This window comes from Durio zibethinus, chromosome 28 (assembly GCF_047325235.1).
Source record: "Durio zibethinus cultivar Kanyao isolate XHJ-2024 chromosome 28, ASM4732523v1, whole genome shotgun sequence".
In the NCBI taxonomy this organism is placed as follows: Eukaryota; Viridiplantae; Streptophyta; class Magnoliopsida; order Malvales; family Malvaceae; genus Durio; species Durio zibethinus.
In genome coordinates, this window is record NC_143189.1 from 16330887 (window position 1) to 16402975 (window position 72089).

At 31.8% G+C, this 72089-nt stretch overlaps 2 protein-coding genes across 10 annotated transcripts; one reads left to right on the forward strand and one right to left on the reverse strand.

The window, feature by feature from the left end:
• The first annotated feature begins 25073 nt into the window (after positions 1–25073).
• Positions 25074–37928, forward strand: LOC111280823 (uncharacterized). 8 transcript variants are annotated; one of them, XM_089757288.1, is made up of 15 exons: positions 25074–25143; positions 25457–25728; positions 26209–26383; positions 26669–26752; positions 27535–27776; positions 28101–28338; positions 29159–29238; positions 29312–29396; positions 31505–31636; positions 31725–31838; positions 34877–34924; positions 35870–35954; positions 36473–36529; positions 36648–36811; positions 37656–37928. In XM_089757288.1, exons 2-14 carry the CDS (start codon positions 25499–25501, stop codon positions 36788–36790), a joined length of 1713 nt encoding a protein of 570 aa, XP_089613414.1. In that variant the 5' UTR covers positions 25074–25143; positions 25457–25498; the 3' UTR covers positions 36791–36811; positions 37656–37928. The 8 variants fall into 8 exon arrangements, with proteins under 8 accessions (XP_089613414.1, XP_089613416.1, XP_022724054.2 ...); XM_089757290.1 differs by lacking the exon at positions 37656–37928 and adding an exon at positions 37339–37447; XM_022868319.2 differs by lacking the exon at positions 37656–37928 and having other exon boundaries at positions 36648–37239.
• A 6085-nt stretch (positions 37929–44013) lies between these two features.
• LOC111280873 (putative WRKY transcription factor 14) lies at positions 44014–47793 on the reverse strand. Of its 2 annotated transcripts, none has more exons than XM_022868403.2 (3): positions 46765–47787; positions 45900–46040; positions 44014–45246 (listed from the first exon to the last, which is right to left on the reverse strand). In XM_022868403.2, exons 1-3 carry the CDS (start codon positions 47406–47408, stop codon positions 44667–44669), a joined length of 1365 nt encoding a protein of 454 aa, XP_022724138.2. In that variant the 5' UTR covers positions 47409–47787; the 3' UTR covers positions 44014–44666. The 2 variants fall into 2 exon arrangements, with proteins under 2 accessions (XP_022724138.2, XP_022724139.2); XM_022868404.2 differs by having other exon boundaries at positions 44060–45246; positions 46771–47793.
• Positions 47794–72089: the final 24296 nt, after the last annotated feature.

Here is a 72089-nt window from a genome sequence, read left to right on the forward strand (position 1 = left end):
GTTGAATTGTAACATAATTATGCTAATTTTGAATAAATAAAATTACAATTTATCCAAAAAAATAATAATAATGATGCCAAACATATTACTAGCCTTTGCTTTAATTCACAAACATTTAAAAACCTAAAATCTCAAAATGTACACAAATATTTTTTAGGAGAGATCCATTTAAATTAGTATAGTTTTTATATATTTTTTTAATTTTTAAAGTAAAACCAAATCAATAATTTATTTGAATCAAAATATATTTTTAAATTTAATAATAAAAAAAATAAAAATTACACTAATGTAAGTAATCTCTATTGGAAAGTCAATACGCACACTTAGCACCTACATATAAAATAATAAGCTCAAATCAAGAATAAAAATATATAAATATATTTTGTTTTGGCTCAACTCAAAATGGCCTACTCTAAACTTAATCCATTAACAAATAAATCTTTATAACTGTGAGATTTTTAGAATGAGAAAAGTCTCCAAAAACTCCTTACTCAAAACTTAATAAAAAACTCAATTACACCATTTTAATAGCTTACTCACCTAACTATTCTCTTGGCGTCTAACTATCTGGGATACCAAACTAAAATCAAAACATCTTATTTATAAGGGTGAAATCCCTTATACATTTACTAAACTTCCGATGTGAGATACAAAACAAACTCAAACTTTTATAACTTCATTTAACTCTCGATATGAGATTATGAGATTCAAGGTAAATCTCAACAAATCATCTCTTGACTTAAATCTCCAAACACTTTAACAATATTTGTAAAGCTAACACGCTTACCTTTCTTCCTTTCTTTCATCACAGGGATCCCAACAACTGAACCTTTATCAAGCATGTACAAGTAATTTTTGACCCTATTCCTTTACAGAATCACACTCCATTCTTGTACACTTTTAATAAATCATTATTACCATAATATATGTATCCCCGATAAGCTAACTCACTCAAAGCAATTAAATTGTAGCTACAACTCGATACATACCTTATATGACGAAGTGTCCTAACAACACCATTGTGAGATCTAAGGTGAACACTTTCAATGCTTTGAATTTGTAATTTTTATTTGTTAGCAACTGCAATATCCCCATACTTTTCATTCTCATCCAATTTCACAAAGCAACTCCTATCATTATAAACATGAACTGTAGCAGCTGAATCTAAAACCCAACCTTCATCACATTGTAAAGTCTGAGTCTCATCCATACAAGTCATCAAAATAACATCATCATCAGACACGACAGTAATAGTATCACTCTTTTTTTTATTTGATTTCTTCTCATCATTCGTCATTTTGAAAATAGTCATATCCCTTCTCAACTTTCTGTAACGCACTTAGATATGTCATTTTTCATTACTATAATAATATTCTATATCACTATAATCTTTATCTCTTTATTTGGGTCTCTCTCTTGATCCATTAATTCTCTTTTGAATCCTGCCTCGATCAAAACCCTCTATAGCTAGTGTATTCTCCTCGGGTGATGAGTTCTATGCTTCTATAAATCTTTCGTTCTCATGTAATAGGATAGTCACATCATCCAACTTTAAAGTAGATCTACCCACCAACACAATCTGAACTAAAGGCCTATAAGACTTGGGCAAAGATGACAGCAAAATTAAAACCTTCTCTTCATCATTTTACTCATAAATAGAAATTGCCAACAATTGAGAAACCAATCTATTAAACTTATTTAGGTGATTATGAAGACTTATACCTTATTCCATCTTCAGAGAATATAGATCTATCTTCAAACATAATTTATTAGTTAATGACTTCGATGCATAAATACCCTCAAACTTATCTCACAAACTCATCGAAATACTCTCAGTCAACATGTTATACTTTACCTCTTGTGCTAACACTAATCTAATAGTACTAACAACTTTCTTTTGAATTTTATTCCAACTACTGTCAGACATTCCCTCAGGCTTACTCCTCTCTAATGCTTGATCCAACCCTTATTGTACTAACAGATCTTGAATCGTACTTTACCATAACATAAAATTACTATTTTTATCAAATAATGAAATCTTAAACTTAAGGATAGGCATACTAGACTTACCTTTTTTAGACATCTCAAAACATTGCTTCACAATCTCTTGGGCCCACGAATCTTAAACCTCGAACCTCGCTCTAATACCACTTGTTGGGAAATCCACACGCACACGCAGCACTCACACACAAAATAATATGCTCAAATCAAGAATAAAAATATATAAATATATTTGTTTCGACCTAACTCAAAATGACTTACTCTAAACTTAATCCATTAACAAATAAATTTTACAATCGTGAGACTTTTAGAATAAGAAAAGTCTCCAAAAACTCCTTACTCAAAACTTAATCTAAAACACAATTACATCATTTTAATAGCCTACTCACCTAGTTATTCTCTTGATATCTAATTATCTAGAACTATCAAACCAAAATCAAAACATCTTATTTATAAGGGTGAAACTCCTTATACCTTTACTAAACTCCCGATGTGAGATACAAAATAAACTTAAACTTTTATAACTTCATTTAATTTTCAATATGAAATTATAAAAATCAAGGTAAATCTCAACAATCCGTCCTCAACATTGTTAACAATTAACGTCTCATAATTAGTAGTTGCCTTGTAACTTTTATTCCTTACTTCTTTACTTTTTTTGCTGGGAAAAAAGAATTCATGTTTATTATGGCTTTTTCCCTTTTTTTTTTTAAATTTAAAACTTAATTAAACAAAAAGAACGGGAAGTTGAGATTCGTTTAAAACTTAATTAAATTTCGATTGTGACTTGTTTAGAACTCGTTGGCCTCAAGTCAATGTCATCCATCTAATAATACATAATTATTTTCTATATTTTATAAAGTAGAATTCATTCATTAATTTTCTGCATTTTTATTTGAGCTAATGTAAGTGAGCTTTTCTTTTCTTTTATCATTATTACATGTGAAATTCACGAGTGATATACTATATTAAAAGAGCGAATTTTTTTTTTTTAACTAGTAACTAATTAATTACATAAAACTTTAGAATATTAAATATATAATTAATTGAGGATTGAAATTTAAATGTATCTTAAACTAATTCATCATTTAATCATTCAACCATTGCTTGAAAATGATTGAAAATCTTATCTCATCTAAGGAACTCAAAATTAAACACTCACAGCAAATCATCTCTTCAACATTACCAGCCTGTATAATGCATTATTCTACACTAATTGAAAAAAAAAGGATAATTTTTTGTCTTTCATTTTTGGAGTGTTTTTCATCAAAATTATTGATATCAAATCTTAAATATATGCTTTCTATTATTAAATATTTAGATTAATTACTTCATTTTTTTTTGTTTATATTAGAAGAGAAATTTTTGAACTTGATTCTTTGAATAAAAAAAAATGTTATAACCATTAAATTAAATATTCGGATGTATATATAAAAAAGAAATAGTACTTTTTTTATATATAAAGGAAAAAAAAAAAAGGATTTCAAGCCTCCCACAGCATAGTTAAGCATGTTGAGAAAAAGACCAACATGAAAGTGGTCTATCATTGTCAAATAAATGAAGGCTTACCTTCCTTCTTTGATTCCTTATATATATATATATATATATGTGTGTGTGTGTGTGTGTTATGCTCATACCTGTCAGTTACCCCCCCCCCCCCCCCGTCCTTTTATTTGTTGCATTCATGGAACAAATGCCATTAGAAAATAGAAATAAACCAAACAATTCATCAATAATGTTGGGCTACCAGTTATCATCCATTGTTTATTTCTGGCAAATATTTTAATTTATTTTTTTAATAAAAATAATTTGGGGATGGCTAGTTGTCTTAATCTTTGATTAATAGGTCATCTGTTACACTCATTCATCTGAACTTGATTTTTCAATTCTTTGTTTTTTTAAGTGTCCATTTTCTTTACCTAACTTGCTGTTGACTAATTCTCTAATCTCTAATCTTATAGCCATTATTAAGCAATATATATAGAATGAAGGGGAGGGAAGGCCCCATGTTAGCTGTAGGAAGTAATCAATGAAATTTCACATGGATTGACTTTTTCCAACTTCTAATGGAAGGATTGAGATATAGGAGTATATCAAGTAATTTACTTAGAAGCAAGGTTTATATTTCCACTTGCTTAGTACAAAAAGAAGACAAGGCTTTTCAATATTGTTTATTTCAACTTGCGATATTGAGAGATAACTATCAATCATTATTCTTCCAATAGTTCTACAATGCCCAATGGGGCTTTTTTTGTTTAATAATTCAAAGTTTTGCCTAACGTTTGTCTCTTCTTTCATATTTTATTTTATCTTTTATATGAGGACGTCCAATTGGAGACTTGGAAATCCAATCTCTAAACCCACTTGCGTAGGCAAAGCTCCTTTCTTTTTCTATTCATTGTCTTTCAATTTTAGTGTCACGGAGCTGTGAAGCTTGAATCTTTAACTCGTGACAAATGAAATTAGATATTGGTTGAGATCAAAAGTGATAATTAAAAGAACTATTGAATACAATTTTTATTTTTATCTTAAATTTTTTATTCATCTTTCTTCGAGTACTTGTTATATCTTTTTATTTTGTAACATTATGAACGATTAAATCCCGTAATCTAAAATATTCGTATATAATTTTTTTATATTAAATTAATATGAGATGCAAAAATATCTATTTTATTGTTTTAAAATTACACAAACTTGAAAATTAAGTTTTGATATGTGACAAAAAAAAAATGTGATAATTACGTATTTTGAAAAAATTACATCAATAATTTATGCAATAAAAGAAATGTCCCATTAATAATTTAACGATGATTTTATAATTTTATTATATTTTGGATTGATATTTTTATATTTTGAAAAAATATAAAGATTAAATTTATTTAAATTATTATACATAATTAAAATTTCATTTTTGTCGGAATATAAGAATCCATCACATAATTTGACCTTGTTTTAAACATCACTGTCGGTCACTGCTTAGCCTTAGCCGCCTCAACTATGGAGGCTTCCCCTGCCAACCTAATTAATGGAACAGAATCTTCAAACATTTTTTTAAGGCCGCACTTAGCATTGATATTGAAACTAATTTTGTATTTAAAAATTAATTTTAATTCACAAGCAATGCTAAATAATAAAAAAACTTTAATTTTTTTAATTTAAAAGCTTAATTTTTCAATTCAAACTAGAAAGCACCAAAGTGGTATTTTTACTGAAAAAAATATTTGAAATAAAAAATTATTTTATTATTTCTATAGTTTTAATATTTTTATTATATATATTTATAAATATTTCAATTATCCATCACATTTTTTTACAGTAATATCATATATTTAAAATTTTTAATCATATTTTTTAAACACATTTTTTTAATCAAAAAATTTTTCAACTGTAACAATAATGCTAAACTAATCCAAATCTTATAATTGTCATAAAGTCACGGTCCTTGAGGATTAGGAATTCCAATATGAATATTTTTGGCTTCAATTAAGGGTCTGTTTGGAACACCATTTTGAAACCAACGGTGGTGCAATTGGTGCTCCTTTACATTGTGGGTGTCGTTTCGATAGCATCTTGTGATGCAGTTGATGTTGATCCGACCAAAGGGCCACTTGGGGTTTGGGGAACGAGAGTCCAATGAGCCATTTGGACTAGGCCCTTTCCCTATTCATTTTTTTTCCTTAAAATACCTTTAACATTAAACTTTTTTTTTATTATTTTGAATTCTTTTATTGTGTATTTATATGATTATTTTGTAATATATTTTATATTGATATGTTTAATATTATTTTTTAAATTATATTTATAATTATTATAAGTAATATTTCTTTAAATGTATATTAAATATTTCAAAATATTTTTATAAATATTTCAAAAGATTTCACTAAATTTATCTTTACACTCATTTGATTTTAGGTTTCTTGATTGTGTAATGCAAAGGGAGGTGAGGGTTTTTTTTTTTTTTACCCCGCAAAGAGAGGTGGATCTTTTGGTTCAAGCAATTGGTTAATTTAATTTTAAAGTGCAAAGATGAGCAATCCAAGCAGCACATATGAGGCTTCGAAACAACCATGCCCGACTTATCATGATATTGGCTTGTCCAACACCATCCACTCCAAGGTCGGGTTGACTTATCATCTAGGAAAACCTTTATTTGTTACATCTTGAATAATTAAAATCTTTATTTATTACATTAAAAAGTCAGATTTTGAATTAAATAATTCCTCAAACGTTTGGGATTAAATTGAATATTTAGCCAAAATAAATGTAGAATAAAGACATAAGCAGCAAGTACAAACATTACTTACATAGATAAAGTAAGTAATCTACAGGCACGTACAAAATTCTATAGACTTAAAGAGATGAGTCTGAATGTGGGAGAGATTAGCCGTTAATTTGAAGAATCATGAGTTTTTTTTTATCTCTAGAACTATTATGGCTTAATCTATCAACATCTTGGAAATTTAATATAGGTTTGATAACAATTGTGATTTTTAATTTATTTTGGCCAGTTATTTATTTTGGTTTAATTCATTACATGAAAGTATATTTGGGATAAGTGATTACTATGATGTGAGATGGTAATGGCGATAGAAGTTATTCCATGATTAGCGTTTCAATACTTCTGCCTTTAAACAAATTGGGAAAGTGATACTATGATGTGTGATGGTAATTACAATATAAGTTAGTCTATGATTGGCCTTTCAACACTTCTGTCTTTAAATGACTTAGATATGTATCACATTGACATATGGTTATTGTCAATGTTTTAGCCTTCTGCTTATCACATGTTTTGTTGAATCTTTCTCTTATTGAATTGCTATTTATCTAATGCAAAGCTGTGAAATATGTGACTTTAAGTGTTGATTTTTAAACGTCTAATTCTAACTATTTTAGTTGGATTTTGATTTTAAGTATGAGTAAACTGCTATCTCCTTTTGTTGCTTTCCTTAAAACAATGCGGATGCATGTTGGTGTTTTAATATGCTTATTAGGATAATGGTATTTTAAACTTGGTGAATATGTTGATGTTGATCATTTGTCTTTTCCACTTACATCTGCTTTTCCACATGCCTTGAGCGGGAAAATTTTTACATGAGGGATCAACTTGAGTGATGAAACAGCTGCAAGTATTGTGGAATATTACGGAACTCATAGACAGGAAAACTTTTGCAAATATATCAAATACTGTCGCTAAAAGCCTTCATTTTGCATTTCCAATATCTTTGGATCTATTTCATCTATAATTGTTATTCAGTGAGACTCTTCATATGTGAAAAGTCAATGCTTTTAGTCTTATTTAAAATTGTCATGCTGTTGCAATCAAGGAAACATTGAAGTATTGTTTCAAAGTTTTTTTCTAAGACCTCTTGATGTCCGGTAGTCACTCCTTAAATAATTTGAAGTTAAATTGAATCGAATCACATAAAAAAGATAAATTCTCCTAACGTTTGTTTTTTTTTATTCATAAAATTTGAAACTGAGACATTAATTAAAAAATATAGAGTTCTTTAATCACTTGGACCAACAGGTATTGTTTAAGTATTGTGTCAAAATTTGAACATGCATAATAGTTACTAGATTGAGTATAAAGCTAATGACAGTCAGGTGAAAAGCTTTTACAACAATTAGTTAAAAAGCTTCCGGCATTGATTTTGATGCCTATTTAGAGCATTTTTGTTGCTAGCATATTATTTGTTGCACACTTGATTAGGTTTCGTATTTAAGGACTTTTTGTCACATTCTTCTTTATATATATATATATATATATATATATATATATATATTTTCACGCATGTCTTTTTCAAAGGTTATGCATATTGTGCTTAGTCATGGTTGTCTTACCCCAGATAACTTCTAATTTAGATTGATGGTATTTATAGATGCAAGTTCCAGAAATTCACGAACAAAAATTTAAACTTTGTATTATAAATACTTATTTTAAGAAATTTTGTTATAATAAAAGTCTTAGTTATATTTGATAAAGATGATATAATTTTGCTATATGTTTATATCCTTTTTATAATCACAAAAATTTATTTTACATTTGCTTCAAGATTTTATTACTTTCTATTGGTGTTGAGCTCCGACCTGAGGATATTCTTGTAAATGTAGAAGGGAAGGATGGTTAAAGGCAAAGGTAGGAGGTGTTCCCTAAATTTACATTTCGACGTATAAGTTAGTAAGGATTAGGTCGGAAAAGAAGTCAAAAAGTAGGAAGGAGAGAAAAAGATGAATTAGATGAACCTAGCTTCATGGTGCCTGAGTCTCCATATTTATAGGTAAGCTGAGGGGGACAAAAATGGGACAATTAAGATAGGATCGAGCTGAGGTGGCACTAATCATATTAGATCGACTTGACATGTCAAGTCGACACAAATGACCAAGATACCCCTGGTTGTCTGTTGAAGACTTTGAGAAGAAAAAAAATCATTTTGCCCTTTTGACCATTATATTCTCTTAACACTTTGTCCCTTTATCAAGTGGTCTAAGTATCAGATCATCAAGTTTATTACTGATGTCCCCGATGTGGGGAAGGTTGCTACATATTTCATTGAAAGTTGACGTTGTTGGGGGCGATCATTCTAGACGAAGACTAGCTTTGAGCTTGATCCAACTTGGTGGTTATCCGATCTCGTACGCGTGTTCTAGAATGAGTGCGTAATCAATTAAAGCTTATCGAGGTGATAATTATTTTGAGATTATTGTTAGAGTTAATTTGGCTATGGTGAGAGTTTTTGTTTTCTTTTGAAAATTTAGACTTGAGCCTTTATTTTAAACCCAGGAAGTGAATTGGACTTTCGGTTTACCCTTGACAGTTGTCTAGTTTAGCCAGTTCGATTTGGGATTCATTTGACTAAGTCAGTCTGATAGCATTAAATGAAGAAATAGATGGTTTAAATAGGAAGATTTAAAGAAGAAAGATAAAAAGATGTCTACCCACTTGTGATCTAACATGTGATGTGGATCGTGTCGTCCTTTTAAGTAGAAATACGTCATATAAAGGGGCTGGTAAGGCTTTAGCTTTCTATCTTTCACTTTATTTGCTCTTAATCCAACCTAAAATTTTTTATCTCAATAGCTTTTTTGCCTTCAAAGTTTTTTCTACACCTACTTCGATACGTATTTCTTATCGTATCTTTTAGCATGAGTTCTGGAAGGGCTGAAAGCTATAGGGTAGAGCCAAAGATAGGTTAACAAGAACAATAGGATGACGACTTGTTCCTTTTATTATTGGATCACAACTATACAAAGACGGCCTATTGGTTCAATTTGATATATGAGGAAAGGTAGCAACGTAATGAAGAGAATGCTTAGTAAAGATGCGAGCGAGTTTTGAGCATTAAAGAGCTATGTGCTCACTTTAGTGCTCAGATTAACTTCAAACTTCAAAATCCACTTCCTTTCTCTATCTCTCAAGTTAGTTCATCTTCAATGGTCAACCTTTCTTTCTCTTCAGGTATTCTCCCTTTTGGGGTTCAATCTTTTTCACTTCCTATCATTTTTATTCTCCTTTTTAATCAATTTTTCTTAACATCTTATCTTTTCATGAAGGGTTTTTACCTAGTTTTTATTTCTCTGAGATTGAGTTACTTTCATATACTATTCTTTTTCAAGATTTATCTCTTACCCAAAAGTTAGATTCTTCAGATGAAGGGGGTTTCGGTGAAAGACAAAAGAAAGAGAGCACCTCGATCGAAGAAAATGATGGTGAAAGAAGAGTCTTATAGAGTAGGATGAACTTGTTGAGGTCTTTGTATATACTCTATGTGACCTTAACATGATCTCTAAGGTTATGATAAGTGAGCTAAAAGGCAAAGCAAATCTCGAAGATTGTTCCAACATGTGTTTAGCTCATCACATTCGAGCTTTGGGAATTATTTTTTTTCAAATAGGGTTATAGTATAATAACACTGAATTTTTTAGACCAGGTCACAGATAAACTAGAGCCATATCGACTCTAAGTATACTTAAATTCGTTCGTGGTTGGTCTAAGATTTTCACTTCATCTTTTATTCATTTCAATTTTTAATTCTTATAATTTAATCATCATTCAGCTCATTCCAAATTTTGTTTGGTACATAGTCGCTTTTATTATTTTTTATCAACAATTAAATATTTTTTTTCTTCTATTTAAGGATTTTTTCTCTCTTATAAAACATTTTAGTGATAATAGGTGGTTTTATATCATAGCTCAGCCAAATAAAAAACTTTTCACCAATTGTTCAAATTCAATAAAAAATTAAAAACTATTTTTCTTACACCTTGAGAAACAAAAGGCTAATAAAGATGGTGAACTCGAGGTTGAGGCTTGAATAAGAAACACACCTAGCTCTTTTGTGGATGCACTAGTGGTCTTTTGTATATCTGATATGATGGATTAGGATAAAATTTTGGATTTTACACATGAGGGGAGCTTGTTATCGATGTACATGGGCTGACTTCCTTTGAAGTAATAAATAAGACAAAGTATTATGGTAAGTTTGAAGTAACTTCATAGGGTTTTGTTTTAAATTAATTTTTTATCCAAATGTTAGCTCAGTTTCATACATATGGCTGAAACCGAGAAGGATTTTGACGTCTTCTTGTACTAATATGCTTTGAGGCCTAAAAGGAGAAAAAAAGATTCAGCTCGGACCTTGTCGCGTGAGGGAGACAAAGTGATCAGTACAGCTATACACTACAATCATCTAGGTTAAAAATCTAAAGTTAAGACAGGTCGAGACTTGTCTTCCACCTTGGTGCTAATATCACCCTTTCTAGTTAAAAAACCATAGGTGAAGATCTTGTCTTTTATTCCTGAAAACCCCGAAGCTAGGGTGCTGAGGCCTAGCTCAAAAAAGATATCTGTAAGGTCAGAGTTTGTTCTAACAGATGACCCCATCTCTAATATCGATGTTGCCAAGAGGTTCTACAAGGTTGTAGTTTTTCATTTTGATAAGTATCTTTTGACCTCAACTCGATTTCTTATTATTTTTTTATTTTTATTTTTCTAAGTTTATGGTCTTTTCGTGTAGTCCAAAAGAAGTTTCCAGCTCAGCCTATGAAGAATAGTAGTCAAGCCCTCTATTACATTTATCTTACTATAAAGCATATCTAAAGGTTGAAAAAAATATGGCTACCTTTATCGAAGAGCATAAGAAGAGCTTGGAGGCATTGAACAATGTCAAATCAAGCCTCAACCTATCCCACAGGAAAAAGTTTAAGCAAAAAAAAAAGGTAGATGTGCTAATAGCGAAATTGAAGGCCATTTCGGTGGATAAGGCCTTGCTGAATTGATAAAAGAGCAAGCCAAGCTGAAACTAATAATGTTCAAGCTGAAATTATAATTTATATTGGAGGCTCGGGATAAAAAAGAAAATGAGCTACAAATTAAGGTTGTAAAAGAGTATAAAGTATTCATTGAGTGTCTCTAGGTAAAGGTAAAGTTCTTTAAGAAAAACGTTCTTAGTACCTTTCAACTAGCCAAGAACAAGGTACAAGTCAAATTCTCTTATATCAATCTTGACCTCTCTGATATTGATATCAATAATATCAGATCAAGGCCTTGTTAGAATCAACCCTAAGAGGATGATAAAGAAGAAGAGAATGATAAAGATAAGGCCTTGAAAGAAGAGCTAAAGGTCACTATAAGGATAGAAGAGAAAGATGTGGAGGTTATCGAAGCTGAGGTTATCTTTTCTACTCCTACTGATGAGAGTACTCCTTCTGTCCCTCTTACTGCAGATGAATAATTTTTGAATTTTTTTGTTTTTGATTTTGTAAACTTTTGATTTTAAGGTCAATTTTTTGTAAAGATCTCTTATATTCCAACTGATGTATTTTGTTACAAAGAAATGAAAAGAGAATTTTCTAAATTTTAGCTTGGCTTTATTGTCATTTCTTTCTTACTTGCATAAGTTTGAGAATGGGTAACCGATCTAAGGGTAAATAATTTAGATTACTAAGATCAAATGAACATAATTACAACTTCTAGGTCAGATTTCTTTGAATCACTTAAAGGTAAGTTTACTGAAGATAATTCAATTTATGTGTTAGCGTATAAAATAATGCAAGTGAAAGCTTGATTTGCTCCAATCTATTGGTAATAAAATTGACTTATATTTCACGTACTTGAGGTGGCAGTGCCATTCATAAAATAGTACAAGTGTGAGGTCAGTTTGTATCGAGCTACTGAAAATAAACTTATGAAAAACTTTTGCCAGCATATTAAATATAGTTGCTAAAACCTTCATTTTGCATTTCCAATATCGTTGGAATATTATGAAACTCATAGACCGGAAAACTTTTGCAAATATATCAAATACAATTGCTAAAAGCCTTCATTTTTTATTTTTAATGTCGTTGGATATATTTCATCTATAGTTATTATTCGGTGAGACTCTTCATATGTGAAAAGTCAATGCTTTTAGTCTTATTTAAAATTATCATGCTGTTGCAATCTAAGAAACACTGAAGTATTGTTTCAAATTTTTTTGTTTGGAATTTCTCGATATCTAGTAGTTACTTTGGGCCCTAAATAATTTGGAGTCAAATTAGATTGGATCTCATAAGGGAGTTAAGCTTTCTCAATGCTTGTCTTCTTTATTCATAAAACTCAATATCGAAACATTACTTAAGGAGAACCAAGTTCCTTAATTACTTAAACCAACAAGCGTTGATTAAGTATTGTGCCAAAATTTGAACAGGCATAATAGTTACTAGATTGAGCATAAAGCTAATGATAGTTAGGTAAAAAAATTTTATGACAATTAGTTAAAAAGCTTCAGGCATTGATTTTGATGCCTATTTAGAGCATTCTCATTGCTAGCATATTATTTGTTGTACACTTGATTAGGTTTCGTATTTAAGGACTTTTTGTCACATTCTTCTTTATATATATATATTTTTCATGCTTGTCTTTTTTAAAGGTTATGCATATTATGCTCAATCATGGTTGTCTTACCCCTCTAATTTAGACTGATGGTATTTATAAATGCAAGTTCTGAAAATTCACTAATAGAAATTTAAACTTTGTATTATAAATTTCTTATTTTGAGAAATTCTGTTACAATAAATGTCTTAGTTATATTTGATAAAGTTGATATAATTTTGCTATATGCTTATATCTTTTTTATAATCATAAGAATTTATTTTAAGTTTGCTTCAAGTTTTTATTATTTTTTGTTGGTGTTGAGCTTTGATTTAAGGATATTCTTATAAATGCAGAAGGGAAAGATGGTTAAAGGCAAAGGCATGGGGTGTTCCTTTCATTTGCATTCCAACGTATAAGTCAATAAGGATCAGGTCAGAAAGGAAGTAAAAAAGTAAGAATGAGAGAAAAAGATGAATTAGATGAACTCGACTTCATGGTGCCTAAGTTTTCATATTTATAGGTAAGCTGAAGGGGACAAAAAGAGGACAATTAGGATAGGGTTGAGATGAGGTGGCACTAACCATGTCAGATCAATGACCACTGTGACGACTATTGACGAAAGACGATCAGTGATGCGCAATCATTTTTTTGGTTTCTGGCTAGTGAAACTTGAGAGAAAAAATAATTTTTTTTTGAAGAGAATAAGGAAATGGGTTAAAAAAAAGAGGTATTTTATATTAAAGACTAAAGCCCAAAACGACGTTGTTTTAGGCTAAGGAGGATCTGCTCATGCTCGTGACCTGACTCAAGATCTACGTAAACTGACCTGTTAACCTGCCTTCTTCAACAGCCCTAAACCAGTTCAACCAGATCGGACTGAACCATCGAACTGACATAACTGGCATTGATTGGACTGTTAACTGGTTTAGTTTAGGTAAATTTTTTTTTATTGTTTTATATATATTATTTTATCATTTTTAGCTTTATTATTGTTATTTATACATGTTTAAAAACTTTTAAAATTTATTATAATAAATATTTGTTGTTTTATAATAATTAATAATAATAATAATAATTAAATGATAATAACAACATAAATAAAAGAATGATTTCAAAACTTTTGATTCTTTTTAATATTTTTAAAATTTTTAAAAGAATAACAACCCAAGTGTTAAATAAAAAATAATAAAAAATATAAAATATTGTAAAATAAACTAGTAATAAGGAAAATTTTCCTGCCTAGATGTTGGAGGAAATATAATCATGTTTTAAATAATGATAATTCCATCTAGATGTTAAAAAATTATTAAAAAAACCAATAAATAATAATAATAATAATAATATATTATTGTAAAATAAAAATACATGAAAAATTTTAAATTAATTTTAAGAACCGAATTTGCTTCGAAAATCTGCCTAAATAAATGAGAAAGTTGGAATGAGAGAATAAGATGAATTAGATGAACCTAGTTTTATGGTACCTGAGTTTTCATATTTATAAGTAGCTGAGATAGAAAAAAATGAGATAATTAGGATAGGGCCGAGCTGAGGTGGCATTGATCATATCATATCGATTTGATATATTAGATCAGCATAAATGACTAAGATACCCCTAGTTGTTTGTTGAAGACTTTAAGAAGTGAAAAATCCACTATGCCTTTTTGACCATTATATACCCTTAATATTCTGTCCCCTTATCAAGTGGTTTGAGTATTAGATCATCAAATTTATTACCGATATCCCCAGTATAAGGAAGGTGGCTGTATATTTCATCGAAGGCTGACGTTGTTAGGAGAGGTTGATTTTAGACGATGACTAGCTTGGAGCCACGGTCCAACTTGGTGGTTATCTGATCTCGTGTGTGTGTTCCAGAATATGTGCATAATCAATTTAAAGTTTGCCAATGTGATAATTATCTAGGGTGATTCGAGATTATTGCTAGAGTTTATTTGGCCGTGGTGAGACTTTTTGTTTTCTTTTAAAAATTTAGACTTGAGCCTCTATTTTGAACCCAAGAAGTAAATTGGGCTCTTGATTTACCCTTGATAATTATCTGATTTGGCCTATTTGATTTGGGGTTTGTCCGATTAAGTCAGTATGACAGCATTAAATGAAGAGAGAGACAGTTTAAGTAGATAGATTTAAAATAGAAAAATAAAAAGACATCTACTCGCCTATGGTCTGACATGTGGCACAGATCGTGCCGTCCCTCTAGGCTGAAATACGTTTATATCGAGGGGCTAATAGGACTTCAGCTTTTTATCTTTCACTTTTTTGCTCTCAATAAAACTTAAATTTTTTATCTTAATAACATTTTTACCTTCAAAGTTTTTTCTACACCCATTTGGTATGTATTTCTAATCATGTCTTCTAGTATAAGTTCTGGAGGGGCTGAAAGCTATAAGGTAGAGCCAAGGGTAGGTCAGTAAGAGCAATAGGATGATGACCTGATCCTCTCTTATTATTGGAGGCTACAATTATACAAAGATGGCTTATTGGTTTAATCCAATGTTTGAGAAAGGGCAATGATGCAATAAAAAGAATGCTTAGACAAGAGACAAGTGCACTGAAGAGCTGTGTGCTTAGATTGACTTCAAACTTTAAAATCCACCTACTTTTCTAGTCTCTTAGGTTGGTCTATCTTCTATGGCTTACTTTTTTTTCTCTTTGAGTATATTCCCTATTCTGTGGTTCAGTCTCTTCCATTTTTTATCATTTTTACTCTCATTTCTCAATCAATTTTTTTTTACATCTCATCCTCTTTTGAAAGGTCTTCACCTTGTCCCTTTTTCTCTAGGATCGAGCTGCTTTCATCCACTGCTCTTTCTTAGGATCCATCTTTCACTTAAGAGGTAAATTCTTCTGATGATTAGAGTTTTAATGAAAGACAAGATAAAAGAAGCACCTTGGCTAGAGAAAATAATGACAAGGGAGAGAGTCTTATAGAGTAGGATGAACTTATCAAGGTCTCCATATATACTTCATGTGACCTTGATATGATCCCTAAAAATGTGATAAGTGAGCTAAAAGGCAGAGCAAACCCAAAAACTATTCCAACATGTGTTCAATTCATCACGTTTGAGCTTTAGGTACCACTTTTTTTTTTCAGAAAAAGATATAGTATAATAGTGTCAAATTTCTCAGACTGGGTTATTGATAGACTAGAGCCACATTGGCTCTATATATACTTGGATTTATTTTTGGTTTATTTGAAGTTTTCACTTCATCTTTTATTCATTTTAATTTTTAATTCTTATAATTTGACCATCACTCAACTCACTTCAAATTTTGTTTGGTGTATAGTCACTTTTTATTATTCCTTCTTTCTATCTATTTAGGGAGTTTTTCTCTCTTAAAAAATATTTTAGTGATAGTAGGTAGTTTTATATCACAGCTTAGCTAAATAAAAAACTTCTCACCAATTGTTTTAACTCAATAAAGAATTAAAAGTTACTCTTTTTATGCTTTAAGAAACAAAAGGCAAATAAAGATGGTGAGCTCGAAGTTAAGGCTTGAAAAATAAATAGTGCACCTGATTTCTTTATGGATGCACCGATGGTCCTTTTTATATCCAATATGGCAGATTGAGATAAAATTTTAGATTTTACACATAGGGGAGCTTGTTATTGATACTCATAGGCTGACTTATCTAGAAGTAATAAACAAGATAAAGTATTGGGGTAAGTTTGAAGTAACCTCATAGGGTTTTATTTTAAATTAATTTTTATCCAACTATTAGCTTGATTTCACATTTATGGCTAAAGTAGAAGAGGATTTTGATGTCTTCTTGTACCAACATGCTTTGAAGCCTAAAAGGGTAAAAAAGAAAATTCAGCTCGGGGCTCTATCATGTGGGTGAGATAAAGTGATCAGTATAGCTATACACCACACTATTTTAGGTCAGAAGTCCAAAGTTAGGGTAGGTCAAGACCTATCCACCACCTTAGTGCCAACAGCACCCTTTTTAGCCAAAAAGCCATGGGTAGATATCTTGTCTTTTGTTCTTGAAAACTCTGAAGCTAGGGTGCTAAAGCCTTACTCGAAAAGGATATATATGGGGTTAGAGTTTGCTCTAATAGATGCGTATCTAATCTTAACATTGCTAAGAGGTTTTGTAAGGTCATAGTTTTTTCTCTTAGTGAGTATCTTCTGACCTCAACTTAATTTCTTATTACTATTTTTATTTTTGTTTTTATTTTTTTATGTCTAAAGTCTTTTTATGCAATCCAAAAGAAGTTTTCAGCTTAACCCATGAAAGATAATAGTCAGGCCTTCTATCATGCTTATCTTACTATAAGGTATATGCTGAGGGTTGAGAGAGATATGTATGCTTTTATTAAGAAGTATAAAAAAATCTTGGAGGTATTGGGCAATGTCAAATTAAGCCTCAGCCTATCCTACAAGAAAGAAGTTGAGCTAAAGAGAAAGGTAGACAAGCTGACAACAAAATTAAAGGCCATTTCGGTGTATAAGGCTTTAGCTAAATCGATGAAAGAGTAGGCTGAGCTAAAACTAAATGATGCTCAAACCAAAATTACGAGGTTGAGGTATGAGTTGAAAGCTTAGGATAAAAGGGAAAAAGAGCTACAGATTAAGGCTGTGGAAGAGTATAAAGTCTCCAATGGGTGTCTTTGGGTAAATGTAAAATTCTTTAAAAAAACATTCTTGGTGTCTTTCAGCTAGCCAAGAATAAGCTACAGTTTAAATTCTTCTCTTTCAACCTTGACTTTTTTGATATTGATATCAACAATATTAGATCGAGGCCTTGTTAGAATCAACTTAAAGAGTATGAAAAAGAGCTAAAGGTCATCATAAGGATAGATGAGAAAGATGTGGAAGTCATCAAAGCTGAGGTCATCCATCTTGCTTCTGCTGATAATAGTACTGCTTTTATTGCTACTGCTACTGATGAATATTTTTGTAATTTTTTTGTTTTTGATTTTGTAAACTTTTCACTTTGAAGTTAGCTTTTTGCACAAACCTCCTATACTCTGACTAATGTATCTTGTTATAAAGAAATAGAAAGTAGAATTTTCTAAGTTTTAGCTTGGCTTTATTGTCATTTCTTTCTTACTTGCACAAGTTTGAGAATAGGTAATTAATCTAAAGGTAAATAATTTGGACTGCTGGGATCAAATGAACATAATTACAACTTCTAGGTTAGATTTTTGTAAATCACTTAAAGGTAAGTTTACTAAAGATAATTCAATTTATGTGTTTGCGTGTACAATAATGCAAGTGTGAGCTCGATTTGCTTCGATCTACTAGTAATAGAGTTGATTTACATTTCACATACTTGGGTGGGCAATGCCATTCATAAAATAACATAAGTCTGAGCTTGATTTATATCAAGCTACTGACAATAAACCTTTAGGTTGTTTGCGTTCCATGTCCTTACTATGACATTGCCATTTAAATCATGTAATTTGTAGGTTGTATCATGAATAACTTCCTTAATAATATATGGTCTTTCCCACATCGGGGCCAATTTGTCACTTTAGTTATCTACCTTTGAAGCTTTAACTTTTTTGAGTACCAGTTGCCCTTCTTGATGTATTTATGATGGACTCTCTTATTAAAATAATTAGCTACTTTTTGTTAGTAAGTTGCAATTCAAGTTAAGACTATGTCTTTATTTTTTAGTGAGGTTGAGGTTGGCCTTAAATGCCTTTTTATTTTTTTTCTTTCAATGCCAATTCAACTCTTAAGCTTAATAGGTCAATCTCAACCGATACTATGGCTTTCGTTTCAAATATCAAGTGAAAAGGGGTTTCACCAGTAGGCATCTTTGTGGTTATCTTCATGGCCCATAGAACTCCTAATAACTTATTGGCCCATTTTTTTTTGTTGCATCAAGCTTCTTTTTCAAGGCTTTTAATATTATCTTATTTGTAGCTTCTGCTTACCTGTTGGATTGAGAGTGGGCAACTGATGTCAACTTGAGGTTAATGTGAAGATTTGAGCATCATTTTTTAAATCTCGAATTATTGAATTATTTACCATTGGCTGTTATCATGGAACAAGGTAATATAAATCTGCAGACTATGTTTTTTTATCCAAACTTCTCAACTTACGCTTTCGTGGTGGTGGCTAGGGCTTCGACTTTTAACCATTTTTTGAAGTAATCTACTACCACTAAGATGAATCTCCTTGACTTGTGGCCAAGATGAATGGTCAGAGGATGTCCATCCCCCATTGCATGAATGGCCACGGGTTAATGATATTAGTGAGCTTGGTTGAGGAAATGTGTTTTTGATGGGTAAATTTTTTATATTTGTCATATTTCTTTAACAATTTGATCTGTCCCTCCTGATGGTGGGCTAATAATAACCCTGCCTTAGCACTTTATAAGCCAAAGGCTGAGGTCTGAGGTGATTTTCACATATTCTTTCGTGGATTTCTTTCAGGATGTACTTTACCTCTTTTTCATTAACACATCTTAGGTAGGTAGATTAAAGGATATCTTATATAATTTTCCTTAGATCATTATGTATCGGGGGGCCTTTTCATCAGTGCCTAGCTTGAACTTTTTCATCGAGTAGTATTCCCATAGTCAAGTATGCTTTAATTGACGTCATCTAAGTTTATTTCTTTGTGACCTGTCCCATGAGCTTGTCCTAGGTGCTTTTATGCACTAGTTCTTCTACTAGAACTTGGTCCAGGCTTTCCATTGCTGCTCCTGAAGCTAACTTAGACAAGGGGTCTGCTATTGAATTTTTTAACCTTAATATTTTTTTCATCTCAGCTTTTTTGAAGCCAACCATTAAAGCTAGTGTTTTGTCGAGGTACTTTCGAATTTCATCTTTCTGAACTCCAAACTCTCTATTTACTTGACCAACCACTAATTGGGAGTCACTATAAGTAATTATGCACTGAACATTCAGTTTGATTGCTAACCTTAGGTTGGTTATCAATACCTTATATTTTGCTTCATTGTTAGATACCTTGAACTTGAATCTCAAGGCGTATGGGTACTATAGCCCTTCCAGACTTATTAAAATAAGGCAAGCTTTTCCCCCTTGGCTTGTAACGAATTTGTCGACATAAAGCTTCCAATCATTTTTATCCAAAATTTCTTTTTTTTTCTTAGGTTATCTTTTCAATTTTATCGAGTTGCGCTTTACTACAAAGTCTACCAATATCTATGATTTTAATGTTGATCTAAGTAAAAAGTGTAGATCAAATTCGCTAAGCTTTACTACCCATTTGATTAGCTTTTTTGATGTTTCAATCTTCTATAAAGACTTGCCTTAGTGGTTGATTGGTTAGAATGTGGATCATGTAGGCCTGAAAGTATGGCTTGAGTTTTCTAACCGAGGTGACCATGGCATAGGCTAATTTCTTTATACTATTGTAATTAACTTTAGGTCTTGCCTGTACTTTGCTTACAAAATAGATTGATCATTATTTTTTTTGTTCTTTTTAAACTAAGACTAAGCTGACAGCTTGATCTGTGCTGGCCAAGTACAAGTACAATTTTGTTAGTCTTCGATTTAGATAAAATAGGTTGAAAAGATAAGAACTCTTTGAGTTTATTAAAAGTTTTTTGGCATTGAGGAGTCTATCTGAAGTTAGAAACATTCCTGAGAGTTTTGAAGAATGGTAGACATTGTTCTACCAATCTAGACATAAATTGGTTGAAGACAGCTATTCTATCTGTTAACCTTTGTACCTTTTTTATCGAGGTTAGTGCTTTCATTTCTAAGATTGCCTAAACCTTTTCGAGGTTCACCTTTATCCCTCTTTAGTTGATCATGTAACCTAAGAACTTATTTGATGTAACCCTAAAAATGTATTTACTGAGGTTAAGTATTATATTATACTTTTTCAAAGTGTTGAAGGTTTTTTTGAGGTCTTTTAGGTGCTCGATCAAACTCTTGTTTTTAACTATCATGTTGTCTAAATATACCTCCATATTACTGTTGATCTAGTTTTTAAATACACCAATCTCTAGTAGGTTACCCTTGTATTTTTCAATTTGAAGGGCATGATCTTGTAGTAATAAAGACCTTTCTCAGTAATAAAAGTTATTTTATCCTCATCTTTTTTCAATATTTTAATTTGATTGTAGCTTAAATAAGCATATATGAAGCTAAAGAGGCAATGCTTAACACTATCATTTACATAATCGATCTATGCTAGGGAAAGAAAAGCTATCTTTCGAATAAGCTTTATTCAGGTTGGTAAAATCCATGTACATTTTCATTTTTCGTTGTGCTTTTTGACCATGACCACATTGGCTATCCACTCGGGGTAGTAGACCTTCTTGATAAAGTCAACTTGTAATAATTTGTCAACCTCTTTCTCAACGACCTGTTATCTTTTAAGGGTAAAAGTTTTTTTTTTTGTCGAACTGATTTGACTTTGGGATTAGTATGTAGTCTGTGGACCATTATTTTGATTTTAATCTTGGGCATATCAAATGGTGTCCAAGCAAATAGGTCAGCATTATTTTTTATGAGTTGAATTAGTTGGTCTTTATGTTTAAGCTTGGCTCCGATCTACATGTATTTTTGAAGAATGTTGTTCCAGAATAAAATTATCAAGAGGTCCTCAATTGGCTAAAGTCAGTTTAGGTTCGAGTTCGATTTTTGATTGATTATCTTTTTTTGTTTTATTAGGTTAGGATCATTTCTTACAAAAATAAGTCTCGATGTGATGTGTATATTGAATAATTTGTTAAACGTATTAATAGAAGTGAAATACATTCTTCATTTAATACTGTATTTTGGTCGGTGTGTTAACTTGATCTTAGTAACATAAAAAAATTAATGCCAGCTTATAAGCTCAGTTGTTTCTACTGTTGCCTTAAAATTAAAAAAAATAGAACAAAATTAAACTTTTACAGAGCTTAGGAGCTCAGAGTGGCTTAAGAGTGTATTTTTCCTAAACCAATCTTATGTTTTGTGTTCTTGTCAGTGATTTTTTGCTCTTTGTCAGTTTTTTATGTTGGTTCCTTTTTGTTTTCTACTTATTATCGACCGAGCTACTTGTCTATTTCCTAGTCCTACCTTTTATTGTTGTGACATAATATTACCGTGTCATGGACTGGTCTCCTCAAACTTTTCAAACCCCTGCAGGTGTTAGAAATTTCACTTTTAAATGGAGAACTAATCTTATGAGTCGCATAATAGACTGGCTAGGTTAACCTAATATCATATTGTAGGCATATGAGACATCTACTATCATGAACTCCATGACTGAAGTAATCATTTTTAGCTCTATCCCTAGGGAGATCAGAACCTTGATAGTTTCTTTTATGGGCACCTACCCATTTTCAAACCTCACTAATGTGGTAGTGATCGACTTTAACTTATGTTTGTTGATCCTTAATTTCTTGAAACAGTCATAGTACATAAGGTCAATCAAACTCCTATTATCAAATAAGATTCTTTTGATCACATAGTTAGATACTAAGGCTGTGATCACTATGACATCATCATATAGGTGTTAGATCCCCTCTAGATTTTTCAAGTTGAATGAGATCAGCTTATCTCTCTAGTATTTTTCTTTCTTAGTCGAGGTGTCTACTATAATTACTATGCCCAAGTTAAACTCTTTTTGCCAAAATGTAGTTGCCTCTAGTGATCACATTAATCACCCCGACGATTGGCCCGCTATTATTAGCCGACCTTTTTTTTGACTTGGCTTTACTTCTTGGGCATCCCTTTTTTCTTGATTTGATCTTTTTTTTCTACTCTGGATGGGTGTTTTGTGATCATTTCTATAGTCTCTCTTAAATTGGTCATGTCTTTCTATCCCATACATATTTTCAACTGACTTTACTTTATCAGAGCTTTAATCTCATTTTTTAGGTTGACATAGACTTTGATATTATGGTCAATGTCCCGGTGAAAAACATTTTTTTTTAGATCCCATTTTGTGTTTTGTTTTAGTGGCTTAGGCTATCTGAGGTTGGAATTTCTTTTAATTTGCATTAAAATCCTCTCATGAAAGGTATTCAATGTAGTGTAGCTTCTTTCTCTGCTCGGGCTTTTAGCTTTATGTTGTCTCCTTTTTAAGAGAGGATTGTAGAATTTTTTACCTTTTTTATGACTGAGAATGGAGGATAAGCCTCTCTCATCTTGGTTTGATTTCATTGTAACTTCAGCATTGATATATTTTTTTGCTATTAGTAGGACGACGATCAGAGTTTTGGGCCATTCCAGTGACAATGTCAACTTTAAGTGGTGCTCTTTATCGTTGAGTCTATTAGTTAGCATGGCAATAGCAGCCGTCTATTTCAAGTCTTTAACCTATAGAGCTTTCACGTTAAAACGCGTGACAGCTTTTCAGGGTTTCATTTTTTCCTTGGTGAATTAACATCAGGCTCAAGGTCATTTTCTTTGCTTTTCGGCTACTTATAAATCTGGATAGGAATAAATGGTTAAGCTCTTTAAATGTAGTGATTGACCTTGGCTCCAGATTACTATACTGAGATCAAGCTACACTTTTTAGTGTAGTGACTAGACTTTTGCACATTAGAGTCTCGTCTGTCCTTTATATCATTATGTTACTTTTGTAAAGTTTCAAATTATCAAAAGGGTTAGAAGTACCATTATATGTCTCCAAGGTTGGCATTTTAAATCCCTTGGGAGGCATGACTCTATTAATCTCTTTAGTAAAGGTTAAGGTTTCTAGAAACTTGAGCTCATCCTTAAATAATACTATTTTTTTTAGCTCTTTCTCTATGGCTTGTATCAAATCTTCCAAATCTCTGTTTGATTGAAGTTCATGGTTTGTTTGTTTGGACTTTTAGATTGTGGCATGTGTAGAATTATAGTTGGGGCGGTGATAAGTTGGATTAGTGTGTTCTTCTTCTTTAAAGGCCAAAAAAGCTTTTGCCTCTTTGTAGCTTGATTGTTCGACAACAACTTCTTGGTTCGGTGTGACTAAGTCTGGCATTTTGGAGACTTATGGTGAGATTATAGTTTGTAACATTTATTTGAGGGCTTGTATTTACTCGGTCAGGGCTTAAAATTGCTTCATGGTTGGCCCAACTTGTGGTTGAGCTGGGTAGATAGAATGCTGACTTTAGAGAGTTTTTGTTCTAGTTGGGGCGATTGCCTCTCCTTCATTTTGAGTTTTTTTTTTTAGGTGGCATTGTTTTGTGCTTAGCTAATATGAAATGTTTGCCTTACTTGACCTGTCAAATGTAAGTGCCGAGGTCCAACCTAAAGGTATTCTTGTAAATATAAAAGGAAAGAACGGTTGAGGTAAAGACAAAGAGTGTTCCTTCCGTTTGTATTCCAATATACAAGTCAATAAGAATCAGGTCGGAAAGGAAATAAAAAAGTCAAAAAAAGAGAAATAGATGAATTAGATAAACCTATCTTTATTGTATCTGAATTTTTATATTTATAGGTAAGCTAAATGGAACAAAAAGAAAATAATTAAGATATGACTGAATTGAAATGATACTAATCATATCAGATCGATCTGACATATCAAATCAACATAAATGATCAAGATACCCTTAATTATCTATTGAAGACTTTAAAAAAAAATTATTATGCCTTTTGTACCATTATATGCCCCTACCACTTTCAAAACTCTACTATTGTTTGTTTATTATTTTTCATTTGTGTTGTTTATAAGCCTTTTTGTTATGAATATTTTTCTATTGTTTTTTATTTTCTTTTTCTTTATTCAGTAGTTTTTCCTGCACCGCGGAAAAAACTCTATTATAATTAAAACTCTATCATAACATTTGTAGGCTGTAGCTGAAATTCTTTAAAACCATGGTCAGTTTCAACACGGTTTTTAACCCTCAAACCGAACCGTGGTTATTCAGGATTACATGATACGTTTACGGTCAAGATCGTTTGGCACTAAAAAACGCGTTAAGTCCAGTTTGCGCGCCTTCATGCCAATCCGACGTGGAAAATAATTTAATCGTTCTTTCACGTTAGCCGGCTTAGGCCTGTCAGTAACTGCCACGTGACGGTTAATTTCCGCCCTCCCTGACGTTTTACACTTTTATTGTTTGTCTCCTTCTATTCAAATACCGGTATTGTACCGGTTGGCGGGTCCGCCCTTAAAGAGATAGCAATTTCCTCGCCAACGTCTTTGTAACCAGCACGATCTTTAACGGACAATTAAATCTCTTATTGACAATAATGCCCTCCCACTGGAGGTCTTTGACTGCTTCTATATGTGGAGAATACGGTAATTTCAATTCAACTCATTAATAAACCTATTTAATTTTCTTAGTTGAAGTGAAACAGAGGATGAGAGGACTCTGTTTTTGCAGTAAAACTTCAGAGTTGATAGAAAACTCTTCTCGTAAGGTAAGTTTTCGTATTTAATTGAAAATTTTGTTTTTTATTTTTAGTATTTATTTTTTTTTCAAATTTTTATTGGAATTTGTTAGATATTATTCCATAATATGAAAGGCTTTATAAGGAACTGACTAGAGTAATCAATATATCACTATATGAATCTGAAAGTATTTATTTTCCTTTTCCGTTTAATTGATCTGTAACTGAACAATCCTAGTATGATTCTAATCAAGCAAATAATTCAATTGTAAAATTCACGTTTATTTGGTTTGGAATTTTAGATATTTATTTTTATTTATATATATTTTTATAATTTTTGTAGACTTTTGGATAGAACTGATGTTGTGATTGGGGCTTGTTGACAATGGATTCTGCAAGGAGTTGGTTTAAGAAATTCCAACATAAGAATGAAAAAGTAGAAAATTCACCAAAGAAAAAAAAGGAAATTGAGAATGAAAAGTATGCACATAAGCCTCCCATCCATGGGGTTGGGGCACCTTCAGCTGCCACCAAACAGAAGGTTGACGCTGCTAAGCAGTATATTGAGAAACACTACAAAGCTCAGATGAAGAATTTGCAGGACAGAAAGGAAAGGTAACTTACTAAATACTAGCGTTAACTTATCACATCTTGTATAACTAGACCGCCTTGCATATTTTTAGCTCATGGCATTACTTGAATTACTTTTGCGAAAGATATGTTGTGCTTTGATATCTGTACTAGGCACATCGCTTAGATATTTTTTGTTTTGAAACAAATGAATTATGGTGGGTGAATCTCATATCATATGTTTGTATGTTAAAGGGTTTTAACTTTTAAGCTTGTTTACTTTGCAGGATGTTTCTGTCTCCTTGTGAGTTTCATTTGTTTGAATGGGGCCTTTCTAACTATTACTGAAATTAGGTCTTTTTGTTGATTGTTTTGCACTGGTATAGGATAGTGTCACATCGATGTCTATTTCATAAAGAATTGTATTTCTATTTCAATATTGTTTCTCTTGCAGTTTTATAATTTATATGTTGAACTTCTCTTTTTTTTTTTTTTTTTGCTAACAATTATCCATATGGAATATAGACGTTGGATGTTAGAGAGGAAACTTGCTGATGCTGATGTAACTGCAGAAGAGCAAATGAGTATGCTTAAATTTTTAGAGAAACAGGAAACAGAATACATGCGCCTTCAAAGACACAAGATGGGTGTTGATGACTTTGAACTGCTGACCATTATAGGGAGGGGTGCATTTGGAGAGGTCTTGCTCTTCTTATTTTGTTGTTTTCTTATTTGAATTTTACTCTTATTGTTAGTAATATTTTTTCTTACACTAGTTAGTGATTTATTTATGCTTTGCGTTGCAATCTTATGGTGTTCAAATTTCTCCAATATGCATCTCCATACCTGGTGGTAAATATTGTTTAGCTCTAGCATCCTTGCCTCCACCATTTTCCACTTTCTTGTTTAATGACAAAGTACATGATGCTGCATTAAATTATTTTTTCATTTCTGGTTATGGAAGATGTCTGCTGTCATCATACAGGTAAGAATTTGTAAAGAAAAATCTACTGGAAATGTGTATGCCATGAAAAAGCTCCAAAAATCTGAGATGCTTCGCAGAGGCCAGGTACTGTTTGGTTCATAATGTTTTTCCTGATTCCTTTACATTTCTTTGGAAGGAGACAAGTTTACTTCATTTGACAGCTTTCTTTTAGTGGATGGGAGAAATAAAAAACCTCGAGATCCTCTCTCAAATTCACTTTTTAAATTCTGTCAAATTGGGAGGATTAGAGAAGAGTATTTTACTTCAATGTTTTCAGCTTGTTATTTCCCTGTATTCTTCATTTTTTTTAGTAATGATTTATAATTATAGTGGTAATAGCAGAAAATCTTTGCTAATTTATATATTTTTTTCTCTCATTTTTCAATCAAGATGGGGGACAATTATTTCCTTTGTACTACTTTTTAATTCTTTATTTAACTTACTATACTCTGTTTTCCTTTTAAACTCCCAATTACACTGTTAATTTGTGAAGCTGGCTGCATTGGTAATAAGAAATAATCAAATTAACTCAGTTAGATCATATAGCTTTTGGGTTCCAGTTTGTTACATGAATTGGTATTTATTCTACCCTTCTAAGGATCAATGTGCCCTGGAACCTAATAAGAAAGGCTTCACTAATATTGAAAAATTTGCTGCATGGTTTATCCAACCTTCGTTATTCTGATCTTAGAACTTGCTGTAAAATATACATTTAAAGTTGTCAGAAACAGGGTTATATTGGGAAGAGAAGGAATATCAAATTGCATTTGAAAGATTGGAGATTCAGTTAAATATTGGTTTGAAGTATGAAGGTACTTTCTCCTGCATTAGTCATTCTCTTTACTTCTCTACTTCTCCCTGTCCAGGTCGAGCATGTTAAAGCAGAAAGGAATCTCCTTGCTGAAGTTGACAATGAATGCACTGTCAAGCTCTACTGCTCGTTTCAGGATGATGACTTTTTGTATCTTGTAATGGAATATCTCCCTGGGGGCGATCTGATGACATTACTGATACGGAAGGATACCTTAACTGAGGATGAGGCAAGGTTTTATGTTGGCCAGACGGTTCTTGCAATTGAATCCATCCACAAGCACAACTACGTCCACAGGTTTTCTATCTTTCTTGACCATTTTCCCGCAGGATCTGTTTCATCTGTGGGTTAGACAACGTACAATTCTCTCATGGTCCATGGGTGCTATTTTCCCCATTGTTAGCTTCTTCTTACAGAATTATTTATAGCATATGGAAAATGGGTAGTATACTGCTCTCTGGACCAATCTTTTCATTTTACTGATATACCATACGAACATTCAAGCCTGATAATCACGTATTTCTGGAATGAATATTCTTCTTGTCTTCCCTCCACTCGTGAAGAAGCACACAAATAGAAAGAAAAGATGTGTATTTCATAACATCACCTTATTCTTTGTAGGGATATCAAGCCTGATAATTTATTGCTTGACCGTAATGGCCATATGAAGCTCTCGGATTTTGGATTGTGTAAGCCCCTTGATAGTAGTAGCTTTCCAGACCTTAGAGAGGATGACCATGGAGGGGGAAGAAACTTTAAACCCTCAATGGAGATTGGTAAACATTCTAATCTTCCTACTACACCAAAGCGGACACAACAGGAGCAGTTGTTACATTGGCAAAAGAATAGGCGAACATTGGTATGCTTTCTAGATCCTCAGGTGGTGTCTATTGATTGTAAAGAAGCTTTTATTGATTGCTAAGATTGGACGCAGTTTGTATTGTGTTCCTTGTTTTCAGATTGAAAGACATAGGGGCAGGACTTGTGCTCTTAGCAAACTGCTGTTGGCATCTTAAACTAGCAAAACGTGTTTATTGGCAAAAGGAAAATCTTCTTGAATTTGACCTCTGTTTGTGGGCCCCTTTAGCGACTAAAAGGCATTCTAGTTATTTCAACGAACTGGAGCTCTGCTCCTCAGGGGTCCAAAGAATGAGCCCCCTGCAGTAAAGTGGCCCTTTAGTGTGTTTCTAGTCAATTCTATTCTGAAGTTTCTTCTCTCTTTCTATCTCTCTCTCTGATTTCCTTACAAAGTAGCAAATGGAATCCCTTACATAAGATAATTATGACCTGCCAATATGTTTTGATTCTATCTTTTCTGCAGACATCATAATAGATACTACTCTTCCTGGTTCTTGGGTTTTAAGTGTGACCCGTGAAGCTATTGAAAACTAGCACAAATAAAAATACTTCTGTTGCATGTGCATGCTTTGTATTTTTTATTTTTACAACTTGCAGGCATATTTTGCATTAATAGATTAACAAAACTTGTTTTCTGGAGAGTTGAATTCTATTTTCTTTTTACTGAAACTGAATAAAAGCAGCTTAACCATGTTTCATGGATTTAATTTATTTTCCTAAAACTTAAAGGTATATATTCCATTTTTATTACCTTATTCATCTTCTTAAGGCATTTTTTATGTTTTAACTTCTTTATAATGGTTTTGCAATGTTCCATATAGGCTTACTCGACAGTTGGTACTCCTGACTACATTGCCCCAGAAGTGTTGTTGAAGAGAGGATACGGGATAGAGTGTGATTGGTTAGTCAGTTGTATTACCTATTAAATTCTCTTAATATTCTCTGTGCTAATATTCTAGAAGATTCTTCCTTAGGTGGTCGCTTGGGGCAATTATGTTTGAGATGCTTGTAGGATATCCACCTTTCTATTCTGAAGAACCTTTGTTGACGTGCAGAAAGGTTAGTGAAGTTGACTTTGTGATTGCCATTCGGTATGGTAAGACATGCATATTACGAGGTTTTTGATACAAATGAAAATCAGATATTCTTTAAGATTCAGCTATTAACTATCTGTTTGACGCTGAACATGGTTAGCAAGTAAAAGTACTGCTTATTAACCAAGTTGGGTGATTCCAGAAGTTAGCAAATAATGAAGTGACTGGGGCATAATGAATGCATCAGTGGAAATAACTTTGCGGTGATCTGCGTTGAGAGGCACTAAAGATTGTTAAGTACGTAACTTATTAGGCAGGAAAAGAACAAGGGAAATATTCTTTCTTGTTTTTTATTAATTATTTGTTACTGCTTATGACTTTGACGACATTAAGATGCTCTTAAAGTGACCACCTGGAAAGGACCAAGTGGCAAAATGGTTCTGCATTTCTGAAATAAGAACCATGAGATCCAATAAATTGAACCATGCATCTCAAAAGGAGGTATTTTAATATTCATTGATCTAGCATGAACCCTTCAAACTATAAGGAATATGATTTTTTTTTTTATGGTCAAATTATGCTGAACTGCCTGTCTGGAAGAGACATGTGATTACTAACAAATACTAACATGGCAATCCCTTAATATTGTTTCTCTAAACAAATGCTCACTCAGATTTATTTTATTTATTTGCTACATTTGAGGAAGTCTGCAGAAGGAATGGTGATTTGAACCTTCAACCTCAACTCTCTTAAAGAGTGGCCAAGCCTCGGCTATTAATTAGGAAAAAGAATACATAGCAGATTTATATTATTTCATTGAAATTTATCTATAGCAGTTTGAGATATTGCACTCAGAGATGTTTCTTTCGAACTTAATCACTGATGATCTATTCTTTTCTTAAGGTCTGTAATATTTTGTGCTGAACCTAAAACTCCAATTGTCAAAAGATTGGGTTTTTAACTCTGTAATGAACAAAGAAATCTTATCCTACTGCACTGGAAATGTGCAAATTTTTATGATCCTCAATTTATTTTCAAAAACTTATCTCCATGTTTGTTACTGCTTAGGAAAGAACTTTAGTCAGGAAGATTTCCTCAAAATTGTTTTAGACATGGTTGATGGATCATGCACTTCTAGTTCTTGGATGCTATTTGTACCTCTCTTTCTCTCTCTCTCTCTCTCTCTCTTTTCACCCTGGCTTCTTTTTTCACTCTTGGATAAGTTTATTATGTTATGATATTTAGTTTTTTTTAATTTCTTGTATTTGTAAGGTTAATTAAGTGTTCTGTCTAGACATGTTAGCAGTAACACATGGATGATTGACTCAATCATCAAATCTGCTACTATATTCCTGTTCTTGGTGGTATAGGATTAGATTTAATCTTGATTTGGAGATTTCAGTGCAAATCTAAGCACAATGAATACGTGTGCAGATTAAAAAGGTAGCTGATCGAACATGTATTGTCAATCTGTACTTTCTTTATGGACTTTAATGTTGTCTTTAGAACAAAGTGCTCAAATGTAATGGAACATTTTCTTTCTGATGATGGTGATGATCAGACGCATCAGGAATTATAATTGGTGAAAGAATGGAAATTTATTCCCTTTTGTCTTTAAGTTAAAGTTGACACACTCTAGGCAACAAGGGATGAAAGCTGGTCTGTACACAAGCAATAATTGTTCATGATTTTGTTTGCTAGAGCTAACCCTTGAAACATGTAAAGGGCCTAAAAATCTTGTGGTTACTGGAAAATAATGTTAGCATTTTAATTTTATTCGGAGTGCCCTAGATTTTTTTTATTCGGAGAACATAAACAATCACCAAATGTTTTGAATTGTATCCACAGTCTCCTTTTGCATCAATAGTATCGACTACTCTAAACTTGATTCTCAATCTAGTGATCTAGTTTCTATTTTCTGTTTGTCTTAATGAGTTTAAAACTTTCCAGTCAATTTGTTGGTTAACCTGTCTCAGCGGTTTTTAATTTTGATTGACAATGGTGAACAAACTAATATCATCTTCATCGGCTGCTACTCATAATTGTTTGTATACCTGTCTCAACAGTTTGAAAACTAGTGTTTGATCTTGATATACTACATGCATTATACAATGGGTCAGCTTATCAATGCAGATTGTAAACTGGAGAACACGTTTGAAATTCCCTGAAGAAGCCAAGTTATCTGCTGAAGCTAAAGATCTCATTCGTAAACTCCTTTGCAATGTTGAGCAGAGGCTTGGAACCAAAGGAGCTCATGAAATAAAGGTCAGAATAATTGATCCTTTCGACCCTTTTATTTTTAAGAGCAGAGATTTTATTATCATACAACCGACTCTTAAGTTCATCATATTAGGCACACCCATGGTTCAAAGATATTGATTGGAACAGATTATATCAGATGGAAGCTGCTTTTATTCCAGAGGTTAACGGTGATCTAGATACGCAGAACTTTGAAAAGTTTGAAGAGGTTAGTAGCAAAGGTTTCTCTTAGTGGGTTAATATAGTATAATTCCATCCATGCAGCTGCCCTCATGTAGTAGGCAAATATTTTGGTTATGCTGTAATTGTACCATGTTAAATCTTGTTTTCAGTAGTTTAATCCTCACATCTCCTTTTGCACTTGAAGTTCTATATAACTTTCAACTGTATTCACTAATTTAGATGCTATCAAGCTAGAAATTCCTAGTTTTGATTCGGTACCAGCAAATATAGGTTATACTTGAATTGGACTTTCAAACTAGCCTTATGAATCTTGTTATTGTTGAGAAATTTTGCCGCATGTTGAGAATTATAGCCTGATGTCTATGCATATAATGTTTTTCTCATTTAGGTACTCTAATTAGGATTTAAAGTTTTTTAAAATTTTCAATCAAGGATCTAACATTATGATCAATTTATAATATCAACTTATTCATTTTGATTAATTAAGGAAAATCACTAACAGAAACTTGAATTTGCTATTAATCTAATTAACTGCTGCCACCTAACAAAAATTACACTTGTTTCATACATACCTGGTGAGATTTTTATGTGGCAGCGGTTGTTTTTTTCCTTCCCATTTTCCTTTATTTTTTCTTTCCTTTTCCATTCCACTGACAGCATTGCCAGCTGGACATTGGTGATGTTTCTGTATTGGAGGCCAGTGCATTCTTGGTGAGGTGGGGCTAGGTTTAGCCTCTGCCTGCTTCGGCCTGGTGTGATGACACCAGATCTGGCACCTGCCAGTGCCATGTGGCACACTAGGGCCCAGTCTCACCTCAACCAGCATCTCTTGCTATTGCGAGTCTGACGCCTAGCACCAGAATTTTCAGCCTGGTGGTATGGTGTGGGATTTGGCCCCTACTAGTGCTGCTAGGCAAAATCAGGCCCCTGCCAACAGCAATCTGACTCTATTCCTTAAGTGCTAGAAAGCCCTGACTGGCATCATATTCCAACGACCACCATTGGTGGATGAGAAAAAGAGAAATTGAACTAAAGGAAAAACAAAATCCGGCTTAGTTTTCACATGTCAACTTTTAGCCATGTAAATATGCCAAATGGTTAACTCTTCCATGTGGTTGCCATTAGTGATATTGACTAAAAACTTAAATTTCTGTTATTGATCTTTTCTAATTAATCAAATAATATGATTTATAATCAACCGAATGATTTGCAAATGTTTGATCCTAATTGGGCATTGGGCCTTTTTTGCCATGTCGTGGACAAAATGTACAATGCTGTGTGATAGAAATTAAGGTGAAGCATAACTTAGAGGCATAAAAGTGAAGAATGGTGCATATGATCTGAGTTCAACTAGTGTTTAACATCAAATCTTTGACTAAACAATTTTGTCATAAGAACATTACTAGCATTGCAGTTTCAAACCTATGGCTCTTCTTTCCATGAATTTATAAATTATAACTGCTATTTTTAGGCTTCAGAAGTTCTGGTATTTTTGGACTCCTTAATGATAAAGTTTTTCTGCATTACAAATTTGAATTCATGCTCCCGTTGAAGGTCTTACTGTTTGATAATTTCTTTAAAGCAATTATAGCTGTCATTTATGAACAGTGATCAACATTTTGATACCTAGCTTGATTTTGAACTTCTAGATATGATGCTTGTCAATTATCTGCTATACATTTGGCATTCACTTTTCCAGCAATATATGCACTCCTGACAGTATTTATTTTCTTTTTCCTTTTCTTGTCTTAGGCACATTAGAATAGAAAAATTTCTTCTGCCCTTTACCAACAATGTTAACTATATTCATATCATATTGTCTTATATATTTTCTAAAGGAAATCAACGTGATTTTTTTATTCTTTTTGGTCTAGATTTGTTTTCTTGTCCATCAGTTATTGTCCCTCAACTGGCACTAAAACCTACAAGATAAATGCTCGATCTAATAATTTGGCTAGCCATAGAAGAGCTAGAATTTTGAGATCATATATTTTGTTCCTGAATGGATTTGATTCTGAAAGAAGCAACTGTAATGGTGTTTAATGTTACTTTTAAAAGTATCCAACCTACAACTTAAAACTTCCCTTTGCATGTAGGCCCCCTAGAATAATTGGGAAGAACAGGCTTGTCATGCTGACTGAAAATATGCCAACATTCTACCTGGGTCCTAATACCATTTGAATCCTTCTATATAAAACCCTTCGGCTTTAGTTGAAGAGGCCAAATAGTCCAACAGCCGACTTTAAAGTACAGGCATAACACTGACCGCAGATCAAACTGATGTGGATATAATTCCACTTAAAATGTATATTGTCAATCATTTTGCAATTTGATTGGTCAATATTCCCCTTTGGTTCCCTCACCAACACTTTTATGTACCAAAAAAAATCCTCTTCTTTCTAAATGCATTTCATATACTATTTATTTTTTTATTTTTCAATTTAATAATTTGATTTGAGGACATGATAAAGTCAATTTTATGTTTTGAGATTAGCTGCTTGCTTTAAAATATTCAAAAGCAATAAATATAAGTTCTTAAATTCAATTTCTTGAGTTCAAAAGCAATAAATATAAGTTCTTAAATTCAATTTCTTGTGTGTGTATGCGCTTGCGTGCATGTGTTCATGTGTTCTGATATATTTTGTCATAGAGTTTCTGGGAGTTTTCTTCTGAATGCAATGATCTGTCCTCCAACTTTGAAAGTTGTTGAAAAATTGCTTTCTTGTGCACTCTTAAGAACATTCATTGTGAATCTTTTATTAACTTAATGGTGTCTGTACAAAAAAAAAAAAAAGAACAAAAATTGGATGGTATGAAGCAAATTTACCTTAAAATTGTTGTAAAATTTTCATGTTATTTCTCACTGAAGGTGTGTGAAGCTTTGTCTGATATGCATAGCATAACTAATGTGTTTGTACACAATTGCTAGCTTCACCGAAGCTGATGGTTTTCGGCTTGATGTATGCCTTAATTTTCACCTTGCTTTAATTGCTTTTGTTGTTTCCTTTCTTTTCTTTTTCTGCCCATTTCTTATAACGTGTTCATTTACTTTTGCATATATAGTTGGGGGCTCAAGTACAAACTTCAACAAAATCAGGTCCCTGGAGACAGGTAACTTAAATTCTTTGCATCAATCTCGCTTTTGACTAGTTTTACTTCAGACATAATTTTCATTTCACTTATGTACATTTTGGTATTTTTCACAATGTCAAAGCTATGTATAATACTATGTCCTTGCTTTTAGAGTATAATTATGAGTATCTTTACTAAAAAGACGTTGAGGTGAATGAAGACTCCTGATAAGTGGCAAGCATATGACCAAATTTAGGCTCTTTATGGTCAATATGCCTTCATACTCTTGTCTTGAATTTCTTGAAATTGTTTTGCATTAAGAAATTTGCTGCTATGTTTATCATCACTCACCTTTTTGATTCATGATTTTACACACACACACACACACACATATATATATCATAAGATAGGGCAGTAAAAGAGTGAATAGGAGTAGCTGATCTTATATAATCTTATGCTTGGTGTAAAAGATTAAAAGTAAGATAGGATAATTTCTTAACCAATGCTATTGACTGATGTAGATATGATTAAATGTATGATAAGATGACAGTTTTATCTTCCTATATGTTGCATGCTAATAAATTGAATGGAAAATGCAACTTTTGAAGGAAAAATAGGAAATATTGAAATAATATTTCTTGATTGGGTATCCATTCTCTAATCTTATCCCTTAGGATCCAGTAATTTCGTCCATTTTATCCTAAAAGAATTTGTAACCCACTTCCTATCAGATCCTCTTTTCAAGTACAAACCAAATATTATATGTTATCATTTTTATCTTATCAATTATCATCTCTGTCATCTTTTGGTGTCAAACTCATCCTATAAGAATTATATCGTACGTGCCTTGCTTTACTTAACGTGCATTTGTACCTGGTATTTCTCTTTAGGTGCTATTGTGCTTTGCACGGCTCAACATTGCCACCAGTTTATGTATCTGTAACAATTGATGGATCTTTGACTTTTTATTTTCAAAAATTGCAGATGCTTTCATCAAAGGATGAAAATTTCATTGGTTATACATACAAGAATGTTGAGATTGTCAAAGAGCATCATCTTCCAGGCATTGGTTCGTGTAAACAAGAAAATTGACTTTTTTTTTCCACTGCTTGATATGATTCAAAGCTATGCTAAGCTAAGGATTAAGAATAGTTAATAGGTTTACTATAAATGCAATTATTCTATCTGGTATGTACTCTTATATGCACATGATCTTTATCTCGTTGCCAATGTTTTCAGTACAAGTCGTGTTTAAATAAGGCAAAACAAACCAAACTATAATAATGGTATTGTGATGATGATAATGCTGTGATAATAGTAACAAGATCATGAAAAAAACACTGTTACAACCTTTTGGGACATTAGAACTAATTATTCCTCATTTTGTGTACAATGAAAAACTTATTACTATTACTATTTTTTTGCATTAGCAGTTGTAATAGTACTATTAGTCACAATGACAGTAGTAATAACTATGCAATAAAAAATTGCAGAAATCAGTTGCTACAACCTCCCTTTTGGTACCATGCTTTAATACTATCTTTTCCGCCTTGAAAACTGCTGACAGTTACATGTGTATGACTGCAGCTGAGTTGAAGAAGAAAAGCAATGCACCTAAGAGACCTTCTGTGAAGTCATTGTTTGGTAATTGTTGTCACTTGTATTATCAACTACTTCTTGTTTCAACTACTTAGAGTTGTTTCCTGTTTGGAGTCTTTTCTTGAATGCTTGCTTGCCTGCTCGTGTTGTTCCCATTTTGCAGACACTCCAGGACCTCCTGATCTCACCGCAAAAGGAAGATTTCTTAACAATTTGCCAGCTCAATTAGAGGTATCTGAAAGCCCGGTGTCTGAACATCAATCTAATAGAACCACACAATATTTTCGGAAACCATTGCAAATATAGCAGAAATGATGGTTTCTATAGGTAAATTTTTCATAGCAAATTGGGAATAGAAATCATTTTCAACATTGCTAATAGGCAATACCATAGGTTGAGTCATCATATACTTTAAAAAATTCTTCTTTGTTTAGTATTAATCACATTTGAAAATAGCATATATGGTCATTCTTGGTCCATCATATATAGATGGGGCAGTTGGCTTTCTTCCCGTAAATCCTTTCAACCTGAGCTTTTGGAGTAGATTCATTAGCTATGTTTATGTTGCATATAGAAGAAAGACGAGAACTGATTAGTCTAGGTAGTTCTTTATTTTCCCATCACACCAGTAGATATAGAATTAAATTATTTATACAGATGTTATCTCATAAATGTTCTGTCTCTTTTTTTCTTAATTAGATTATTGTACATCTTAATATTAACTATAGTTGACTTTTGGTGGGATATACGTTTCAGTAATTTTGACCACTCAAAAATATTTAAACTCGTTTATAATGTATGAATGCTGGTTGTATGTATAGTTATACTAAATGATAGTTTATTTTGCACTGTAGCATTTGATTCAATGGTGGGTACATATTTCCCCTCTGCTTGAAGAGCTTGTCCTGAATGTTTCAACTCTTTTACGAAATTAAAAAATAAAAAATAAAAAAGCGATATTTATGTTAAACCATTAGATATTGTGATTCTTGTTGCATAAATGTCTGTTGTATGTTATCAGACATGCACATTATTTCTTAGCTTAAACCTGGTTTCAACGAGTCTCACACAGTACAAACCTGGAGATTAAAATATTGTATGCATAAAAAAAGGAAAGACTTTTTTTTTTTTTTTTGGTTACTGAGAATGACAATATAAGATGATTATGCAGAGGAGACGGTGAGGTGCTTGACATGTATATATTTGGATATGACAACAAGGACAAGACAATTCATTGCGGCAGCTTTCCCCTTCCAATCTTTGCGCTTGCAATAGAACTAAAATTTAGGTTTTCGTATTTGAAATTTAATTTAATTGGATCATATTTAAAAGGTAACATCTTGTAATAGTTAATAATTGTGTGATATATAAATAGAATATTAGATTTTTAATTTTAATAATCAGATTTAAAATTTGATAATCATTATCTAATTGTGTTTTTGAAGGAACACCTGTGTTTAATTAATCTTCTATCACACTAAATAGATGTGTCAGCTAATTTTGAACCACAATTATCAAAGAGCAATGCAATTAATTGAAACTTGATTAAAGAATATCTTAGTAAAAATTGATCAGACGATTTAAAACTCTTGAATGATGATGGGTATATAATTTTTTTTTTTTTAATTTGCAAAAGATTTTTAAATCATTAAAAGTAAGACGTGTAAATGCTAAGAACAATCCAAAATGATCGGCCACGAAATGACTGCATGTACTCATCTTGGTTTTTAACAATAGAAAACAAATAAATTCCCAAATTTCATCTCTCAATAAAAAATTAATACACCAGCATGGCTAGTCTAAGCAGATTTGGAGAAGAGGCACAAACCCAAGGGGAAAGATTCTTAGTTATTTCTGCCTTTAATGGCCTATATTTTTATTACGAATCCAGCAGAGAAGAACAGTGGATTATTTGGAAAGCATGCATGCATTTATATTCGTACATATATATGCCAAATCCTTATAATTAATTACTATGATCTCATTGTAGAATATATATATATCTATATATATAAATGTTTTTATTCTATATATGTTTGTTTGTTTGTTTATTTTTTTATTTTGTTTTGAGATAATATCCTACATGACCCCTAAATTATTATAGTTTGTTGAATTTAGTACTTAAACTAAAAAAAATTGTTAAATAGACACCTAAACTTTGAAATTAAATGTCAATTTGATGGAAGAGTTAATTTCATTATTGAGTTGTTGACTTGGCTATTTTAACTAATAAAAATCTACCATTTGAACACAAAATGACATGTTACACTTACATATCATGCTTATGTGACCATATATTCTTAAAAAAAAAAAAAATTCCCTCTTAAATTGTAAACCCCAAATTCAATATCCAAACCCTAAATCACAAACTGAATTTTTACATGGAGGTAGTTTTTCTTGATTTTTTTATAGAACTTTTACTTGTAAATTACCTAAACTAATCATGGGAGTAATTTTTACAATAGAAAAAACTCTACTAAAATCTCAATCTATCTACACTCGAACCATTAAATCAAGAAATTACCATCATCAATCTCATCTTACCGCCATTATCACTAACTCAACAACTCATTAAAATCACTACCCAATCATCATCATCACAAATTATTGCCAACCCTTAAGCCACTGTTCTCATCAATGCCAGCTAGTCAATACTACTGAGGTACCACACCAGCTAGAAAACATTTCCTTTTACCTGCGCAAATGCACAAAAATAAAGTTTTGATTTGGGAGAGTTTTGAGTGGGTTTTGGGTCTTAATTTTTTGGAGGGAGGGAGGACCAAGGATATATAATAAAGGAGATCCGACCGATGAAAATGAAAATTAAAGAGAGGAAAACAATATAATAAAAAAACAAAAGGATCGAATGGTGGAAGGAGTAGATTTTGAGATTTGAAGTTTCAAGCTTCAACTTTAGATTTAGGAGATTTGAAACGTTTTGAAAGAAAACCGAGTTGAAAAATAGAAAGAAGGAGAGAAAAGTTTTGTTCGGGTGAAATCAAGGATCAAACCAGCGTCGACAAGCAACGATCCACAATAACGAGCGACAATTTGGTAAGCAGTTGGTTGTCAAAATCTAGGTTAAGGATATATATTTTTTATTAGCTAAAATGGTCAAATAAACTATTCTACTAATGGAATTAAGTTCTAGACTATTGATACACAATGTAGAATTTCGATATCTAATTAAAATTTTTTTTAATTTAAGTACCATATTAAAACAAATACAATAGTTAAGGAGCTATACGGGACATTATCCTTCTGTTTTTATTGTTGCTTGCTGGTGGGCTGCTGCTGCTAATTAATGCAGTTTTTTTTTTTTTTAAGACAAAAATAAAATCTTCAAATTCCTATATAATATTATAATTAACACCCCCAACTTCTTTTCCCTCCCCAATAAATGAAAGATTTATTTTTAAATGATTTAATCCACTCGTCAATGTAATTAAATAAGTAACCCTAATAATAATCGACCCATTGTTATATTCTGTTTATAAAACTAAACCTATTTCTTCCTTTTTCTTTTGAAAATTATCATCTCTTTAAAAGTAAATTAATTTTTGGTTACTTAACTTTTTATATTTTTTATTTTCATAATCTAACTTTAAAAAGTAATATTTTAATCATCAATGTTTATAAATATTATGATTTTGATAACTCAGTTGTTACAATATAAAAAATCTCTCATTTGACATTCCACGTCAACCTTTTTTTTTTTTTTCACATAATAAAATATTAAAAAGTTCTCATAACGTGGAGATTGTCACATTGCAAAACAACTGATGTAAATGATAACAATAGTGTCAAGTAGGAAGTCTGTTATCTTTTTATCAGACGAGTGACCGTAGCAATTTATAAATTTTGGTAATTAAAATAAAAAGTCCTAAAAAATACTTATATAAACAGTATTATCTTGGGTAAACTTTCAATTTAACCATAACCATTAGTGCAAGAACAACAAAACCAACAGTATATGTCAAATTAATCCATCATACACCTTAATGGAAAAAGAAAAAGAAAAAGAAAAAGAAAAATCCGAAGGGAGGCTGCAATTGGGGAAGTAATATTTTAGCACCATATATAACAAAGAATATTACTGACTCAAATCTAATGTCTCTATCCAAATTTCCCTCATGTTTAACTCTTGAACGAAAGCCCAAATAGTCCAAAAAATAAAAAATAAAATTGGTGGCCAACACACAGATATGTAGCATAATCATACAGCTTGATACGACCGACCTAAGTGGCAAATGGTCCCAGTGACTGCATAGTGGCATTGGCATGATTACCTCAAATTCTAATCTAAAATTTGGACGGTTTATCACAAAATCATAAATCAGATTTTACATTATCTTCACAAAATTAACTATCATATCAAAATATTTTGTTTCAGCTTAATTTTCCAAACCAAAAGTGCTTGCTTTTGATTTGAGGCTTTAATTCATTTCTAGAGCATAACTTAGCCAAACAATGATTAAAAAGTAGTCGTTATTGGAGTGGAATGAAATGAAAAGAAGAAAATAAAGGGAAGGGAGAGGAATCCTAATCCTATCATCATGATTAAGACCTCCAATTGAATTTAATTTCTAATGACACCTACAAAACTAGCTGAAGCATTCCAGCAAAATCTAATATATATTTTTTTATTTTGTTTCTTCAGATTTGATGATATTTTGTTTCTGTCAAACAATATCTTGTGCCAAAGGTTAAGATCGCGATCAAGATAGCTTTGCAAGAAATTAATTCTTGGATTCTATAATTACTTATTCATGGCGTGCACCAAAGAAATTTCGAAGTACCAAATCTACCTTTCTTATATATTATTATTGCTTTTTTTTCAAACAAAAAATCACAGTTAGGAAACAAATTATAAATATATATGCTCTAATTATTATTTTTAACCCATTAACCTAAATATATATATATTTAACTCAAAAGTCCATCTCTTTACTTAATAAAGTACTCGAATTGATGTGTAAAATGTTTTCATTTTTTAATAATAAATGATGGATAATTAAATAATCATTCTATAATTAACGGTGAATAAGAATATATGAATTTCATACACTACAAGAAAATAAAATATTAGTGACAGTTTTATAACGGCATTTTACTTACAAATACCGTTAGCTTTCGTGTTTTTATAAAACCTAAAGCGATTATTATCAAAATGCCATTAAATATTCAAATAACAGTTTTGTTACTTATAAATATCATCCAAGACTTGATATTAGTGGTGTGTATCGACTAAAACGTCTTGAACAATCTTGTCTTAAAAATTTGAATGAATACTAAAAGTGTTTTTGGCTGAAAACAGCTTGAATAATCTAGTTAAAAAAATTGATAGGAAATTATTAAAAGTATTTTTGACAAACAACGCCTTCAATAACTCCTTCAAAAAAAATATATATATATATATATATATACACGATTATTGAAAGCGTTATATAACATAGTTAAAATTTAAGTAAATTACCTTTTCAATCACTTAATTTTTTTTTAATTTTTAATTTTGTTCACCAACTTTAAAAGACATTTAATTCTGATCACTAATGTTTATAATTCCATAGTGTTGTTTTAGTAACCTAGTTACAGTTAAAAGATAAAGGCAGCATTTCATGTCACTATACCCTGACTAGATGACACATTTGCTGGCCATGTGAATAAAACATTTTTAATTCTTTTTTTTTTTTTTTAAATCTCCTTAGGTAGGATTAAATGATGCTTTTGATATGCTTATAATATATAGATAGTGTTGAAGAAATTAGGATTTGAGATAAGATAACTCAAACCAGAGAATATGGTAAAGCATGCATGTACACAGAGATGAAAGTGAAAAGTTGAATGATTTTCAAAACAAAGAGAAAGTGGTCAAGATGGCTTTGTGCATGTCATCAACTAACTCCATTTTCTTTCTTTTCAAAATCATGAGTACAGTATCAACCATAATAAAAACCCCAATGCTTCTGCTAATACATAATAATGACTATCATCTCATTAATCAACAATGTATAAGAGAACTTTGGGCTGTTCTTTTCCTCCGTAGAAGTGACTTCAATTGAAAAGGATATAGAATTTTTATTGTAGTGATGGATTTGACATAACTTAAAGCTACTATTTCACAACAATATGTAAATTGGGCAAATAGGTACTTTCGTTACCAAGGGATCGTATAAAATTTCCCATGAGAACAAAACCCTTCATATGACCGAACCAAGATTTTGAGTTTCAACGTTGAAAAACTCAAGATTTACGTATGGTTTATGTTATATAATATTAAGGGTTTTTTTTATAATACTAAATAATTAATCCAAATACAATACATCAAGCAAGCTATTATAATTGTAAAAATATATATATATATATATAATAAGCAGAAATTAAAGAAAATCCTAGCATAAAAGGTTTCATTATTTAAATTGAGTACAACGTATTTTCATCGCATTTTTATAATTGTGATGTTATAGCATGCTTAATGCTATTGAAAATTAAATTTTATGATTAATTCTATGTTAGTTTAAGTTAGAATTGTAACTTTTAAATAATTATGTATACAATAATAAATAATTTAAATTATTAAAAAATACTAAATTAAAGCAAAATCAAAGATTAGTTAATAAAGATTTAAGGTTTTAAATATTATAAATAATATTAAAAAAATATATATAAATATTTTATTAATATATTTTTAAAATAATAATTTTAATAATTATTTTTCATTCTCACTTTACTACCAAAGTTATTTTATTGTCCACACACAAATATCATTATTAATTTTAATCTCATCACTAAATTTTATCATTACCGTAACTAATTTTATCATCACTAATATTTATAATTAATTTCACCATATATTCATATGGACCCTTACACTACTCAAGAGAATTTTTTATTTTTACATTTAATTGAGTCAAAACCCCTTAAAAATAATTTTTTATTTTTTATTTCAGACAATAAACTATATTTTATTTGATTAAATGCAAGTGGATGATTCATTCATCTACTTTTATGTCAGATCTGATCAAATTATTCAATATATAAATAAAATTAATATTTTTTGAAGTTATAAATATTATATATTATAGATCAAGATGATATTTTATTAACAAATAAAATTGAAAATGATCACATTTTATAAAATAAATATTAATAAATTTATTTGTGTAATTAATTAGAGAAGTAAGTTATTTTTAAGTATTTAATTATTTTTAATTTTACTATTAACAAAATGTCATCATATAATTAATTAACTGTATATAATCTTTATACAATATTAATTCATTAAATATTAACTCTTGATGGATTTTTTTTAGAAAAGAAAGAGAAAAGAAAAACTAATGCTATAGATCTGTTTTTAAAAACAAAATACTTATATGGAACGAAATGAAGACCGCTTAATAGTTAGTTAGATACTTCTAAAAATGGTAAAAGTTGAATTCAGTCGTCGATCTCATATTATACTAATAATATAAAGGGATAAAAAAAAAAATGTTGAAATATAAAATTATTTACTGGACACAAGTTGGATGGATATAAAATAATCAGAAAGCCGAGGAACCCAAAGCTTTTGTAACTAAAAAATTTCTCTCTCCTTTGCACATCCCCAGACAACAAGATTGACAAGAAAAGTCAAGCTTTTTTCTATTGAATATTTGTTTTACCATCAAACCAATGAAATCATTCATGGACAAAGGTGGAGCTTAAATAATTTTTTCCACTTGAAAAGAAAAGAAAAGAAAGAAGAAAGGGCAAGTCCCATCCTAAATCAATCTCCACACTGAGTTTTCCAGTCATGTCTGATATATGGACGTACTTGTTTTAACTGTTCAAACCTTCTGTTCCTCAGCTTTCTGTCCCATCCACCAATATTCCAAAAGGAATGTGGGACTCATGGGGTCTGCTCCCAGTCCAGCGGCACTGTCTTTTGGTTCTTTTCCTAATCTCCTCACTGTTCTGCTTAATAACAATAACAACAACAAAAGAAGTAGAAAAAATAGAAAGAAAATCTCCCCCCACACGCAAATCCTATTCAAACGGAAAAAATAATTGTAAGAAGGTTTATAGCAGGACCTTGAATCTCATAAATGGCTTTGCACAAATTAAGCTAACTTATAGTCTATGTATTTTACTGTGAAAAGTAGTTGTTGCTTCAAGGTCTTGCTATAAACCCCTTTTTGGCTTCTCAAAAAGAAGCGCCGTCGTCGCCTGACCAATCAAACATACTAAACGGATCCATGGCTTTCTTTTCCTTCCGCTCATCTTGATCTGTACTGAATCCTTGTGGAAACAATAAATTCAGAGGGTCTGCCTCTAACTCATCCAAATCAGCAAAGAAATCCTCGGATTGCTGGGAGCTGTCTGGCAATGCAGGCCTGTAAATTTGAGGGTTCCCTTCGCCAAATTCAGAGTCATCTGTATCCAGCTGCTTCTCAATGTCCTCAATCTCTTCTTTAACTGGTGCACTTGCAGTTGAGCTAGCAGCAACCGCCGGAGATAAAGCATCATTGCTGCTTTCTTTAAGCTCTTCCTTTGGGTTTACTGTATTTTGGGGCTGAGAACATGGTGAGCTGATCTTGGAAGCAGAAGCATTGTTTTTGGATGGCTGAGACCTTGTAGAGCCTGCAAGAGCATTTCTTTGTGTTGGCCATGGATGGTTGTGCTCAGATGTGTAGGTGATAACCAGCATATTGGGATCAGTTCGGCTTCGCTCGACTTGCTTCCTCGCAGAGCAGCCTTTGGAACTGCTGCATCTGTAGTAGCCCCTGGAATACAGTTTAGAAGAATCAGTTATTGCAATTACATGCAGCCACATTGTTAGATATCAAAACTGATTGAAAAGCATAATTTGGATTACAACATCTTCACATGTAATACATATATAAGTATAAATGGAGTACTAAATAACAAGATAGTAAAGCAACGAAGAAAAACATTGGTTATTTATGTTTGCTCAAGCATGCATTGGTGATGATTTTGAAAGGTGCTTTATTTCGAGTTCATTTTTGAAAAAAAGTGTTAACATATGCAAAAAACCATACAAATATGCATGCAATTTTTCTCATATAACTTTTTTAATTGAATAAAAATTATTTTATTTTTTCAAAATATTATCATAAAATAATTATGTTTACATTTATGTGTATATACCATGATACTTCTCTTGCTTGACTTAAGTGTGTCATAGAATAATTTTTATTGATGTTCATCGAGAAACACGATAACAAAAAAAGAAAAAAAAACTTGGTTTCTGCTGCAGTTTGTCAGCTCAGAAGACCGCAGAATAGGGACTGGAGCTTTAGTTTCTCAAAATTAGTAACTTTTGGTTCATCCTACTCTAATCAAGAATGATACCATAACATAACAACATAGCTAGTAATATAATGTTTGAGTTGTATATATAATATTATATGCATACCTCGGATAAGGAGAACCTTTGATGGGTTTCTGCCCGTACTTTCTCCATGCCCACAGGTCCGAGGGGACTACTTCTCCACTAGACCTGCTGTTTGTAGCTGCTGGTGATGGAATGCAAACCACCTTCTTGGCCTGGCTCTTTCTGCATATTCACATCGACAACTAATGTAAATTGTATGGTTCGATCATTGAAAATTTGATTTTAACATTAAAAAAAACCGTATTCCTAGCTAATTATCTCTTAGGAGGGAAAGAATGTTGTTTGTTTCAGTTGTACTTTTGGGCAGGGATATGCATATGAGACATATTTTGGAAAATTTCCCTAAAGAAGGTGAAAGCGATAGTACAATATTCTGAAGACAAATAGAACTGAACATAATCGGTATCATTTCAGGTGGGTTAGGGAAGAAAAGTAGGTTCAGATAAGTACGTGAAAGCTAAGTTTGTGAATGTAATTAATTGCGACACCCATTTTAGTTATCTATTAATTACCTTTTCAGGGTTTGATTAAAAGCCTGTCAGGATTTTTATGTTTTATTAGCATTGTTGTGAACTTCACAATGAGCAAAACTCACCTGAAAATCAGACACCAATATCTCTACTTTTCCAATGCATACAATAATTCAGACATATAATGCATATATGTTAATTAATTAGTAACAATGAACCCTAATTTCTCTTATCTCCTGGCTTTATATATGATTTTTATGAAAGAAACCCCAAGTTCCAAAAATTCATTAATTCCCTAAATATTAATTCATGCATCATGGCTCTTAATTAATGAGACAAAGACAAGCAATAAAATATAGTAGTACTACTGGCTTTTTAGTTAATAAACGGAGTTGAGTTAGAGAATTAACTATTACCCTAACCTTCTCTTCATGCCCAGGTTCCGCGGAGAAGAGATCTGCAATGGGCCGGTGTTATCAATCAAGCAACTTTTTGAGCTGCTTGCATCAATCATTTCGCTTGGGAGCACAGCAGGCACCTTAATTCCCCTTGGGTAAACACCAGAACCCATCACTGGCGAATCACAGGGCGACACAGGTAGCTTACTAGAGCTTGGAGAGATCTGAATCCGAGAAAGAATGTTGCAAGGACTTCTCATATCATCTTCAAAAATCTTACTATGATGACCAAAACCAACAATATTACTTGCACCGGAAAAGTTTGAAGTATCTTCAACGGTAGTGCTGCCGGTATTATTAATCATTTGATCAGTTGAATTATGGCTGCTATAGTAGGTTGATGAACCAGCTGCGACATCAAGCTCATGAAAAAGTGGATCTCTGACAGCGGAGAAAGGGTCACCAAAAGCGATTACGCTATGATCGTCCATGGATGACGATGAAAAATTCAACGGATCGGAGGGGAATTGCTGCCAGCTTGAAGCAGGAACAGTATCTGAGGCTTGAGCGGAGGCACACCCCATCGGACCACCACTTGCCCGAACTATATCGTTTAAATCGCCTTGGTAATTCTCCATTTGTAGGCCGAAGACGGTGCACATGCTATATTAATGCAAAAAACACATGTAAGAAACAACCGATTCTATCATTTTAACATATAGATATCAACATATCTATAGTCTCTCCTCTCCCTTTGCTCACAGACGTAAAACATGCAAAATTTCTCAAAGTGCTTGATTTTTTAAGGTAAGAGTGGAGATGGGTTTTGGTTACAAGCAAAGAAACAGATTTTTTTTAAGTTGAAGGTTAAAATGGATCGATGCTCTTTCTTCTCATCAATAACAAACAAAACAAAGAAAGAATGGTTTATGCTTTTTTGAAGAGAGAGAGAGTCGCTGACTTTTCACACAAGACTGCTCTTCTATGTGCGCAGCAACAAGTTAAAGAAGATAGCAGAAAGAAAATGATAAAACTAGTAATTAGTATAATAAATTAATAAGGTGGGGGAATTTATAGGGTGTATGGATCAAATTTACGCAACTCCTTTTTTTTTTTTTTTTTTTTTTTCTCTTTTTTAATGAAAACTGCAGAGTAAAAAAACAAAAAAAAAAAAAAGTTGAAGTTACAAGGGAAAAAGTGTTTTCTTTTATTGGTCCTTTAAGACAAGTGATTGGAGGGAAAAAAACAGAGGCGGCAGTAGCCGCATTTCTCGGAGGAACGTTTGGGGTTACCATTCGCTCTTCTTTTGGGGTTTAAAATTGGAACTATTAATTATTTAACTTATTATTGATTTTGGGGTTTTAAAATTAAAAATTACACGTTTTTCCAACAAATAAAAACATATAACTTGTCTTTGACCTTTTGATTTAATGCTTAAGAGGTTTTATGAAAGATATGTGGGTGTGGGTTTTAATCTCGTCATCTTTTTTTTTTTTTTTATACGAGCTTTTGCCCTTTTTTGAACTAAAAAAAAAAAAAACATATAACTTGGGATGAAGGAAGGAATTACAAGAGAATTTGCAATATATCAATTAATTTTGGAATAATTGATTTCTTTTAAGAATGAATCCAAGAAAACCAAAATAAAAGTGTGAATATTAATTAGTTGTATTTAGTGATTTTAGGGTTTGGTTGATAAGGTCGTTTCCAGTTTTATAATTAGGCCTAAAAATTTTCAATAAATATTGAATGGTTATTATTTGTCGAAAATCAAAATTTTACAAAAATATATTTCCTAAATTAGAAACGTCTTCTAACAGCTCCAAAACTTCAATATTTTTTTAAGTTCAAATTTATGCTTTACGTTTGCTTTGTAAAAAATTTAAAATTCACAAAAAAAAATAACAGTTGAAATGTTCCCAAAAAAGATTATGAAATTCACAATTAGGACCTTAAACTAAGAGTGTATTTCACTTATAATTTTTTTTTTCATTTCAATCCTACAATTGCATAATCACAATAAAAATCATGTAGAGGTCTATCATTTATAAATATAGGGTTCATATAAAATTTTGATAACTTTTATGCAATTCTAAATTATGATTAATTAATTATAATACAATTATCATAGTTAAATGTGTCCACTTAAACAGATCAAGTGGTTCCGCCGGGATGGGTAAGAGTTTGGCTAAAGCTCTAATATGGACTTAAGCTTTTTTCTTTATACAAAACCAATTTCGCCTTAACACTTTTTTTTTATATCTTTGGAATCCCCAAATGAATTTTGATAAATATAATTTTTTTTTGAGATTACAAAAGTAAAAATTTATAATGACACATAAACATTGAAATTCATAACGTACCTTATAATGACTGGTAAAAATTGACATTTTAATTCCAAGTTTTTTCCCTAAAATTTTCAGAAAAAATATTTTGAATTTGTTCGGAATTAAAGAATCTCTGCTTCCTCAAGTAGAGTGAATGTGTGATATAAATTGGGTTGTTTTGACCCCAATGACTTAAATGGAAGATCATCATTGAATAAAGCAAATAATGTGCAAGCTTTGTTTCCAAATACAATATATAGGGTTTAATTCTTTAATTGTATGTTATTGCTATCTTCCTAGCTTTCTTACACTGCCTCACCACAAGGTTCACTAAAACTATTTGCCAACAAAGAAGTAGCTGACTGGTTATCCAAACAAACAAAAAAACCCAACCAATCAAAATAAAGGGAAAAAAGCTAGCTTTTTTAGTAAATTAAGAACTCAAAACATAAAATAAAAAAAGTGATATACTTATAAAAGTGTAGCACCTTTTGCTTTTTGATATCTTGGATTCTTGAAAAGAATTGAATGTAGAAGAATAAAAGCATTATTGTATTGTTTGTTCCTTTTCTTCAAGACAACCATGATCAATAATTAGACCGCTAATTTATATTTTCGTATATAGCATGAGCACAAGAGAAGAGAAGAGAAGAGAAGAGAGACGTAGAAATATTATTTATCATATCCTTAATTTTAGGGTTTTAAAAATCAAAATTGAGAAAGATCTTCACTATTGAAGAAGTAGTAAAAATTTTTATTATTTTATCTAATGGTAAATAATGCGCTTTTAGTTAAATCTATGATTTATATTTATTCATATTATTTTTTTTTATTTTCATGTTCAATTTTAAATATTATTAATTGAATGCAAGCATAATGATACATTTGGTATTTATCCCTCCTATTTATGTATAAAATACATATAAAGGGGTTGCAACGAATCCATTCAAAGTCAAAATGGGGTTGACTTTGAGGATATAGCGTTGGCCTGCTTATGTTGTGGTTGTGATGAGCTTATGTTTTTATGATCGAGTGATTCCCGATTCCACTTTAATTATTTCCCACTAAACTGTTATTGCACCCACTTTCCATGATGTACAAAACAGAGCTCCTTTTAATAAAATAAATAAATAAATAAATATTTGTACTTTTTAAAACCTTTGAGCTTATCGCTTTGAAGAGAGCAATAGTTTTTGAATAATTACGTATGAAGATCCAAAGGAAGGTCACTTTTGAGATTAGAATAATAATTAATTAATCAAGGTGTTTAATTATAATGAGATTGAGACAAATTATAAGCTTATGCCGGCATGATAAAAGACAAAGATTAGTTCTAATTAAGAGCCTGGACTAAGTAACTTATAGTATTAACTAAGGTTTTAGTGTTTTGTTGTTTTCTAACTGGAGTTGAAAGGTTAGATATTAACATCGTGCCCTTTAGGCATTTGGTTTTTGTCAAAAAGTGGGGTTTTCCTTTTTATTCAAGAGTCGGGCGCCACATCTTCAAACATCGTGCTTAAATATGGAACCTTGGTTATGAGTCATGTTTGATTAGACATTTTGATGTCTTTTGAGATTTGGGGGTTTGCCATTAGCTACGGTTGTAGCGTTTTTCTAAAATTCTCAATTTCTTTTTTTTTTTTTTTAATTTTCTCTCTTTCACGTACAGTAATGCAAACATATATGCTTTATGAATGCTTAGAAAAAAATGATGAGGGGGTTAGGGATGTCGTTGTATAAGGAGGAGATAAGGGGGGGGGGGGGGGTTGGTTTTTTCTTGTATTTGTTTAGTATTTGATGGATGGAATTGAAGTTTTCAATGGGCCAATGATCATACAGGGAATCACCGACCCCATATGTTTGATGAGACATTTTGAGAATCTAGTACTGTGGCAAAACAACAATTCTCTATCTACCCTTTTTGGCTCTAGCCTTTGGCTTTGGACTCCTTCAAAAGACAAGTATTTACCAACTATCTCCCCTCTTTTTTTTTTTTTGGTTTTTAAGAGAGCTAATATTGGAGTACTTGCATATAATTTTTCAAAACAAGTTAATAATCTATCATCTGATCATACCCAGAAAAGGAGAATTAATATGAAATTAATTATATAAAGCTGAAAGTCCAGTCTAATAAATTCTGCACATGAAGCTAGGATACTTAATTAATTATGGAAATTTTGCATGCAGATGCAGTGGCAGAGATTTTTATCTTTATCGAAATGTCAGCTATATATATAGACCAAATAAACAAAAACTAATACAAAGTTTTCCTGTTTTGTCTCTTTCCTGGAGAAGCTAGCAGATTTAATTGTATCACTGGGATTTACTTGATGCTGTTCCCAGTTGTAAGTGTTTTTTTTTTTTGAATCATTGATTGTGGAATTCAGGCAACACTTGCCCCACGTTCCTGCTTGACAACCCCCGCCCCATAAGAGAACAAATTAAACTGGGATTCTCTGAGCAATATTATACAGGCTTTTTTTGTCTACGCACCACCATCTTTCCATGTGAACCATCCCCGTTGTTTAATCACTTATTTAATTAAATAAATCAATATGTATATAATAATAGTTCATCGCCAACCCATCTTCGACGCTGACGAATGCTTGCTACATTACAATAATCTGAATTAGATGCTGCTGTGTAGAGCTACGAGACACTTCCATAAGCCTCTGACGCCTCTTCACGTCACCCTTTGCCGGCAACCTCACCGTTTGTATCCATCACAGGCGTCTACACCTCTCTATATTAATTGCCACCTGTATTTAGTCTTGTCCTTAATTGTTCATCCTTTTCAGTATATACTAAATTAAAAAGATTTCTATAAGCTAGCTAGTATTTATCTTTTTTTTTTTCTTATGTAAAATTGGAGGGTCAATTATTTTAAAATTTTTTAATGTCTTGTATTTTTAGGATTGGAGCTCAAAGATTTTGATATCATATTAAATTGAATGATGAATTATTCAAAAAAAAATTCAAAATAGTTTGTCACCCAATTTAACAAATTACTTGTGCTAAACATTAAAGTTGGACTGACAGCATCTTGATCCAATCTTTAGAAGAGAATTACTGCAGTGAATGAAGAAGGATTGGAGGGGCCAGCGAAGGCCAAATTAACAGAAATGGTACTATTTTATTGGCTTTAATATGCCTTGCGAGTGACTTTAGCATAGTTCACCGGAAATTTGGAAGAGATCATATGGGTGGGGTTCCTGCTTCTCACCACCAACCACAGTGCATGCCTAGCATCTATTGAGTAGGCTTACTTGTAGCTATGGAAATTGTTAGGCTATGAACCATATATGAGATATTGCAGTACTATATATGTTGCATGCATTATATTATATATGAATTCAAATTGAAGAAAGAGATCGAAATGACTTCTTCCAAGATAATATAATTCTCACTTTTGGAGACCCCAAGTTTGATGATCATGACCATGAGATCATGAGACTAATAATAGATTAATAGTCATCAAAAAGTAATAAAAGTATATTGGGAAATGCAAAATCATCATCATCTTTCTCAGTTTGTGATTAAATTAAGGTTTTGGATTGTGTAGCACGTGGCCCTTTCCCATGTGACATCAATGACTTTGCTTCCAATGAGAAGAAGCAATTAGGAAACTACTGTTTTTTGTTTTGTTTGCCTCAATTAATTTTGTAGGGTTGGAATTCGATATCCCATGCCCCTTTAAGTGCTTTTCAAGTTCAGAAAAGAAAACAATCTTGCATGAATATTGTTTTAATTATATCCAGGCCCTTAATTTGGGATTAATTCATAGATTTATGTGGCACAAGAATGTTTAAGATGCAATTAAGGATTAGACAGGCTGATATATATTATGCTTATGTATAGTCGGGAATATCATGCAACAATTTTATTTGGGTTTCAGCCAGTGTCAGGCCCAACTCTAAGGAAAGGCCAACCCGACCAGACCCACCAATAGACCTTGCCTTTTTTTTCCTTTGTGCCTCCTGCAAAAAAAATATATAATATTAATATTTTGGTATTTGAATTAAATTTGAAAAATTATATTAGTATATAAAAGAAAACAATAGCATCAGTGTAGGTCGGGCTTAGCAAATTGTATTTTGTTTTGTTTCCATATGAAGAGAGATTAATTGTTCTAAATTCATATTATTTTGGTTTCGTGGGTGAATAAAAGGCAAGTCAAACAATATTTTTGTTATGGCATCATAGCATTAGCTGCCAAACCATGCATTAGAAAAGATAAATTTGGGTGTTCTCAAATAGGAGTAATTTTTTTAGCCCTCGGCCTAGAATGTGATTTTTGATAGACAATGGATGGGTTTCGTATAGTTTTAGGACCGTCAGACGTAAAGGATTTTAAAATCGACAAAAATAAAAGGGGAGTCACCACCAATCTTTTTTAGGGTGTGATTGGTCACCCAAAAGTTTATCTTTCTAATAAAACTATAAAAGCGGGTTTAAAGTTTATAAAAAAAAAAATTTCAGTATGTGAAAAATTAGGTTAGGCTCAGGAGTCGGTTATGTATCAAGAAGGATTAGCACCCTCACAATGCTCATAAATTGATACAATTTAATCATGTACTATTTTCGATGTTGGATGAAATGGTTTTGATTTGATATTTAATAATATATATTCCCTTTTATTTTTTTTAAATTAATTTTATCAAAATTATTTATTTAGAAGTATCGAGAAAATTTTTAAGTTAAAGAATTATCTTAAAATTCTCCAACATCTAGGCAGAACTTCAAAGATAATACTTTAGATTGATATTGACATCTTTGAAAATGAAAATAACATCATTTACAGAAGATAATTGTTAGTGACTCTTCAACAACTAGGCAGAGTACTAAAAATTATTCCCCTTAAGATGTTATTTTTGTTTTATTCCACATTTTTTAAATTAAACATAATTTTTCATGTAAAAAACAACAACAAAGGTATTATTGGACAATAAACGATAACTGAAGGCATAAATATACAAATTGAATACAATTGAAAATAAATGCATTAATAGATGTTATGCGTAATGATGAAATGCAATTTGAAATTTGGGTTTTTAAATATAATAAGACCACCATGACTCTTCAACATTTAGGCAAAGCTTAGGTGCGACTATTTATATTTAAGATCCCATTATATTATTAATATGCTTTTATTATTAATACATATCATTTTATTGTTAAAGCAAATTAAGGATTCATGTGAAAAAATTAATGGAATAAAGTTTCCTAAATGCCCCATCGTCTAGGTAGCATTAGAGAACAAACTACTCCACTTTAGATTTTCGCATGTATCCTTAGAGTTTTAGAATAGTTTTGAATATAGCTGGGTCGAGGCTTTAAAGGTTGGGGTTTCAAGATTTTGGAGTTTTGGATTTTAGGGTTTTGATTTGAGTTTCAAGGGTTTTAAGGTTTGGTTTTAGGGTTAGGTTTGATTTTAGGGTTCAGAGGGTTTTAAGACTTGAATTTTAGGGTTTGGAGGTTTAGGGTTTAGATTTTAGGGTTTGAAAGATTTAGGGTTTTGATTTTAGGGTTTGGATTTTAGAGTTTGAATTTTAAGATTTCAGTTTGAGGGTTGTGAAGTTTAGGGTTTGGATTTTTTTTTTTAAAAAATACGAACATCTCTAAAAACACCCAACATTTAGGCGAACTTTCGAAGTAAGTTTGATTTTTATGATTTTTTAAAAAAATTATTTTAAAAAAATTCTTTTTTTAATGAAAATTTATTATTAAAAATATTATTAATTTATTTAGTATTTTTTTAAATAATAATTTCTCAACATCTAGGCGAAATTATTATTATTATATTTCCTCCAACATCTAGGTAAAGAAAAATTTTTTTTTTTTATTTTTATAATCATTTTATAATTTTTTATTTAACACTTAGGTTATTATCAAAAAAATATATCAAAAATTTGAAATCATTTATTATTATTGTTGTTATTATCAATTATTATTATAAAATAAAAAAATATTTATTCTAACAAATTTAGAGGTATTAAACATGCATAAACAACAATAATAAAATAAAAATAATATGTATAAAGAAAAAAATAAAACAAAATAAAAAATAAAATGATCCGGTCAACATTAGTTCGATCGGTTCAAGCGGTTTCATGATTCGGTCAATGGTTCAGATGGTTCAGTCAATAGGCGGTTCAATGGTTGTAAACGATTCAGATCGATTCAATTAGACCGATCAGAAGTTGTTGAAGGAATGGGTCAACGGGTCGATTTACGTGGATCCTGGGTCGAGTCACGAGCATGCGCAGATCCTCCCCTGATCCAAAACGGTGTCGTTTTGGGCTTTAATCCTCTATATAAGACCAATTTTTTTTACTTCATTTCAAACCCTATTCAAAAAAAAAAATTTTAGAGTTCTAGGGAGAACCCTAAAGCTCTGCACCGATTGCTGCTTGGGTCACCGTTGGTGGTTGCAGTTGGGGTTGTCAGTGGCTAAAAAACACCAAAATGCTCCAGAAAACTCTCCTCGATGCCTTTTTTTTTTTGATGCAATCTTTTCTTCAATGAAAGTAGCCCTGATCGACATAGATCGGGGCTTAAAGTTTCTATTTTCTTTTATTTATTTATTTTTCTTTTTTTAAAACTAAAACTGATATATTTTTTCTTTTGCAGGTACCTCTTTGGCACTGGGTTCCTCCTTCAGAGGAGGACAATGTTTTCTATTTGTTTGTTTTTTCTTTTGTTTTGGTTATATGTTTTTATGTTTGATGATCTTTGACGCTAAAGGTTGTGAGTGCTTGGCTGGGTGTTGGGGTTCTGTTAGGGGAAAAGTGAAGGGTTTGGGGTGTAGGTTTATGTGTGTTCAGGGGAATGGGTGTGTATGGGCACGGGTACCAAGACCCTAGTGCGTGAGAGCTAGAAACTAGGGTAAGGTCGAGTTAGGGGTTTCTAGTGTGTTCGAAGGTCTGTTCGAGATAAGAGCTGAAAGGGGAGGAAGTTGGGGCTTTAAATAGATGGGTGTCTAAATCTGTGGTGGTCATAGAGTGGCTGTAAGGGTGGCTGTAATGTTCTGGTGAGGTGACTGGATATGAGGTGACTGGTCAGGAAACTGTAAGGGGCTACAAGTTGGCTAGTGCTAGGCATCAGCCCCCTTGCTTTCTGTTACTTTTTTTATTAATTTTTTTATTTTTATTATTAATATATTCAATTATTAATTAATTTTAATATTAATAAACAGAACTTGAAAATTTAATCTAGTAGACGCAAACAAAATTCAGTGTCTACCCAAGCTATTGTAACAGTTTTGGGACCGTTAAACGTAAAGGATTTTAAAATCGAGAAAAATAAAAGAAAAGTCATCACCAATCTTTTTTAGGATGTGATTGGTTACCTAAAGGTTTATCGTTTTAATAAAACTATAAAAGCAAGTTTAAAGTTTATCAAAAAGAATAAATTTTGGTATATGAAAAACCAAGTTAGGCTCAGAAGTCATTATGCATAGGAAATGATTAGCACCCTTACAACGCCCATAAATTGATACCATTTAATCATGCGCTATTTTCAGTATTAGCTGAAATGGTTTTGATTTGATATTTAATAATATAAATTCCCTTTTATTTTTTTTAAAAAAATTAATTTTATCAAAATTCTTTATTTAGGAGTATCGAAGAAATCTCTAAGTTAAAGAATTATCTTAAAATTCTCCAACATCTAGGTAAAACTTCAAAGATAATACTTTAGACTGATATTTACCATGACATCCCTTGAAAATGAAAATAACATCCTTTACAGAAGATAATTGTTGGTGACTCTTCAACATTTAGGCAGAGTACTAAGAATTATTCTTTTCAAGTTGTTATTTTTGTTTTATTCCACATTTTAAAAATTAAACACATTTTTTGATGCAAAAAATGGCAACAAAGGTATTATCAGACAAGAAACGATATCTGAAGGTGTAAATATGCAAATTGAATACAATCGATAATAAATGCATTAATAGATGTTATGTGTAATGATGAATGCAATTTGAAATTTATGTTCTTAAATATTATAAGACCACATTGGCTCTCCAACATCTAGGCAAAGCTTAGGTGCAATTATTTATATTTAAGATCCCATTATGTTATTAATATATTTTTGTTATTAATGCATATCATTTTATTGTTAAAGTGAATTAAGGATTCATGTGAAAAAATTAATAGAATACAATTTCCTAAATGCCCCATCGTCTTGGTGGCATTCGAGAATAAACTACTTCACTTGAGATTTTCACATGTATATTTAGAGTTTCAGAATGGTTTTGAATATAGATGGGCCGAGGCTTTAAAGGTTGAGGTTTCAAGATTTTTGGAGTTTTGGATTTTGGGGTTTTGATTTGAGTTTCAAGGGTTTTAGGGTTTGATCTTAAGGTTTAGAGGGTTTTAAGGCTTGAATTTTAGGGTTTGGAAGTTTAGGGTTTTGATTTTAGGGTTGTGAAGTTTAGGGTTTGGATTTTTTTAATTTAAAAAAAAATACGAATATCTCTAAAAATCTTTAACATCTAGGCGAACTTTTGGAGGAAGTTTGATTTTTATGATTAAAAAAAAACTATTTAAAAAAAATTCTTTTTTATGAAAATTTATTATTAAAAATATTATTAATTTATTTAGTATTTTCTTAAATAACAATTCCTCAACATCTAAGCAAAATTATTATTATTCTATTTCCTCCAACATCTAGACGAATTTTTTTTTATTTTTTATAATAATTTATAATTTTCTATTTAACACTTAGGTTATTATCAAAAAAATATATCAAAAATTTGAAATCATTTTATTATTGTTGTTATTATCAATTATTATTATAAAATAAAAAAAATATTTATTCTAACAAATTTAGAGGTATTAAACATGTATAAACAACAATAATAAAATCAAAATAATATAAATAATATATATAAAGAAAAAATGAAACAAAATAAAAAAATAAAAATGACCTAAACCGGATAGGTCAACGGTCTAGTCAGCACTGGTTAGGTCAGTTTGGGTAGTTTCGTGGTTCGATTAACGGTTTAAGCGGTTTAGTCAACAGATGGTTTGGCAATTGTAAACGGTTTAGACCGGTTCAACTGGACTAGTCAGAAGCTGTTGAAGGAATGAGTTAATGGGTCGATTTACGCGGATTTTGAGTCGGGTCACGGGCACGCGCGATCCTCATATGGCCCAAAATGGTATTGTTTTGGGCTTTAATCCTCTATATAAAACCAAAATTTTTTTTTACTTCATTTCAAACCCCTTTTAGAAAAAAAATATTTTTAGAGCTCTAGGGAGAGCCCCAGAACTCTGTACTGTCCAACCTTTGGACCACTACACTGGTTGTCACTTGGGTCACTGTCGACGATCGCCATTGCCAATGGTTGAAAAGCACCAAAATGCTCCAGAAAACTCTCATTGATGCCATCTTTTCAGATACGATCTTCTTTTCATCGAAAACAGCCCCGATTAACGTAGATCGGGGCTTAAAGTTTTTGTATTCTTTTTTTATAAACTAAAATTGATATATATTTATAAAGATATATATATGTATTCTCTTTGGCACTAGGTTCCTCCCTCAGAGGAGGACGATGTTTTCTATTTTTTTGTTTTGGTTGTGTGTTTTTGTGTTTGATGATCTTTGATGACAATGTTCTTTTCATGTAACTGCTCCTACATATACCTTTTTCTTAGGATGCAGATGCCATATGCAAATGTAAATTTTCTTATGGTGCGAATGCAAATATCTTGTACAAGTGCAAATGCAAGTGATGCAAATGCAAATATCCCTTTTAGGATGCATAGGCAAGTGATGCAACTATGAATGTCTCTTTTTGGTTTTTTTTCATTTGTAGGTCAAATGTTCATGATGCAAGCAATGCAAATACGAAGACTCTTTTTGCCCCCTTTTTTTTTGAAAAAATCTCTGTTCAAATTTTTAATATTTTATTTTTACAAAAAAAATTATCTCAATATTATATACAAAATGCTCAAATAATCTCTAAAATTTTTAAAAGTAATCAAAAAATTATCCCACATAAAATATCTTTGCAATCAAATGAAAAAATTTAAAACTCAATACTTTTGAATCTTTTGGAAATTGATAACTAATATTTGGAAGGATTATGGGTGAGGTAATTGATAATTCAATTCTTTTAATTGGTGGCATATCTTATGGAAAGCTTGATGAGGGTTACAAGGATTTCTCTTGGGCTGATGAAAAAGATAATTTTTTTAAAATACTTTTCTTTTATTGAAAATGTGATATTTCAATATATATCAAAACTAGCTATTACCTTCCAAACAAGATATGGGAAGAGGACAAGAGTGGTTTTTTTCTTTTTTTTTTTTTGAAATGTAAGGTCTTTAATGGGTATTGATCTTTCAAAAGATTTTGCATCGAGAATTTTTATTTTGGATAGAACCTTGAAACTCTAAAACTCTTTTGGGGCTTCAATAATGATTTTAGCTCTAAACTACCTTTTTGGGGTTTTCATCTTAGAGCTATATTTTCTATCAATGAAGAACTTGGTGAAATTTTACCAAATACCAACAAGTATATACAAATTCAAGGACATTGCTCTTCAATCCAAGTATCCACATTTGATTAAAATGAACTTTTCAAGATGTGTAATGTAGGTCGAGGTTAGAGGTTCTGAAAAAAATGGTTAAATAGGCTCAAAAAAATATTATTAAGGGTAATTAGGCCAAGGATCCTGAAGAGCATTCTCTGACTTTTTTTCTTTGTTTTTTTTTTTTTTAAACATCTGGCTTTAATTTCAGCAACGTCATTCATTTTTTTCTTGGATTCTCATTTTCAGGGTACATATTTTCCCTCTCTTGTTTTGTTTTTGGAATTCTAACTGAAGCTTTAGATTCTTATCTCTAAGGTTTCTTTGCTCTTCTTTTGAAATGCCTAACTTCATCTTTAGTTGTTCACTTTCTTGAATTTTTGGGTTTCAATTGAAGCCTTATTCACTTTTTGCCCTGAACTTTCATATTCAAAGGGCATCTTAGATGCTTTCAATATCAAGCATTTCCATCGAAGTTGGTCTCTTAAAGGTATCTTTATTTTACCCTTCAATATAAAAAATGATCTTTGGCCGATGTTTATTTTAGAATAAAAAAAAATTCAATAGGCTCAAATGGGTAGCAAGTGAATAATTTTTATATATGAGAAGGATAGAGGAAGATGGCTATTCATCATTTCAAACATGATGACTTGGTTAGAAGAGCAAATAATTGAAGATGTCTTTGTCATAACGTCTAGATCCGGGGATCTATCGCTAGACATTGACTTTTAGGGAGTCGCCACCAATATTTTTTGTCTAGGTGTGATTGGCCACTTATGGAATCTGTCATTTTAGGGAACACCTAAGTTTAAGGGTCTCTAGAAGAATAGGTTCAGGTCTACAAACCAGAACAAGGTTCGGGAGTTCGGTTACGTGTGAGGAAGGTTATAGCACCCTTACAACGCCCATCAAAAGATGGTACCAGCTTAAATTTGTGTTATCCAATAAGCCTTAAAATTTTACCAAGTAATTAATTGTTGAAAATTATTCTCAATTGACTGTAATACTTTTAGCAAAAAATTGAGAAAATTCGCTCACCTCAGGAGTATACAAGAAAAACTACTGTTTTACTTGCAGAGGCTCCGTCATCGGATTATTTAAAGAAAAAAAAATCAAAACCAAAATCAAAATAAAAGGGAAGGAAAGAATGATTGTTCTTGTGTAGGGAAAATTGATATTTTCAACTTTTCCCCAAAAATTATTTTTTTGAAATTTATTTTTAAGGAAAATTGATACTTTCAATTTTTCCCCAAAAATCTTTTTTTGAAAAATTATTTCTAAGGAAAATTGATACTTTCAACTTTTCCCTAAAAAATATTTTTTGCAAATTTTGATTTTCAAGGAAAATTGATACTTTCAACTTTTTCTCAAAAACCCTTTTTTTGAAAATTTATTTTTAAGGAAAATTGATACTTTCAACTTTTCCCTAAAAATATTTTTTGAAAATTTTGATTTTCAAGAAAAATTGATACTTTCAATTTTTCCTCAAAAATTTTTTTTTTTTGAAACTTTGATTTTTATTTAAAGAAAATAGAATAACAAAAAAATAAAGAAAAATAAAAAAATAAAGAAAAGTAAAACAAAAATAAAGATAAAATAAAGATAAAAAGAATATTAAATAAATCTAATCAAATAAATAAAAAAATAAAAAAACAAATAAACAAATAAATGAAAAAAAAAATGGAATGGCTCGGATCGCGGCTCGGCTCGGCTAGGCTCAAGGAAGAGAAAACGGCTCGAAGAAGCGGCTTTGGAGCTCGGCTCGGCTTAGAGGGGTAGACACACGTGCGGGTCAAGAAGTGGGTCGGCGCTCAGGTCGGGTCTCAGCAAAACGCGCGGATCCTCCGGGTTACTTAAGGCAAAAACGACGTCGTTTTGAGAGGGTATAAAAGGCACTTCCATCTGTTTTTCGACAGAAACCTTCTCGCCCCCCTCTCTCTTCCTTTCCTTTTCTCTCCCCTCTCTCTAAAAGATCGAAGAACTCCGGTTGAAGATTAACCGGATTCTGGAAATTTTCGTCGGAATCTGGATTTTTTCGTCGAAAGTTCGTCGAAAGGTGATCGGAAAGTTGGTCGATTTTTAGATCCTTGCCGAAAACTGGGCAGCTCACCGAAAACTTCAAAATTTGCCAAAATTTTGGTCAAAAAATTCAACCCTCGCCGAAAAATTCATCGAAATCTGGAAATTTTCGAGAAAAATTTTTCGCCAAAAATTTCTAAAAAATTATTTTCGATCCCTACAGCTATCTTAACACTTCTCAACCTTCTTTAGCCTTCGAAAACTCTTCTATACACCTCTTTTCTCTCAAATTCAGTAGCTTTGCTCGATGTTTTCTCTGTCTTCTTTATCTGTTCCAGGAGGTGCCTTTTATAGGGGTTGATCAGGAGTTCCTGATCAATCTCAATTCCTCCTTGGACGGAGATTCAATCTTTGAATCTAATTGGACTCTTTTGATTATATTTCCCTCCACAGTGGGATTCTTCAACTTTTAATCTTAGCCCTCCAAAATTAAAAAAAAAAACTAGATAATTAGAAAAGATAAATCAAAAGATATTATAGTATAAAAAAATAAAAAAAATAATATCTGATAATCGAGAAAAAATCAGATAAAATTGACAGATAATTTAAAAAATAATAATAACAAATAAAATAAGATAAACCCAAAAATATATTACAAAAAAAAATATAATAATAAATATATAACTATATAAATAAAATACATATAAATCTAATCTAATAAATAAATAAATAAATATATACATATATTAATACATAATAATAATAAAAAATAATAAAATACATAAAATACAAAAGAAAGAGAAAAAAATAATAATACAGGATAAAATTGAATTGGGCCTTACCTATTTGGGTCAGGCCCAATTGATCTAGGCCTAGACCCAATTGGGTGTCTACAGCTGCCCCTCTTTGCACATTTTCTGTGAAACAAAAATTGCGCAAAGACGTTGAAAGTTATGTCCGAAGGAGTTGAAAGTTGTGTTTGAAAGAATTTCAGGGGATTATGCCCAAAGGTCTTATAAATCAACCCTGATACCAAAAGACATCCTATTTCAAGGATTAGGAACTTACCTGACAAGTTTCTTCTCAAACTTGCAAAATCTCTTCATATCTGTCTTCTCCATGTGGGATGTTGGAACACCCCTGCTTCTTGAATTTGTACACTATACTTTCCTGAAAGTAGTGTATGCTATGCAAATGCATATGAATTTCAATGCATGCTATGCAGATGTTGGCCAAATAATCCCTATTCAATGTATGGTACTCAAGTTTCTTAAGCTCTTTTTTTTTTCTTGGGTGTCAAGCCCTTTTGATTCTTCAAAGATTCAATTACACTGCTCTTCTAAGATCGAACCAGTGTAGCTCTCAATTGTCTTTTCTACTCACATTCTTTTTTGTTCAGTTTCTCAATACTTTGGAATAAGCTTCATCAATCGATCATCACTTGACCGTCTTTCAACAAGTTTCATCCACCATCACTGGGTCATTATTCATAGGTGTCTCAGCATTTACCATTCCAAAACAGACTTTGTCTACTGGTTGTTCTCATCATTCAATCATAACTTGCAAGTCATATCGACTAATTCATCCTTGTACTCATCACTTGGTTATATCACTTTTCAAGATTTGCCCCAATATATTCTTCATTTGATCATATCATATATCCTTCACAACCATCTCTTTTAGGTTTCTACCATTTTGTTACCACCATCATCTTAGATTTCTTTTCAAATGAATAAAAGACTCTTTGAAGCACATATTCATTCACTCAGTATCATTTTAAATCTTGACAAAAACAATGCAATCAAGCATTTTCTCAATTCATTCTAGGGGTATAACAATAAGAAAACACAAGGTGAATGAAGATCTATTTTAGTACAAAACAAATGAGAGAGGAAATAAATTGGATACATGTCAGTGGGATGAATGGTATGTCCAAATGATGAATATTCAGACAATTCTCAACATTAATCTAGGATTTTTTTTCAAAAACTCATTCTATTTACTGTTGAAGTCAACTTGAACTTGGCAAACTTTGCCTCAGTCTTTGAGGGATCTTTAGATGTCTTTGATCTTCTATTCATGTGAGCCATTTGACTTGGATCTTTTTCTATCAAAATCACATTTTCAGGTTTTCAATTTGAATCTCTTTTTTCATTTTTTCCATTTTTTCTTCTTTCTTTTTTTTTCCATTTTTTTTTTCATCATTTTCTTTTTTTTCTCATTCTTCACCTATTGTTGACATCCTTCATACATCAAACTTTTAGAGTAATGTAGCAGGATTCCATTGCTTCATCATGAGCATGCCTTTGCTCAACATATGATCATTCAAGTTGAGTATTCACACTTGATCCAAATGGATTTTTCAAGGTTGTAATGTAGGCCAAGGTGAAGGGTCATAAAAAAAATGGATATAATAGGCTCAAAACATGTATTAAAAAGGTTCAAGACCGAAAGATCATTTGATGCAGCTTGGCATTTTGCCCCTACATCATTTCACTACTTTTTGATTTCCTCACACAAAGGATTCTCATTACTTTGCCCCAAGTCATGTGTGGCATTTATTTTTTTCTTTTTCTTTTCTTTTCTTTTTATTTTTGAGATCTTTTATGAAATTTTTTTTCAAAAATTGCCCCCTAGTGTAGAGGGTGATCCTTGGTTAGGGTTTAAAAAAAGAAATCATAACAGGCTCAAAAGGGTAGCAATAAATGGTTTTTCAAATGGTAAAAGAAAGATGGCCATTTTTTATCTCAATTGTGAATACTTTTCTTGAACATCATCAAAGCTCATGAATCTGTATAAAAGATTACACATCTTCAAGACATATCTATTTCACCTCCGGTAACAGCCTATTTTTGCTCAAATCATCTTCTCATATTAATATGGATGAGTTCTTAAAATTAAATCCCAGAATTATTCTTATCATTGTCTAAATATTCATCATCTGAAATTTAAGAATGGGAATGTAAAGTTATGAAAGGTAACGGAGCATGGAGTAATGGTCAAGTGAAAGAGAAAAATGTAATGAAATGCATTGACTTGCCTTTATTAAAATGATAATAAGTGAAGTCATATTACAAAAAAAAAAATCTAACATTACTTGAAAAGAAATCTTAGAATGACAAAAAAACTTTCAACCAGCCTTATTTCCTTTCTTAAAAATTATCCCCCTATATGATTAGGTGAAAAATCTCTATTGACATATTGCCCTCAATTCATTGTGACTCTTCGAACCCTTTCTGTTATTGACTTTCACTCAAAGCGCTAACATTAGATGTTGTTGCTTTTCCTTGATCAAAACTTACCATTCCATCATTGATCAACCGTTGCACCTTATACTTTAAAGCAGTGTAATTTTCAGTAGAATGGCTAGTAATTCCATAGTGATAGTCGCAGTGGGCTGTAGGATCATACCACTTTGGGTAGGGTGATTTAAGCGACTCCATATGGCTGGGGTGATCAAATGGCTATTATAGAGTTCTCGATATAACTCTGTATAAGTCATAGGGATTGGATCAAATACAGGTTTTTCTCGAGTAGTTTGTTGTTCTCGTAAACCACTTGCTGGGTTAATAGGGCGAATTTGGGTTCTTGCAGGAGCTTGAATGTTGAGGCTGTATGTAAGATCTTGAGGGCTATAAATTGATCGGTATGTGGATGAATAAGGTGGTTGTAGAGCCAGCTGATATGGGTAGGATGAGACATTATTCACAGTAGGATAGTATGGAGAGTAACCTTGGGATGAATAAGGTTGATAACTCCTGAATTGTTTTCTATCAAAGCTCACAGCTTGAGCTTGAGCTTCTTTCTTTTCTAATGCCTTCTTGGTTTCTTCTCCTTTCAACTTGCCATTTTTTATGGCACTTTTAATAATTTCTCCAAAGATCACCATGTCAGCAAAATTTTTTGTTGCATTCCCTATCATTTTTTCATAATAGAAAGGTTTTAAAGTGCTAACAAATAGTACTGTGGTCTCTTTCTCCGTCAGTGGAGGTTGTACCTGTGAAGCTATATCTCTCCATCTCTGGGCGTATTCTTTAAAAGATTCGTTTGCCTTTTTCTCTAGATTCTGTAAAGACAAACGATCAGGGGCCAAATCGATAACATGTCGATATTGACTGATGAAGTTATGTGCCATATCACTCCAGGAGCGAATGTGGGTCCTATCCAATTGAACATACCACCTGGCAGCAGAACCAGTAAGGTTATCCTGGAAGACATGCATCAAGAGTTTTTTATCATGTGCATGGGCTGCCATCTTTCTGCAATACATGGTGATGTGGGTTTTGGGGCACTTTGTACCGTCATATTTTTCAAATTTTGGTACTTTGAACTTATAAGGGATAACCACATCAGGAACTAGACAGAGCCCAGCAGCATCAACTGGCCCATAAAAGCTAAATCATTCCATAGCTCGTAGCCTCTGCTCTAGCATGCTAATTTTGGAGCTTTCCTCAGCTTCCACCCTTATCTTTTCTTTCTCTTTCTTTTTTAAATCATCTAGATCAAGAATTGGTTCTGCTGCCTTTTCAGTGAAGACATGATTTATATAGCTATTATACTGCCCTGGGTTGAAAGCTGATGGCATTCCAGGACATGTTGGATATGCAAAATGTTGTGGTGGCACCTCTTGGGCAGACTGGGCTTGAGGTGGGCCAAAACTTGAAGGGTACAAAGGGTCAGCCACTTCTTGCTGGCTTGTACTTCCTTTAACTCCTTTTCCTTTATTCATGTTATTAAGGGCCTCCAGAATCTTGCTTAGTTCACTTTCAATCTTCTCCTTAGCTTTTTCTAGCTTTTCAAATTTTTGGAAATTTTTCTGCTCCATTTGCCTTGCTCTGAATCTTGTGTGGAATCGATGGGCAGGGTTTTCGCTAGACAGAGCTATCCTGAAACCTTGAGTACCATACTTATGATTAGAAATGTTATGCTGTGCCTTATGTATGATGTTTTGATACACAAATGAAATGTACATTTTTCTGAAGAAAATCTAGTATGAAATGAATGCAAATGATTGTGTTAAAACATAATCATGAAAATAATGCAGATGCATACAATCAGACAAACAACATAATTAGTTCCATGGATGAGATGAAAGTGATGCTGGTGCATAATGTTACATATGATAAAAATAATACACAAAGTTAAACAATCAAAATGATTAGACAACACCCTTTTTGTGTCCTAATTTCAGGGTATATCTATCATTGGGTAGAAAGAGCTCTATCTTAGGTGTAGGCACTCTTAAGGTTCACTGCATGCGGTTTTAATGTCAGAGTCTAAAGGTCATCAAATTGCTCTTTACATCCCTGTCCATTACAGACTAGTAAGGCACCCTAATCCTTACCCATTATAGGCTACAAGCGGAAAATGTTCAATTTGAGTGGGAGTATTTCGCTAGCCATTGCGGAGGCATTAGACCTCATGAAAGCAATAGGTACTTTACTCCCTCCTAGAGGGACGGAGCTCGGGTGTAGAGCTCATGTTATGCACATGCATATGAATGACATAATTAACAAAGTAAATAAACATGAATAAACAATAATACATATATATACAAAAATGTTCAATTTTATTAGGCTTTTGGATAACACAAATTATTTGCTGGCTTGACTCTCAAAGTCCCCAGCGGAGTCGCCAAGCTGTGATAACGTCTAGATCTGGGGATCTATCGCTAGACATTGACTTTTAGGGAGTCACCACCAATCTTTTTTGTCTAGGTGCGATTGGCCACCTATGGAATCTGTCCTTTTAGGGAACACCTAAGTTTAAGGGTCCCTAGAAGAATAGGTTCAGGTCTACAAACCAGAACAAGGTTCGAGAGTTCGGTTACATGTGAGGAAGGTTATAGCACCCTCATAACGCCCATCAAAAGATAGTACCAGCTTAAATTTATGTTATCCAATAAGCCTTAAAATTTTACCAAGTAATTAATTGTTAAAAATTATTCTCAATTGACTCTAATACTTTTAACAAAAAATTGAAAAAATTCTCTCACCTCAGGAGTATACAAGAAAAACTACTGTTTTAATTGCAGAGGCTCCGTCGTCGGATTATTTAAAGAAAAAAAAATCAAAATCAAAATCAAAATAAAAGGGAAGGAAAGAATGATTGTTCTTGTGTAGGAAAAATTGATACTTTCAACTTTTTCCTAAAAATTATTTTTTTGAAATTTATTTTTAAGGAAAATTGATACTTTCAACTTTTTTCCAAAAATATTTTTTTGAAACTTATTTCTAAGGAAAATTGATACTTTCAACTTTTCCCCAAAAATCTTTTTTTGAAAATTTATTTCTAAGGAAAATTGATACTTTCAACTTTTCCCCAAAAATATTTTTTTTGAAAATTTATTTTTTTAAGGAAAATTGATACTTTTAACTTTTCCTCCTAAACCCTTTTTTTGAAAATTTATTTTTAAGAAAAATTGATACTTTCAACTTTTCCTTAAAAATATTTTTTGGAAATTTTGATTTTCAAGGAAATTGATACTTTCAACTTTTCCTCAAAAATTCTTTTTTTTTTGAAACTTTGATTTTTATTTAAAGAAAATAGAATAATAAAAAAAATAAAGAAAAGTAAAACAAAAATAAAGATAAAATAAAGATAAAAAGAATATTAAATAAATCTAATCAAATAAATAAAAAAATAAAAAAACAAATAAACAAATAAATGAAAAAAAAAAAAAAAAAAACCAGGAGCGGCTCGGATCGCGGCTCGGCTCGGCTCAAGAAAGAGAAAACGGCTCGGAGAAGCGGCTTTGGAGCTCGACTCGGCTTAGAGGGGTAGACACACGCGCGGGTCAGGAAGCGGGTCGGCGCTCAGGTTGGGTCTCGACAAAACGTGCGGATCCTCCGGGTTACTTAAGGCAAAAACGACGTCGTTTTGAGAGGGTATAAAAGGCACTTCCCTCTGTTTTTCGACAGAAACCTTCTCGCCCCCTCTCTCTCTTCCTTTCCTTTTCTCTCCCCTCTCTCTAAAAGATCGAAGAACTCCAGTTGAAGATTCACCGAATTCTGGAAATTTTTGCCGAAATCTGGGTTTTTTCATCGGAAGTTCGTCGGAAGGTGGCCGAAAAGTTGGTCGATTTCTGGATCCTTGCCAAAAATTGGGCAGCTTGTCAGAAACTTCAAAATTTGCTGAAATTTTGGCCTGAAAATTCAACCATCGTCGGAAAATTCACTGGAATCTGGAAATTTCCCAGAAATTTCCAAAAAAATTTTTCGCCAAAAATTTCTAAAAAATTATTTTCGATCCCTACAGCTATCCTAACACTTCTCAACCTTCTTTAGCCTTCGAAAACTCTTCTATACACCTCTTTTCTCTCAAATTCAGTAGCTTTGCTCGATATTTTCTCTGTCTTCTTCATCTGTTCCAAGAGGTGCCTTTTATAAGGGTTGATCAGGAGTTCCTGATTAATCCCAATTCCTCCTTGGACGGGGATTCAATCTTTGAATCCAATTGGACTCTTCTGATTGAATTCCCTTCCACAGTGAGATTCTTCAACTTTTAATCTTAGCCCTTCAAAATAAAAATCAAAAAATAAAAAAAAAACTAGATAATTAGAAAAGATAAATCAAAAGATATTATAGTATAAAAAAATAAAAAAAATAATATCTGATAATCGAGAAAAAATCAGATAAAATTGACAGATAATTTAAAAAAATAATAATAACAAATAAAATAAGATAAACCCAAAAATATATTACAAATAATAATAATAATAATAATATAATAATAAATATATAACTATATAAATAAAATACATATAAATCTAATCTAATAAATAAATATATACATATAATAATACATAATAATAATAATAAATAATAAAATACATAAAATACAAAAGAAAGAGAAAAAAAATAATACAGGATAAAATTGAATTGGGCCTTACTTATTTGGGCCAGGCCCAATTGATCTGGGCCTGGACCCAATTGGGTGTCTACAGTCTTTTTATTTTTTTTATTTTTTTACCCTTTGTGTTTGTTTTTTGCTATTTTTTTTTTGTGATACCCCATCTTGTTTTTCACTTAAGGTTCTAATGATGATCAAGTCGCATAGGATCGATCGTACAGTTTAAAAAGGCACTTTGGGCTTATTTTTTTTTATTTTTTTATGAAAGAAAGAAAAAAAATGTAAAGGTACGAAACAAATTGTCTTTGGCAAAAAAAGATTCTGCATTTTTAATTAATGTGCCTTAAGACATGAAACAAATGTTACTTAAGAGAATAGGTTCAGGCATTTTCGTGTCTATGGTTATAGCAAAATTTTGACACACATTGAATTATCAATTGAAAATTGGAAAGAGTATATGATTTTTTTAAAATTTAAAATGAAATTTCAAAATTAACCTTTTTTGTTCTTTGTCCAAGAAAAGATTATTGGCCCTTCAAAGTATGAATTCAAGCTCACATTCCCTGAAGGATTATGGTTGCTGAGTCAAATCATTTGAGTGATTAGAAAAATGAAAGTTTGCTAAGTCAAATCATTTGAGTGATTAGGGACATGAAAGTATTCAAAAAGGTGTGAAAGTATTTGTTGTCTGGCACTGGCTCGAGTACTGTAAATGTGCAGCCTTAGCTGTTCTCATTTCCTAAGATAGTTATCTTTGAACCTTTTATTAATTATCAAAAGTCAGAAATGCATGACATGAATTTTATTATAAAAAATCTTTTGACTTTGAAGGTTTAACAAAAACATATTCACAATCATCATTCTTTGTCAATGAATTCAAACAAATGATCTATGATGTACAAGTCAAATTTTATTATTATTAAGGACAAGCTCAAATTCCCTCTTGCAGACATTTTTTTCACCTTAAAAGTTTGGTGAAAACATATTGATGATTATCACTCTTCTTTACAAGCCCTTGTAGGCACACCATTATTAAAAATGAATCAATTCATTAAAAAATCAAGTCAAAAGAAATTTCCATTCATTCCCAAAAGTATCAAGTTTACACATCATGAACTATTCTAGGGTTGGGGCCAAAAAGTGCTAGACCTACTCTCACTCCTCTTCGTCTCGCCTAAGAAATCCAAAAACAGTTGACTATGATCACAGGAAAGGATAACCCTTTCCTTTAAAAACTTTTACATTTTATTCATCATCATGGCCAACCTTACTATTGCATGCAACACTGTCTACTATCTCAGTATGGATCAATGAAGGGTTCTTATGAATAACTGGCTTCATTTTAACATCAAAACTGACTTTTATCAGTCTCTATACCTTATGTTTCAAAGCTGTACAGTCTTCCAGAGAATGGCCTACGAGGCCAAAATGGTATTCACATCGAGCACTGGGGTTATACCATTCAGAGAAAGGTGGTTTGTAGGGTTTAATAAGGATATGGGCTATAAGGTAATTTTCTAAGAGCAATGAGTATAACTTTGTGTAGAACATGGGTATTGGATCAATAGGCATTTTTCTTTTTATATTGCTAGAATTTTTTTGTCCTATGGTTGGTTTGTTTTGCTGAAAAAATGGTGATATAGTTGGTCTTGAAATGGATTGAGAAACTCTAGGTCAAAGATTTGGTTGAAAAAGTGATGATGGGATAGCATGTTGAATAAGTGATTGCGAAATATGAAATGGTGGACGTGGATTCAGGTATGAAATTCTCGGAGGTTGCATGAAATTTGGGGGCCTAATCTTAGGTGCTTGAAAATGAGGTTAGAAGTAGTCATAAGAAGGATTTAGGTACAGGTTTAGACTCGAGATAGTTGGTGATGATTGTTTGAAGTTGGGTGACTCTTTCTTGGAATCAAACTTTTGAGCTCAGTCATTTGTGTGGCTAGTTCACCCATTCCTCTCTTGAGTTCGCCCAAACCTTGATCACTATTCAAATAACCTAATGCCTTAGTATGCTCTGAAAAAGTGCTAGAACTAATAAGAGTTGGTTGATTTTGACTTGATGAAAGTGACAATGATCATTGAAGAGCAATAAACTTAACCGTACTATTACTTTGAACCATTTCTATCAATTGAGTAATCTGTTGTTTCATCTCTTGAAGTTTGAGCCAAAATTCCTCTTGATTCAACTTCAAAGCACTAATCCTTGCTTCCAATTGATCTTTCATTTTTGCCACTCTAATTCCTACTAAGATAGACATTTTATTTCAAGACTTAGACAAAAAAAAAATCTAGATTACTACCTTTATTGAATGAATTAAACAAAAATAATTTCTAACTTATATGGCACACAAAGTATGTTTATGAATACATGAATATGATGACTAAAGAATGTCATGAAATGCATATATGCCTATGACAATTGATTTTTATATGTACAAGGACCTAAATGAAAATTTTCATCAACCATGAATGTGTATGCAAGCAATGTAATATTATGTTGCATGGATGGTAGGATATGAAATGCAATGTATGTTTCATAAGACCTTACTATTCATAAATCCATATGCATGAAATGCAATGACATACTTGCATGAATGATGAGA

Coding starts and splice junctions, on each gene's coding strand:
- LOC111280823 (XM_089757288.1), top strand. CDS start 25,499: ATGGATTCTGCAAGGAGTTGGTTTAAGAAATTCCAACATAAGAATGAA. Junction 34,925..35,869: donor AATCAGGTCCCTGGAGACAG/GTAACTTAAATT, acceptor CAAAAATTGCAG/ATGCTTTCATCAAAGGATGA. Junction 35,955..36,472: donor GCATCATCTTCCAGGCATTG/GTTCGTGTAAAC, acceptor GTATGACTGCAG/CTGAGTTGAAGAAGAAAAGC.
- LOC111280873 (XM_022868403.2), bottom strand. CDS start 47,408: ATGTGCACCGTCTTCGGCCTACAAATGGAGAATTACCAAGGCGATTTA. Junction 46,041..46,764: donor GGCATGAAGAGAAGGTTAGG/GTAATAGTTAAT, acceptor GTGAATATGCAG/AAAGAGCCAGGCCAAGAAGG. Junction 45,247..45,899: donor AAAGGTTCTCCTTATCCGAG/GTATGCATATAA, acceptor ACTGTATTCCAG/GGGCTACTACAGATGCAGCA.